At 37.0% G+C, this 67,500-nt stretch overlaps 2 protein-coding genes across 9 annotated transcripts in view; both read left to right on the top strand.

Moving 5' to 3' along the window:
* Hr3 (nuclear hormone receptor 3 ROR-beta) overlaps positions 1 to 11,494 on the top strand; it is a 624,231-nt gene extending 612,737 nt beyond the window's left edge. For all 7 annotated transcript variants that reach the window (XM_076184247.1, XM_076184246.1, XM_076184245.1 and 4 more), the window contains 3 exons: positions 4,802 to 4,955; positions 7,564 to 7,689; positions 9,880 to 11,494. In XM_076184247.1, the coding sequence (XP_076040362.1) occupies positions 4,802 to 4,955; positions 7,564 to 7,669 (260 nt within the window). In that variant the 3' untranslated portion in view covers positions 7,670 to 7,689; positions 9,880 to 11,494. The remainder of the gene's footprint in view (positions 1 to 4,801; positions 4,956 to 7,563; positions 7,690 to 9,879) is intronic.
* Positions 11,495 to 29,490: 17,996 nt separating this feature from the next.
* On the top strand, positions 29,491 to 49,256 carry LOC143024882 (techylectin-5A-like). 2 transcript variants are annotated; one of them, XM_076184240.1, is made up of 4 exons: positions 29,491 to 29,567; positions 41,302 to 42,020; positions 43,507 to 43,611; positions 43,731 to 49,256. In XM_076184240.1, the coding sequence occupies exons 2-4, from the start codon at positions 41,341 to 41,343 to the stop codon at positions 43,912 to 43,914; spliced, it is 969 nt and encodes a 322-aa protein (XP_076040355.1). In that variant the 5' UTR covers positions 29,491 to 29,567; positions 41,302 to 41,340; the 3' UTR covers positions 43,915 to 49,256. The 2 variants fall into 2 exon arrangements, with proteins under 2 accessions (XP_076040355.1, XP_076040354.1); XM_076184239.1 differs by having other exon boundaries at positions 29,531 to 29,645.
* The last annotated feature ends 18,244 nt before the right edge of the window (positions 49,257 to 67,500 follow it).

The following is a 67,500-nucleotide window of genomic DNA, read 5'->3' as shown; positions in this document are numbered from 1 at the left end:
ATGAATTAGAAAAAATGAAACTATGACTGAAAGGAGACAGTAATTGGGGAAAGGTGATTGTGAGGAATGGAAAGCAGGCAGTGAAGAATCATAGAGTAATACTCTTAAATACAGCAATAAACAATAGGTCAAAGAATCAACATTATTATGAACATATTAGAACATTTGTGAAGGATAAAATGAATTGGAAAGAAATGGCTAGTAAAGTGTCACCAGGCAGGTGCTTGTGTTGTTCCAAATACATGTTAATGGCACGATGGATGGAGCACACAGTTATGCCAACCTATTCACTGATTTATAGTTGGAGGCAGGAATGGTGAAATTAGTTTAAAAAATGTGAACTGTGGGTTAGAATAAGAAGAAACCATCATGAAGTTATATAATGGGAAATAAAAGATTTACAAACACAAAGGTGAAAGGAAAATGATATTAAGTAATAGGATATATTTTCTTCATTAAAGACAGTTGTAACCCAAATAACATATCAAGAGGTTAATGGAGAGACATTAAGTTGCTGACAAATATAAGAGTTACATTTCATTAATGAAGATATAATGGAAAAAAAAATTATTATTAAACTTATTCACTCCTAATTGAAATATGCAGCAGTGGTGTGATCCCCTCACAAAAGGAATGATATAAAATACATGGAATATAATGAGTGTCAACTAAAAGGGTTCCAAGCCCAGCCAGTAGATTGTATATAGAAAGATTAGACAAGCTGGGATGGCCCACACTGGAAGAAAGAAAAATAAGTGAAATGATTGTTGTCTTCAAAATAACAAAAAATGTAGACAAGATTGACAGAGAAGATATAATAGTATGAGGTAAAAGATATTAAGAGGACATAACAAGAAACATAAGACAAAAAGTTCGCAGGTTGTGAAGAAATACAGGTTTCCACACAGATGCATTAATTTGTGGGAAATTAAAAAGAAGGGGCATTCCAAGCCAGGGGTGGGCAACCATTGATACATGTATTTACCTAGTTTACCTAGTTGTATTTTACGGGAAGGGGAGCTATGCTCGTGAGGTCCCGTCTTCATATCTCATTTTATCTAAACTATTTTTAAATTCATGTATTGTTTTTTGCACACACCACTTTCTCATCTAACTTGTTCCAACTGTCTATTGCTCTGTGAGGAAAGCTGTTCTTTTTCAAATCTCTTCTATAGTTGTCTTTTTTTATTTTCTTTCCGTGTCCTCTTGTATTTCTGTCATCCCATTTTATCAGATTCTCTCTATCAGTAATTTCTATGCCTTTCATGATTCTGTAAATAGCTATCAAATCTCCTCTCTCTCTTCTTTGCTCTAGTGTCTGTAGTTTAAGTTTTTGTAGTCTCTCTTCATATGATAGTTTTGAGAGTGTTGGTGCCAGTTTAGTAATTGCTCTTTGTATTCTTTCAAGTTTTATGTGCCAAATGTGGCATGCCAACAACTTTTCTCCACCATGTGAGACTTGGGCTCACCTAAAAAAATAATGCAGGAGACAAGTTGTCACCTTTGTCTCTGAGTTTTGTATTTCAATTCAACAGAATATAATTTGATCAAAATACATACACAAGCACACACTCAAAAGTGGGAGGTGAACTTTAATATCAAGAAGTGTAGCATAATGGAGTTTGGTAAAAGCAAAAACAGAATTTAAAAAAATTACAAAATTGGTGAAAATGAAATAAAAAAAGTGTACTCGGAAAGGGACCTTGGAGTGATAATCAGCAGTGACATGACACCAGACAGACATATAAACAAAATAGTAGATGAAACATGCAACCTACTAAGGTCAATGAAAGTGGCATTTGAATACTTGGATGAAGAAATGATAAAAAAAATATTAGTCACATTGATTAGACCAAAACTAGAATATGCAGCGACACTATGGACACCCAGTACTAAAAAGAATATAAGGAAACTAGAAAGAATACAGAGAGCAACAACAAAGTTGGCACCAGCTCTTTCCAAATTAACATACAAACAAAGATTATTGAAACTAGAACTACGAACACTAGAGCAAAGAAGAGAAAGAGATGATCTATTAACTATATATAGAATCATGAAAGGAATGGAAATCCTTGACAGAATAGATTTACTAAAAAATGACAATGGAAAAACAAGAGGTCATAAAAAGAAACTCCAAAAGGACAACTATAGAAAAGATAATGAAAAGAATAGCTTCCCAGACAGAATGCTGGATATATGGAATAACTTAGATGAAAAAAGTATGTGCAAATACTATTCACGATTTTAAGAATAAACTTGATGCTGAAAGATACAAAGATGGGTCACCACGAGCATAGCTCCCTTCCCGTATAATACAACTAGGTAAATACAACTAGATAAATACACACACACACACAGAGTAATAAACAGTTGGAACAAGTTAGATGAGAAAGTGGTGTGTGCAAAAACAATACATGAATTTAAAAATAGTTTAGAAAAATGAGATATGAAGATGGGACCCCACGAGCATAGCTCCCCTTCCCGTAAAATACAACTAGGTAAATACATATATATATATATATATATATATATATATATATCCCGTATTAGGGGAGCCCTCCGACAAGTTGTGTATGTTTTAAGACAGATTGAACATTTTTAGAAGCTCCGCCATGGGATACGAACCCTGACCCGTGCGTCGATAATCACGAGGCCAAGACGCTAGCGACCATGCTACATGGTGATGGTTCAAAAGGACTGTACTAGTCCCCGACCACGCTTCACGTAACATTGGAAGATCTAGTCTCAAGGTCTTTAAAATTCTAAAGGGAATTGACAACATCAAAAGTGACAAAATTTTTACATTGAATGAGAATCAGACAAGAAACAATGGTCTCAAACTGTCCGGAAATAGATTCAATTTGGAAGTAGGTAGAAACAACTTTGCCAACCGTGTAGTTAATGAATGGAATAAACTTCCTGCACAGGTAGTGCAATGTAGTTCAGTTCAAAGCTTTAAGAATCATTTAGATAAATACCTAAGTAAGATGCTGTAATGATTATAATTTATCTTATATTATTTGTTTTTGTTTTGTTATCATTTGTCTGTGATTTTTATTTATTATTAGTTATATGTCAATTTATTATTATTTACTATTTACCTGTTTGTTTATTATTTAACTATACCTATACATTTATTTATGTATTTTATTTGTTATTTACATTATCAGTTTTTATTTATTATTTTATTATTAATATGATTTTTTTTTCGCATCCGACCTAGATATGGATCAAAAGGTCTCCTGTCGGTATGCTCCGCCTTTGTAATCCTTTGTAATCCTTTGTAAATGCATTGGTGAGCAAAACCCAAGTTCAGCTATATAAGGATTTAAGCTTAAACCTAAGCAAAATACAAATGTCACACGACAAAAGTTTCTAGTTGTCTGAAGTGATTGCCTCATTTTGAGTAACCACATCAAGAATATTTTATCAAAAGTTGGTAAAGCCTGCTTAACAGCATATTTGCCACAAACATAAGTTTCTATTAAAACTATGTGAAATTAAGTATTGCTGTGTACTTTTTTGTTGATGTTAAGATTTGCATCTTTGAATTGTGTGACTTTATATGAAGGCTAGAATTGCACACAAAGGCGAAAACAACCTTTATGTAAAAATTCTTTCACTGAATTTTACATTCATTCAATCTGACATGACTTACAAATCATACAATATTCTTTGATTTTACCTCTCCAATGTGATTTTTTTCTTGATATTTGAAAGGGTTTCCCAACGATTAAGAGATATTCAATGATAATATGTTCCCAGCAATTTTGGCTGGCACATGAGAAACTTTTTACATTGAAGATTGGCCAATTTTGGCACATGTTCCTAAAAAGGTTACCCACCCTTGGCTTAAGTAGACGTCATAAATGAATTCAATTAAAATTTTATAACTGGAGACACAGAGATGGGACCCCATGAGCATTAATCCTACTCTGTATATTACAGATAAATAATGTTAAGGAATTAAACGACTAGAATAATATTGTAAAGATAACCATTAACATTTGCAGTCAAGTCTCCATGAAGTAGGGTCAATTACATTCTAGTCATATGGAATGATAGATAAGGAGTACAGAGAAATTCCAATGATAATATTGCAGTAAATTCTAAGATTGTAACTATGTCATCTTTTTGTGGTATCTATGTAGTATGGTTTGCCATAAGAGTTATATCTGAAGAAAACTTTTCCAGATTGTTCATTCTTTTAATGAACATCTATATAGTTTCCCTCCTTTAGGATTCAAATTTATTTTACCTAGTTATTTCTGTAGTGATTCACTCTATAAAACAATCATTATTAACTTGAATATGCATCTTTGTTAAGTTAAAAAATCACCATATAATTTAAGAAATTTTTATAATATAGTGCAGGAAGTCTTCTTCTAATCATATGATTACTTCATCTGTAATCAAGTAATCTATGATTATTACAGATTATCATTGTCCTTTTACTATAGCTACAGAGACCTGGTGCAATTACAATGAGCATCATCTTTGTTTAAATAATTATTAGAATTCTCAGTTCCATAACTATTATTATAGATTTTTTTTGTTTTGTCATGAATGTGACCATTACCACAGCAAGCAAAAGTATAAAAATATGAGAAATTTTTCAACCAATATCACAGTTATGTTTGCCCCTCAAACCATCATCTCACCACCATTACCATCTTTTCAGCAGTCATTATTCCCAGCTGTCAGTGCTGCACTTATCATCTAGTTATCACTTAACTCATTTTTTCTTTCTTCTCTTTTTTTTTCTTCTCTTTTTTTTCTTTTTTTTTTTTACATTCTTTAGATCGTCCAGGTCTTCGTGGTACTTCTGAGATCCAACGACTGAGTCAAGCAGTTGGAAGGTCATTGAAAATTGAGATGGAGAAGAGTCACCGTCTGCCTGTGAAAGGAGATGTCTCTGTGTTCAATCTCCTAACAGCCAAAATGCCAGCACTCAGGTTTGTTCTCATATTAACACTGTTGAAAAAATGGCACCCTTTATAGATTTCCATTTGATTGTCAATGTAGTGATACCCCCAAATGACATGTTACAGATTTCCATTTGGCTTACAACCCAATGGCACTGCTTCTAGATTGTGTTCTGTCTAATGCCAAGTAATAAACCTGATGAGAGCCACATTTGACAAATTAGGTTAAACTAATTTAGGTCCATTTTATCCCTATCCTACCTCTCAGGTCAATAAAATCATTAGTAGCCAGAACAAAATTATGTTGAGTACAAGGAGTCAACATTTTATGAAGGTCTCAACTTCTGTTATTTCATGGCCATGATATTGGAAAAGCTTGTTCCTATGCATTCCCCGTATTTTTTTTTTCTTTTTTTTTTTCTTTCTTTCTTCTTCTAATAATACCAAGAATTAGTTGGTGAGCACAGTAAAGGAATATGTCATCATGTATTTACCTAGTTGTATTTTATGGGACGAGAGCTATGCTTGTAGTGACCCGCTTTTGTATTTCTCTACATCCAGTTTGTTCTTAAAATCTTGTATAGTTTTGGCACTCACTGTTTCCCTGTTTAGTTTGTTCCAGACATCAATCACTCTGTGTGGGAAGCTATTCTTTTTCAAATCTCTTCTGTAACTGTCCTTCTTTAGCTTCTTCTCATGTCCTCTTGTTTCTCTTCTGTCCCATTTTGATAAGTCATCTCTATAAAGAAATTTCATCCCTTTCATAATTCTGTAAATGGTCAGCAAATCACCTCTTTCTCTTCTCTGTTCCAGTGTTGATAGATGTAATTTATCCAATCTTTGTTCGTATGTCAAATTTGAGAGTGTAGGTGCCATTTTTGTCGCTGCTCTTTGAATTCTTTCTAATTTCCTTATATATATATATATATATATATATATATATATATATATATATATATATATATATATATATATATATATATATATATATATATAAATATATATATTATAGGTCTTGTAGGTATGTTCTACCAACATCATGATTTATCTGGGGACAACACACCACAATCACAATTCTGTCTGAGTTTCATATACTGTACTGGACCTGGTCTGTGACTAAGTTCATTGCTGCTCAGTATGTCAGTGCCAGGTTGGTCCTCAAGGGTAGACACTTACATTGATTGTGTGTGTGTCTTTGCATTTAGTGACAGTCTCAGGTACCCAGTATGGGTCCCAGTGATGTCATGACCCAAAAGAAAGATCATAGACCAAATCACTAACATTATAGACTGGATCCACTCTAGCAATGGCTTGATTCTATTACTTGGCTTTTTTCTGTTTTCCTCGAGCAACATGCTCACACAAGGATGGCAGTGTCAATCTTTATCCAACTTTGTCATGCATTCACCAATTTGTTTCATGAGTATCCATTGGCATTTGGAGTGCAACAAAACTGCATCAGAAACTCCTACAATGTCATAGTGGATCCAATCTACAGTGTCAGTAACCCACTCTTTTTTTTTTGGGGGGGGGTCACAATATCACTGGAACCCACACTGGATGCATGCAATTTTCACTAAACAGATGGTCTGCCTTCAAGGACTAACTTGGTGTCAACACATGGGACACTTATGACCATGATACATCTCACCAGAAGATTCAGAACCAGGTGAAGATACAAGTGTGGGAACAATACATGACCCTGCTCCAAATAAGATGGATACAGTGCCTACAGAAAGTATACAAGATTGGCAGAGAATTTTTTTTATTATTGGAGAAAAGAATATTTTTGAAGAACATTAAGAAATACAAATTTCCATTCAGTATTCATTTGTGAAATAAAACAGAGGAAACAATTATGACACTCAACATAAGTGATTCTAAAATATGGTACAATAATTGGAAATATAAAAAGGTAAATATATATCAAGAAAACATAAACTGCAGGCAGAATTTTTAAGGTCATTAGAAAATACAATTTTCCACATGGATACATTGATTCATGGAATAAAACAGGAAGAAACAACCATGACAGACAATATAAATGAATTTCAAGCACAGCTTGATAATTGGAGACAGACAGGACTCCTTGAGCATAACTCTAATCCTACTACGTTACAGATAGACAAATTAATACACACATACAGATTGATTAAGTTTTCCCTATCCCTCCTTTCTTCTGATGTAATATGCTCGGACCAAAGATGGATATTTGCTAGAGTTGGTTCTCTGAGCTGGTTATCAGAATCATCTCTGTTACTCATCTTCTGAACCCACAAACACCCAAATCTCTATTTGGAGGTGCATCTCCAAAGGGCTGTCATTGTTTCAGGAGTCCTTAGATCTCTTTATAACAACTTAAACTATTTTTCCTCTGCTTTCACAAGAGCTCATACCCAATGACTACTACCTTCCTCTACATTTTCTGACTAGTTGGTGACATAGGTAATCTAAATTTCTTCTCAGAGAAATATTAAAGTGGGTTTCAGGATTATTGTTGGCAGCTGTGAGACTACAGGTTTCTTATCAGTGACACTCAAAGCAATAGTTAGCCTATAATTGTAGTGTGCTTAATATGTTGTATTTTGTATCTCAAATTAAATTGAGGGGAAATTTTAACACATGTGTACCTTGGCAGGGAACTGAGTTTGCTGCACCAGGAAGCCCTCGGCAAGTTCAAACGCGCCACTCCACACCTTGAATTCCCTGCGCTTCACAAGGAATTGTTTTCCATGGACTCGTGAGCTGCCAGACCACAACATAGGTATGAAGGAATTTGTTTTCTTTGTCTCAGCTGCATATACATATTAATATAGATGTATATTATATATGCATATACATATAAGTACATGTATAATATATTTATAGTAATGTATGCATTTACATAATTATCCCATATTGGGATATTGACTGTATGAAATCATATAGTGATTGCATGGCAGCATGCAACCAGTGCTCTAGGGACTATTTTGAGGTTCTCATATGGACTGGAGTCACACATTTGTCCATGTTGTAGTAAAATCTCTACATGTATAGGAATGATACTACTTTTGCACTACAACTGTCCATCCTTTATGCTGTTCCCTTAAAAATGTCCTTTACCATTTCTATGACTATACATCTTATCCCATGTGGTAGGGGAAAAAAATCTGTCACCATGCCATAAGAATTGTAAAAGTCAACAAAGTGGGATTGAGTGCTAAGACTAGGGGTCCTACTCTATGTTCATTCTACAAGAAGTCAAGGTATAAGAGGGTCTGTGGAGAACTCCAACCAGAACCCTAAAATTTGGGTCATTAAATGTGTGTGGTTATGGTACAGATGAGAGTAAAAGGGAAGAGGTAGGCAGTTTGTGAGAAGGAAGATGGATGTATTAATGTAAGTGAAACAAAGTTAAAAGGGAGAGTCAATTTTGAATTTGGCAGTGTGGTAAATGGTAAGTGCTGGTAAATAGAAAGATAGGAAAGCATGTGGTGAAGTGGAGGGAAGTATCTTCAAGGTTAACATAGTTGAAGGTGAAGCTGGAACTGGAAAATGTGGGTTTTTGTAAGTGCATATGGACCTTGTAGTGAGAAAAGTGACAAGGAAAATGAGGTCTTTTGGGTATATTTAAATGAGTGCAGACACATTTTTGGGGGGAATGTTGGGAGAGTTGTTGAATGTAGAGAAGGTTAACGAGGGATTAGTTGTGCCAGTGGGAGAAACTAAGAAAATGGTAGTGAATGGAAAGGGAAAGGACTGGTGTGTAGGAAAAGATAAGGTACAGGAAGCATTCAAAATTATGAAAGCTGGTAAGGGACCTGGGTTAGATAGGTGTCATGTAGAGTGTCTGAAAAAGGTATATATTGTTAAAGTGAATTGGCTAGTGAGATGGTTTAATGTGTACCTATGGGAGGGGAGTATGCTGGAGGAGTGGAGAAGTTCTTGTATTGTTCTGCTTTACAAAGGAAATGGGGACAATTACAAATGCAGTAGTTTTAGAGGGATCAGTTTGCTGAGCATAGTTGGAAAGGCATATGAGAGGATGTTGATTAAATAGATTAGGGGAGGAACATAGGGAATATTTGGCAAAGGGCAGTGTTGGTTTAGGAAAGGTAGAGGGCATGTGGATCAAATTTTTGTGGTAAGGCAGATTTGCTAGAATTTTTTTGGCAAAAGGTTAAGATGGTTTTGGGCCTTTATGGATCTGGAAAGGTCTTATGACAAGGTAGACAGGAAGGCATTATGGGAAATATTACATGTATATGGGATTGGGGGAAAGGTGTAAAGGGTAGTCAATTTTTTTTTTTACTTTAGTAGTAGTGCATGTATCAGGATTGGAAAAGGTGAGAGCAAGTGGTTTGGAATGAAAGTGGAGCTTCATTAGGGCTGTGTTATGTTCCCATGACTGTTCAATGTGTACATGGATGGGGTGGTATGAGAGGTAAATCCAAAGGTGATGGGCAGGAGATTGCAGATGGATAGAGATACTGGAAGGAAGTGCGAGGTGAGCCAATTTTTGTTTGCTGATGGCAATGCACTGCCAAGGTCAGAGGAGGGTCTAAGGGAGTCAGTGACAGAGTCTTGGAAGGTATGTGATAGGAGGAAGTTAAAAGTAAATGTGTGTAAAAGCAAGGTGATGAGATGTACAATGGGAGAGGGTGGCAGAAAGCTGGAGGTAAGTCTTAGGGGACAGGTTAGAGGAACTGGATAGTTTCAAGGTTTAAGAATCCCATATAGTAGGAAATGGAGGAACAGAAACAGAATTTGATAACTAGTTCACCAGAAGAATGTTAGGTACAATTAGGAAATTGGCAGATGTGATACCACTTTATAAAGGAGGTAACAGAGAGGGACCACTAAATAATAGACCAGTGTCCTTAACCTTTTCAATACAAGTCACATAGCGAAACTCAGAGCACCAATTATTATTACTCCCATGTTGTCTAACAATAAGTTTTTCTACCATTTGCAGATGGCCACGATGAGAGGCCGGGTGTGATGAGCCAGAAGCCAAGCAACGACAAGCAAGGCGAAGTGAAGCAGCCTCCACCCGTGCCGTCCTTTGATTACCAACAGCAACCTTTTTTATGAGTGATTATATTACCTGTATAGAGCTAATAGTGTCTTGTTTGTTAGTGTTATTTGTTAGTGCAGAGAACTGTGGACTCTTTAAACAAGTAAATTATGTAAGAATGACCTGATATGGCCTCGAGGTTGCCACAATCCGCCAGCAGAGATGACTACCCCATGCTTCATACAAGAAGCAAAACAGGGGCCAATGGGGGAGGAGGAGGAGGAAGAGGAGGAGTAGCAGCAGCAACAAATCAAAGGCAAGCAGACAACCTTGAAAAGTAAGCTTGCAACTTAGAACAAGCTTGAGAGGGTGGGTAGGACTGGATGAAGAGTGAATGGAAAAGAAAGATGTAGAGGAAGGAACAGAACAGACTGAAAATCTAAAGGGTATGAATAGGAAGAGAAGAGAACACAGTGTAAAGCAGTTAAGTGAAAGGATTGAACAAAGGAAAATGCAAAACAAGTGTTGATGAGCTAGTCCCCCCACCCCCTCATGAAAGAATGGAGTGATGTAGTGAAAACCTCAAAGGGGCTCATACAAGGGATAGTGTGCCCTTGATGTTCGTTTCCCTACTGCCGATGCCTTACGTGACGCGGTCCCCTTCCTAATGTGTTCCGAGGATGACGGTGGGCCCTCGTGTGGTCCTCCAAAGCGACCAGAGTTACCATTGAAGACCCAGATGGGGCAGCGTGCGCTTTTTGCCTGTGCTTAGATATTTGGAAGCAATTTATTTTTTAACAGTCATCCAAATGGCTTATCATCATTATTATTACAATGAATCTTGTCTTTATAAGAAAAATTTGAAAGATATTGTATACCTAAAGTATTTAATTACATCAATGGGTAAGTTGTTGTACACTAGAAAAGTTTTATTATTATAAATATATGTAAGAGAAGATATAGCCATGTAAAATATGCTTTGGATTAATCGAAAACTCATCCATGCTTATATCATCATCTTCATTAAGATTAATTCTAAAAATGTTCTTTTTTATACATTTAAGGAGTCTAGTTTTTTGTATAGTTTAATTTATTTTTGTCCTATAAACACACACACATCATTTGCGTTCACATGTGCCAGTTGGTTTTAACATTTTGTTTGAATAGACATGACAAAATGAGATCACTGTCTCGTATGGCATTCCCAGAGCATCAGAACTGGCAGGAAAAGGCATTCGAATCTACACCATTCTCAATCTGATTGCTTGTGTTGACTCGAATGGAATCAAATACTTCCAACCTAATTATACATTTATACAGTCCAAATCCGCATTTGTTACCCTGTAATTCCCACTTCTTTTGTTATAAATCAAAATGTTAGATTTAAATATACAAAAAAGTTTACTTATTCACTGGTAGTAGATATGAATTCTACAATCAAAGCATTGTTGTTGTCATCTTTGGAATTATCCAGATATATTGAAACCTTTATTCTTTTATATCCAAACCTTTATACTTTTATGTCTGAAACTTTGAACCAGAATAGGACAATGTACAACCATTTTTTCCTCTTGAGAGAGATATATATATATATATATATATATATATATATATATATATATATATATATATATATATATATATATATATATATATATATATATATATATATATATATATGTATATATATATATATGTATATTTTTTCTTTTCTTTTCTTTTAATTTTTTTCTTTCTTTTCTTTTGCATTGATACTTAAGCCTGGGTATGCTTTATAAAGAGTCTGGCGTTTGTAGCCTTCCTTACCTTGTTGCTTCTTGGGCCTCCGTCTCTCAGTCAAATGCTGTGCTACAGGAGCGGATCCTGCATTTGGGATAGATTTCAGACATTGTTTGATGCTACTCACCCTCCTCTAGGCATCCATCTTTTGTCTTAAAAACAGTTTATCATCATTCTTTCAGACTTCCTACTTAAACCCTGCTGGACCCTTCTTCCTGCCCATTATAGTTGTGTAATAACAGGATCAAATCCTGGAAATGATGACAGTACCTTCTGTAAGCCTTTCACTTGTTATTCATCACCTTTTCTGTTACATATCTGCATTTACAAATGATCCTTTAAAAGGAATAATGATCTGAGTTGTGGCTGTGTTTGTAGGCATGGCATATGTTTGCTCCTGCTCCCTCCCCACTAGCCCCACATCTGCTCCACCCTTCAGTTTCTTGTAATCTTCATCTCAGCTGCCCTCTCTGCCCTCTTTTCTAAACTTCTAATGGCTTCTTTTCCCTCCATCTTCATCACAACTGTTGCCTTTGTCCTCCTTTCCTTTGTGTCTTTTTCTTTCCATCTTCATCTCAACACACACACACACACACTGAAAGATACAAAGACAGGTCACTATGAGCATAGCTCTTTTCCCGTAAAATACAACTAGGTAGATACTAGGTAAATACACACACTTACACACATACACACATAAGTATAGCTCCTTTACTTTATATTACGATTAGGTAAAAACAAACACATACACACAGAAATGCATATATACAGTACATGCTCATTCCTTCCGTGACGTCCTTGCCTTCCTATGGGACGTCCTAGATCCCTTGTGATGTCACAGATCCATCTTTGGAACGGTGGATCTATGCCGATGTCAGGGATCTAATGATGGATCCGCTCCTGTTCTGCTGTTCCCGTTCATTCCAGCCAGCCAGAGTACAAATAGGGTTAGAGTCAGAGGCCATTTAGTATCGTCATCAGCCACTCGACTTGTCACCAGAAAAAAAATAAAGTCCCTTTCTAGGACTAAGGCAACTTGTGGCACTGTGGTTGTGTCTATGGGTTCCTCAGGGCAAGGTTCCTGCTCCCAGGGCCACCCATGCCACACTTACAAACATGCACACAGACATTCACACTGACACAGATACATTAATATTATGAATATATATAAAAACATATATGAATATATACATATAGCCCCCCCCATGTCTGCTGTTACCATTATCAACTAGAGGGCGTTATTGTTGTTCCGGCAGTGCGTGTGTTCACTTTTTGGCATGCCGGCGACAATGGCAGCAGCAAAGAAAATGGCATGTGTGTCCCCAAAACTCGTCCACAAGTGTTCCCAAACAACTTGGTTACCACTTGTTCTCCCCAACCGCCTTGTATATTCTCCAAGCCACACACACAGCCTTCAGACCAGAGTTCGGTACCTTTACAGTGACTTCGTATGCAGCACCAAAGGACACAGTGGGAGTGCACAACAGCCTAAACTCCACTCACCCTCCAAGGGGTGGAAATGGGTAGGTATGTGTGGCTCCTCCCAGCACCAAGTGACAAGAATGTTGTGTCTTACTCGAGGGACAGGGCTTGCAAAAGGTCGTGAGAAGCAAGTGAGGGTGTCTGTAGTGTGGCACAACGCATGAGGAGGCCAGGACACTCACTCAAGCAAAGATGATGACTCCCTAATGGGATTACGGGTTTCTGATGCAGCTGGTGCTTGTGCGTCTTGAATGTAAACAAAGAGAAATATATATATATATATATATGTATATATATGTATATATATGTGTATATGTATATATATATATATGTATATATATGTGTATATATATATATACATATATGTATATATATATATATATATATGTGTATATATATACATATATGTATATATATATGTGTATATATATACATATATGTATATATATATATGTGTATATATATACATATATGTATATATATATGTGTATATATATACATATATGTATATATATATATGTGTATATATATACATATATGCATATATATATATATATATGTGTATATATATACATATATGCATATATATATATATATATATATATTTATACATATGCATATATATATATATGTATATATATATATATATATATATATATATATATATATACACACACATATATATATATATATATATAATTAAGGATGAAGGTGCTTGAGAGTGATCATACAGAAATGCCCTTTGGATTCCTTGGCAGCAACAGAGTGTTAGCTTTTGCCAGAGTCATTTGCTTTTCAATAGGTCAGCAAGAAAAATAAAAATGAAAAAAGGGGAAATATACAACCACAACTGGACTGGGTTGTACTGTAGTGGTGCAAGGTCATCAATTGGGCAAACATTGATAAGTCCAGAGCCAGAGCCTCCCCCAACCCCCCTTCCCCATATCCCCCAAGGTAAAACAGACCCTATGATGTGTGCATTGGGTTACTGTGCACCCACTGGGAACAGGCAGGGTACATCTTGAATGTGTCATGAACAAGACAATAAAATGTGAGGCAGCCATCCAAGGAAGGGGGGAAAGGACTTTCACAAGAACAGTTTACCCTTGTGTTAAGAGTGTGTGTAAGGAGAAGGGGCTAATATTCTCAAGGGGGTGGACTTTGGTGTCTACCCAGGAGTGAGTGACCCCTCGCCTGATGCCTTTATGTGCTGCCGGAGTGCAAAGCCCCGCCAGCCCCCTACACCAGCAGCGTTGAGCGTCCAGGTGTCAAGGGCCAGCAGGACCGACCTAGGTGAGGAGGAGGAGTGGAACTACCTTCCCTGCACGAGGTCACACAACCACTGTACAAACGTCCCGCGCCACCCCCGCCGCCAGCACCCCACCTCCAAGCCCCACCACCCCCGCAGCCTCCACACCACCCCCATCACCAGGGTTGTCACAGTGCTGCATCCCCCCTGCTACTTGCTGCGGACACTTTTCTTTCTGGTTATTTATTATATGTTTCCAATTTTCATGTGGTGATCCCCCTCCTGGAGTGCTGGTGTTGTTCCACCATCATTCACTCACTACCACTGCGCAAGGTACCCACTACCAAGCAGCAAGTTGACTGGTTATTCTGTCATGACACTGATTCTTCTACTGATTATTGTATATTGAGATCACCTCTTCCTATTGGACCTCCCTCTCTATGGTGTGCGGGATATAACAGCTAGGACATCTTGTACTCACCTCACCTAAACACAGGGGCTACAGTAAACTGGTATTTTGGCTATTTCATGTGTTTTATTCATCGAACCCTCCTAAACCCACATTTCTTCATCATACTAGGATAAAGTATGGACAACACAAGGTCAATAAAACCCTAGTTATCTTGAGTCCAGAAATATAGCATCTATGATTGAACAGGTGTACAGGGACCAAGAATAGGCACATACATATTGTGCTCCTGTGCACTAGATATCTTCCTACTGCTGTCTCCAAAGTCTATCAACTCCCCACTCCTACCTGGAGGTGGAGCCCTACCATGCTCAGAACCTTTGGTAGCTTCCCTCAACTAAGTGAAATAATTTGTGATTAGCAAAAAGAAAACCATAAAATTTATAACTGGTGTCAGGGGGTTAATTCTGATAGTTTGAACCTATTCTGAACAAAATTTACTCCATTGTGGAAAAAGTGCCTTTTGCTAGACAAAAATTTAAACAGCATATCATCAAGAAGAAGGGGTATTTGAGAGTATGGAATCAACATCAAACTCCTGCAGAAATCAGTCCAACAGGAAAATCTCTCCTAAGACAAGTAAGAATTGCTTTAGCATGCTAATGTTCTAGTAACCACACCACATTAAGACAGTACCAGTGTAGAATCTGCCTGGCAATAGATTTCAATTGCTTCAGATCCAATCATCATAAAAAAGACATGGAACACCTTACTATATACACTTGCCCCATCCAGACAGTAGTAATAGTTACATATGGTGTTTCTCACACCTCCAAATTCATAGTCATAGTCCATTTGATGAATGTCCCATTAGCTTCATGTACTGTACTATATCCTCCTGGTATCATTGTGACCAGACAGGTCAGCACAAGATGGTCTGTGTTCTGTGGGGGATATATGATTTGTTGAGTATATAGGGGATTCACAATCCAGACAGTAACACAAAATCTCTTCACCAGGTGACTTGTAGACTTTAAACTGCCTGTAGCCAGTTTCTTGAAGGCCATTGGTCTCCTGCAAGAAAAAACTGGAGCAATGGACTGATTGATTGAACACCACATCTAGCAACCAGAACTTGAGGATGGTCTGAAAGATAAGTTTGTCACATGGTGATAATCAAAGACCAAAGAATAGTTCCTCTTTGGTTATGTAAAAGCATATTATATGTCTGAAAAAGGTGCATGCAGTAATCTAAATGATGTAAGAATTATACAAGCAAAATTTATAGGAAACAGTGAGTTAGTTGTTGCCTTACATTTCCCTGGCAAGGAACATGCAGCCCACAACATCCAAGAATTGTTCCTGGGTCTTTTCATTGATCTCTCCAGGATGAAACTGTGAATTCCTCTTTGTGATGTTTGGGCATAAGGCTATTTCTATGCCATCAAGTTGTTAGCCTTCTTTATGTGATCAAGTGGTGGGAAATTTGTGGGCATTCAAAAACATATTTTGGGCCCAGTCATGTGACTGTCTTAGCTCATCAGTCCTGTACCTTCAGTTGATGTCAAGACTGTTAATAGGCTTTAGATAGGTGATAGGTAGGTGATCATCTCTGACATCTACCCATGGAATCATTTGGTACACTAAATGTAACAGCTTGCAGACAATATCTAACTGAAAAAAATGCACTGCTAAGCATTGAAATGGAAATCTGTTGTGCAGATACAGAAGATGCAATTATATTTTTACTGAACACCATTGGCAAAAAGGGAAATGCAGCTCAAGAGTAGGTCCAGATGGTATTGAAATCTGGGTGACAAATGTTGTAACACACTTGTAAAAATAACTGTAAAACCCACTGTTGGAGAAAAGAAGCACTCCTTATCAGAAGATGACCACAGGAAATAGTCATAATATATAAATCAACATTCTACATTCTCTCTTCTGACAGGAAGAAATCCTTTGCATGTAATAGATTATTATTACTATTATTATTGTTATTATTATTATTAACATTATTATAATTACTTATTATTATTACTACTACTATTAATATACATATATATTTATATTTATATATATATATATATATATATACCCTGGGTGAGATGCAGGGATGACCTGTCATCCAGGAGGAGAAGAAGAATGGGGATGAAATGAGTGGGAGTGGATCTATGCCTTTGACTTTGGCTACTTCCCTTGTACGGTGGAAAAAGCCCTTGGTATGTGTATGTATATATTATTAATATCTTCAATTTTATCACTATTATCATTATCATTATTATTATTATTATCAGTATTATCTTTATCATTATTGTTATTATTATTATTATTATCATAATAGAGTGTAGAGGAAAGGGAGGCTTTTTGGATTTATTTAAATGAGTATAGAGGGTTTAGAGAGAAATGTCAATGTAGTGGTATTGGGAGATCATAATGCTAGGGTAGGAAATGAACCAATAGATGGAGTGGTTGGGAAGTGTGGAGTTCCAGTAAAAAATCGTAGTGGAAAGATGATGGTGGAGATGTGTCTTGAAAGAGAGTTGATGATAGTAAATACAGCGTTTAGGAAAAAAGTCAAGTATAAGTACACATGGGAGAGGGTGGTGGATGGAAAGGTTGTTGATAGGGCTTTAATGGACTATATAGTGGTAACCAGGAGAAGAGTAGGAAGAGTTTTTGATCTATATGTTCTAAAAAGAGACAGTGGGGGATTATCAGATCACTTTTTGGTGGAAAGTTGAGAGTGAAGGATAGATGGAGAAAGAGGAAAAGTACAGATGGTAGGGAGGTGCTTAGAGTAAACTGCTTAAATGAGAAAGAAAAGAAAGAGTACAAGCAGAAGCTGAGAGAGGCATGGGAGGGAGTGAATGATAGAGTATTACTAAGAGTGGAGGAGGAATGAAGATTGTTCAAGGAGGGAGTCATAAGGTGTGCAAAGTTGGTGTGTGGAACAAGGAGGAGGGGAGGAAATAGAAGGAAGGGTAGTGAGTGGTGGGATGATGACGCAAAGAAGGTTGTAGAAGAGAAGATTTGTGCTTTCATAGATTGGTTACAAAATAGGACAAGAGAGCCATGTGAGAAGTACAAAGAAAAGAAAAAAGAAATAAAACATAAGATAAAGGAGGCAAAGAGGAGAGCAGATGTGAAATGGGGTAAGAGTATGACAGAAAACTTTGAAAGTAATAAAAAGACGTTCCGAAAGGAAATTAAGAGAGGAAGAGGAGGCAAATCAAGTAGAGAAGAAAAGGTAAAAGGTGCAGATGGAGAGATGATAATGGAAGAGAAGGCAGTAAGAGGAAGATGGACAAAGTATTTTAGGGAGTTGCATAAAGTGAAGGAGGATAGGGAGGGAAAGGTAGTTGGAATGGGAAGTGCTAAGAAAATGGCAGTGATGAGTCAGGAAAATGGAGGAGAAATAAGGAAAAATGAGGTGAAAGCAGTTATTAAAAGGATGAGAGCAGGTTGTTGTTGTTGTTGTCGTTCCCTAGACTGTCTGTCCGAGCAGTCCCGTCTCCCCAAGGAAGGCCACAGCCGAAACTGGGTTTTCCCACAAATCCTTTATAGAGTGTATGTTGTGTTGTTTGCATGCATGATTGTGTATAATGCAGTCTTCCATTATGTGTTGTATGGTATGGGGTGAAGTGTTACATCCTGGGCAGCTGTTCACAACACGGTCGTCCAGCCTCTTCTGGTAGCCTAGAAGTGCTGGGTGGTGACCGCATCGCAGTCTGGCCAAGTGGACTCTGTCCTTTCATGGGAGAGAGGATTCAGAAGGGTGGATATCAGGGGGTCTGGCATGCAGCAGTGTGTTGTCTTTCAGTGTGTACAAAGAAAAGAAAAAAGAAATAAAACATAAGATAAAGGAGGCAAAGAGGAGAGCAGATGTGAAATGGGGTAAGAGTATGACAGAAAACTTTGAAAGTAATAAAAAGACGTTCTGAAAGGAAATTAAGAGAGGAAGAGGAGGCAAATCAAGTAGAGAAGAAAAGGTAAAAGGTGCAGATGGAGAGATGATAATGGAAGAGCAGGTAAGGTACCTGGGTTGGATGGGTGTCATGTGGAGTGTCTTAAAAAGGGAAGTACAGTGATGGTGGACTGGCTGGTGAGGTTGTTTAATGTTTGTCTAAAAGAGAGTAGAGTGCCAAGGGACTGGAGGAGTGCCTGTACAGTTCCACTTTACAAGGGAAAAGAAGACAAGTGTGAGTGTAGTAGTTTCAGAGGGATCAGTTTGTTGAGTGTAGTTGGGAAAGCTTATGGGAGGGTTTTGATTGAGAGGATTAGGAAACAGAGGGAGTAACTAGTGAGGAACAGTGTGGGTTTAGGACATGTAGGGGTTGCATGGGTCAGATTTTTGTGGTAAGGCAGATACAGGGTAACACAAAAAAAAAGAGAACTTTTGAAAAACTCAATAAAAATAGAGGAAATAAAAAATATATATATTGACAGTAATTGAACCACTTCAACTTGCCTTTTAAGAGACAGTAATCCAAATTATCAATGACTGAAAATTATGTCCTGTAGATGGCATCCTCCTGTACATATGCATTCTTCTAAAACAAGTGTGAATGTAGTAGTTTCAGAGGGATCAGTTTGTTGAGTGTAGTTGGGAAGGCTTATGGGAGGTTTTTGATTGAGAGGACTAGGAGAGAAACAGTGGGAGTAATTGGGTGGGGAACAGTGTGGGTTTAGGATATGTAGTGTTTGCATGGATCAGATTTTTGTGGTAAAGCAAATATAGGGTGACACAGAAAAACAGGAACTTTTGAAAAGCCCAATAAAAATAGAAGAAATAAAAGAAAAATATTGACAGCAATTGAACCACTACAACTTACCTTTTAAGAGACAGTAATCCAAATTATCAATGTTTAAAAATTACGTCATGTAGATGGCGTCCTCCTGTATGTATGCATTCTCGTCCTCCGGTATGTATACATTCTTCCAATCAGCTGTTGAGGTTCCCCATTGCTTGCTGCAATATCTCAGCTGGGATACCACGAATTTCGTCGAGTTCTTTGTTTCAATTCGTTCACTGTCCTTGGCCAAGTCGTGTACACCCACCCAACTTTTCAACAAGGTGGTACGACATCGCACACTGCAAGGCAATCAATGACAGCTGTGCGAGAATTGTTTGGTAACCATGTCATCTCAAGTTGTGGTGACATTCCCTGGCCCCCAAGATCACCAGATTTGTTTGTTTGTGATTTTTCCCTGTGGTGCTACCTGAAGAGTTGGGTTTACACAACTCGCCCAAGGACAATGGAGGAATTGAAACAAAGAATTCAAGACAAAATTCATGATATCCCAGCTGAGATGTTGCAGCGAGCAATGGGGAACCTCAACAGCAGACTGGAAGAAGGCATACATAGAAGAAAACGCCATCTACAGGATGTAATTTTCAAACAATAATTTGGATCACTGTCTCTTAAAAGCAATTTATAGTGGTTCAATTGTTGTCAATATATATATATATATATATATATATATATATATATATATATATATATATATATATACATATATATATATATATATATATATATATTTATATTAGCAACCACAATGCACTTTAATTCTAAGCCATCAACATCAGGTGATATCCGTGGAGGTAACATGCAGGAATTGAAACGTGATACAGCTAGGGACTCAAATCCGGCTAGCACGTAACAAGTGTACTATCATTGTGGAGATGGGTTGAATGCAAAATTTCGTGTATGTGTATGTAACTCGAACATACAAATATATAAGAAAAGTTGTGCTCAACTTATATCTCTCTTGATGGAGCAATGGATTAAGTCACTACAGCACTTGTTACCCGCTAGCCGGGTTTGAGTCCTTGGCCGTACCATGTTTCAATTTCTGCATGTTGCCTCCACGGATCACCCGATGTTGATGGCTTAGTTAAAGTGCATTGTGGTTAATAAAAATGTATCTCTATTCACTGGGACCCATTCAGTGTTGATCAAATACTTTCCCATGTTCGTATACTTACCAATTGTACTATCATAGTGGAGATGGGTTGAACGCAAAATTTCGTATATGTGTAACTTGAGCACACAAATATATAAGAAAAGTTGTGCTCAAATTATATCTTTCTTGATGGAGCAATGGATTAAGTCACTACAGCACTTGTCATGCGCTAGCCGGGTTCGAGTCCTTGGCCGTACTACGTTTCAATTTCTGCATGTTGCCTCCACAGGTCACTCGATGTTGATGGCTTAGAATTAAAGTCCATTGTGGTTGATAAAAATGTATCTCTATTCACTGGGACCCATTCAGTGTTGATCATATATATATATATGTATATATATATATATATATATATATATATATATATATACATATATATATACATATATATATATACAAATATATATACATATATATATACATATATATATATATATATACATATATATATATATATATACATATATATATACATATATATATACATATATATATATATATATATATATATATATATATATATATATATATATATATATATACACACATATAAATTGATAAGTATTTTAGACAAATTATTTGAATGATGGAGAACATAAGCACAGGGGAGGGCACGGAACCCTAAACACTAATGTTTCGTTCGCGTAGAACTTCTTCAGAGAGTGTACGGAAAATTGTAATTGAAGTTTATGTACTAAACTTAGTTATCTTGTCGGATACTTAGGAAATGTCGTTTTGCTGGCGTGTTCTAGAATTAAAATACTAGTTTGTTTTGCTAAACTGATAAACCCTCCTCGATGGTTCGATGAATTCTTACTTGAAATATATGCTGATTCTACAATTCTTCTAGTGAATTTATCAAAACCTTTATGCTTCACTTAAGCTGCTCTCCAGGTCTCGCTATGGGTAGTCCTTTGAGTGCAGTGATGGCCTCTCTATATATGGAGTTACTAAAAAAAGAAAACTTTATTAGAATTAATGGTAGGGGATCACACTGGTTTAGATATGTAGACGACGTCCTCGCTATCATCCCCGAAAACACCAATGTAAATAATAAAGTCAGAATGCTTACGCGGTCAACAGCGATATTCAGTTCACCGTAGAAGAGGAACAAAATGGACAATTGTCTTTCCTCGATATATTAATACGACGAGTAGGAATAACTGTGACTTTCTCAGTATACAGAAAGAAAACAAACAAAGAGGATTTGGTACATTACTTCTCCGCACATGATGATAGGACAAAGAGTGGTATAGTAATAGGTTTTTTTTCTCAGAGCACCACGAATCTGTAGCAAAGATTACCTAGAAGAATTTATTATATTATGAAAACCTTTGACAAACTTGGTTACCCAGATAGAATGTTGAGGAGAACAAAAAGAAAAGCAATAAGTATTTATAATCGTGGAAAGAAAGATATGATAAAAAATATTACCAATTTTGTATCAGTACCTGGCTCAGAAACTTCACCAATAATAGACAAATATTTAACAAAAACAGGTATAAACATATCTAAAATAACTATTAAGAGGATAGGTGATTTGGTTAGGACTTCCGAAAAGAGAACCAATTCCGAAAACAGTTTCGTATACAAAATCCCGTGCAATAGCTGCACCAAGGTCTAAATATACAGGTCAGACCGTTTACATTCTTCTGCGCAGCTTCTGACGTCATTTGGCTGAATCCATTTTCTCTTTGTGATACACTGAAGAAAACTGTGAAACGCCAAGGAAGACAGGAACTATAATATTTTATATATTATATATATATATATATATTATATCATATATATTATATATTCATATATATAGACAGGAACTATAATATTTTATATATATTTATATATATATTTTATATAATATTTGTCAGAATATAACTAATTGCGTGGAGCTGTGCGAGCGAAGGCGACGTCATTTTCGAACGACGGACCAGCTTCAACTGACAGCTATAGGACCCGCTAACCCCACTTTGAACAGCCAGGTGACGTTCACGGGCCCGCTGCGCCAACTCCCTCGAAATTCGGTCGGAAGTGGTTAGACCTTATATTCTTAGATCTTGAGTTGCACAATGGCACATTATGGCGAGTCATCAAGGGGACTAGATAAAAGAATTTATGAACACAAAAACGACATAAAAGCACACAGGACATCTAATTCTTTAGTAGCTCATGCGGAAAATTCGATCATTTAAAAAACTGGAGAGGAACTGAAGTGATGCATAAAGGTTTTGATAAATTCACTAGAAGAATGGTAGAATCGGCATATATTTCAACTAAGAATTCATCGAACTATCGAGGAGGATTTATTGATTTAGCAAAACAAACTAGTGTTTTAATTTTAGAACACGCCAGAAAAACGACTTTTCCTAAGTATCCGACAAGATAACTAAGTTTAATACATAAACTTCAATTACAGTTTTCCGTACACTCTCTGAAGAAGTTCTACGCGAACGAAACGTTAGTGTTTAGGGTTCCGTGCCTTCCCCCGTGCTTATGTTCTCCATCATTCAAATATATATATATATATATATATATATATACACAATATATATATACATATATATATATATATATGTATATATATATTTATATATATATACTTATAATATATATGTATATATATACATATATATATATGAATATATATATATATATATATATATATATATATATATATTGAGGGTTATAATTTTATTGGGGCTTTCAAAAGTTCTCGTTTTTCTGTGTCACCCTATACATGAGAAATATTTAGGAAAAGGTAAGGATATTTTTTGGACCTATATGGATTTCGAAGGCACTTTGGGAGGTATTGCAGATATATGGTATAGGAGGAATGCTGTTAAGAGCAGTCAAGAGTTTTTACGAGAGTCGTAGAGCTTGTGTTAGAATTAGAAATGGAAAGAGTGAGGGGATTGAGATAAAGTTGGGACTTCACCAGGGGTATGTTATGTTGCCTTGGCTGTTAAACTTATACATGGATGGGGTGGTGTGAGATGCAAATGCAAAGGTGATGGTCTGGGTATTGGAGATGGTTTAAAAGATGGAGAAAAGTGGGAGATAAGACAGTTTTTGCTGATGACACTGCACTTGTAGCAGGATCAGAGGAGGGATTAAGGAAGTGACAGAGTTTGAGAAGGTGTGCGAAAGAATGAAGTTGAAGATAAATGTGGGTAAAAGTAAGGTGATGAGATGTACAAGGGGAGATGAAGGCAACAAATTGGAAGTATTAAGGGAGAGAGACTGAAGGAAGTGGATAGCTTTAGATACTTGGGTGCGAATATAGAGGGAAAGGGAGGGGTGGAGGTGAAGGTAGAATGTAGATTGAGAGAAGTAAGTAAATGCCTTGGGGGATTAAAAAGTGTAATGAGAAATAGACATTTGGGAATGGATATTAAAAGGAGATTATATGAAGGAGTGATTGTGCCGACAGCACTATATGGGACAGAGACATGGAACATAAGAGATACTACACTTTTACACTTTGATAAGAAAAGTTTAAATGTATTTGAGATGAAATGCCTGAGAAATATGGTAGGGGTTACTAGGCTGGATAGCGTGAGAAACGAGGAGGTGAGGAGGAGAACAGGGGTGGAAAGGGAGTTGGGAGATAGGGTTGATGAAAAAGTATTGGGATGGTTTGGACACTTGGAAAGAATGAGTAAATAAAGATTAGTAAGATAAGTGTGGAAGGCAGAGGTGGGGGAGTGGACATGAGGAGGCAACCAAGGATGAGATGGATGGATGGGGTAAAAGAGGCACTGGGAAAGAGGGGGATATCTGTTAAGGAAAGAAGGGAGAAGACAGAAGATAGGGGTGAGTGGAGAATGTTTATGTATGGATGATGTGGTGCATGGAAGGGAGTGAGTGGGGGATGGGGGAGAGGGAGTATGTGTGAATGACATTTTAACGCAGCCCGAAGGGATTTCTCCCCATCTTCTCTTTTTTCTGCATGAGGGGACGGAGAGGACGGGTTGCCGATTAAATGAAGCGGCCTTGCTGTGGATGTGCTGTATCTTGCTACATTGCTTCTGACCCAGGGCAGTGGGCGAGATGCAGGGATGGCCCGTTATCCAGGAGCCAATATTAGAAGGAGGGAGGGGGTGAATGGGAATGGAGTATATGGGGATAGAATGGGTGGGAGTATATATATTTATATATATATATGTATATGTATATGTATATGTATATTTATATGTATATGTATATGTATATGTATCTTTTTCCAACCACATATCACTTTTAATTCCGTACCATCGCAAACGAGACTGAGAATCCCTTGAAGGAGACATCCGTGGAAATTGAAACGTAGACGAGCCGAGGATTCGAACCCAGCTAACCCGTAACAAAATTACAATGACGTAATCCAATACGCTATCAAGAGAGATTAAGGAAGGAAGGGAGAAGATATATATATATATATATATATATATATATATATATATATATATATATATATATACATATATGTATAATATATATATATATATATATATATATATATATATATATATATATATTGTTACGAATCTCGCTCACACATCTGACTTGTAACATATTTAGAGTGAATGAAATGAGTTCCCAAATAAAAATTACAAGGCTTTCTGACTCGTAACACATAGTAAGAGTGAATGGGTGAATGAGTTCCCAAGACCCCATGTCTTTGGGTAATTTAAAGAAATTACAAGGCCACCATTCACTTTTTGGTATAGTGAAAAAAGTGAAAAATAACACAGTTGGAATGTTTAACACTATTCATTAAAGTTAATAGGATTACATGAATGATTACAATCACTGAACATACAAATGAGTAAATAAGTTCCAAAACGGAAGATTCCCGCTCGAAAAACTCTTAACGGTGGTGAAAGAAAATTAATTAGTTAATTAATTTGACTTACCAACGAAAACACTGTCTAAGTCTCGCGTGTCACTACCATAGATATTACACAACACCTAAATGAAACACTAGCCGAGTTAAAATGACTTAAGAATAATACAGGGGGAGTACAGAGGACTTACTTCAGCCGACAAACCTCCCGAGGCAACACGACCTCTACATGGCACACTTCTCCTAAAACTGACTCTCTCTGACACGCCCAAGGCGCCCTGGTTCCTTCTACAAAAATCCTCTGATTGGTCCATAGGAATTGCGTCTATGGAGATTGAACCTGATTGGACAAGTTAACTAAAACGTTCTGCGCCGCTCTAGGCTGAGTGTACGCAAAACGAAGAACAACGCCTAGTTGTATGGGTCTCTTCCCACACGTCCTCCGTACTCGTTCTCTGTAACCGAACACCCACGTAATCGCAAGCGACGCCTTATCCAAAGTAATAATTCTATTCCAACCTTACATATATGGGAATATATGTGACAACAGTATACACACACACACACACACACACACACACATATATATATATATATATATATATATATATATATATATAGATATATATATATATATATATATATATTCTACCTCCCGTGTAAGGGGGAAAAAGCTGACAGCATATGTATGTATTATCATTATTATTATTGTTGTTGCTGTTATCTCTGTTTATCAATCGTTTCAGTAGTATGCTGCTGGGTTTTTTTTTTCTTTCTTTTTTCTTTTTTTTTCATTTGTTGATGGTGCTTGTAAAATGTAGAGTGAAATGACACGGTTAGGGTTCTGGCAAAGAATTGCATTATTGTAATTTTCATGAGGTGTTCTATGGATAATATTTTGGTTTCTGTATGCAAGTGTCCAATTGAGGTGGTTTTGATGCATTCTGTTATTTCTCTCAGTATTCCACTCCGGAAAGTTTGTAAATTGTGTTCATATTGCTGATTATTGGGAACCGTGCTGTAGAGGTGTAGTCCAGGGTAGTCCTTGTGGATTGCTTGTAGATGGTTATTGGAGTTTCTACTATTCAAAGTTAGTGCTTACTGTGGACTTAAGTACCGTATATGACGGCATATAAGACGCACCCCAATTTGGGCAAGCACTGAAAAAAAAACAATAGATAAGCGGGTTTATGCTCCAAATACCAAAAAATGTTAAACAGTTGTATGAAAATCTGTCTTGCCTCAAGGCTCAATGGCATCATAATAGGGAAACGCAGCAAGTTATGCGCGTGTTGTCAGGTTAGTATGCAACCGACCCCTAATTTGTTTTGGCATACATAGGCTTGGTTAAGCGTCCCACAAGAGTATACGGCGAATTCGAAAACCAGTGACAAAGTAAAAGTCCTTACACCTCTGACAGGCGCCCTAGTTAAAATCCCAGCGTAGGAAAAGTCCACATCCCACCTCTACGATACCACACGCACCATAAGAAGCAATAATGGATAGAATAGCGAGACGATCAAAACCAATAAGAATGTACAGAGTTGAGAAAACGGTACAAAGAGCAATACCCCAACACTAACAGCCGCCTTCAGTCAACCGTAAAGTCCACCCTACATGAGTACTTTAGTTAAGATATGAAGAAGAGGAATACTATCCACTCACGCGCTGTTGCTTCAATTACCAGCACTTTGGACACACTAGAAAACGATGTCTACGCCTGCATATCCATATTGCTCAGCCTCCGCACATGGTACCCCCATGCTCAATCCTATCCAAATGTATAAAATGAAAACAAGATCACCCTGCATCATCCTCAGATTGCCCAGTATACCAACAGGAAAAGAAAGTTCTTTGCCTATGGGACTCAGAATCCATCAGTTCTCGAGAAGTTCGATCACGAGTACAACCCAAGGTGATCACACCGGGATTCAGACGAACCTCCCCCAGTATATCCTCTCATACAACTACACCAAGAGAGACCACCCAAACTAGTACTAAAAATCCCTTGTGTAAACCTCCACATCTCCCTCACCAGTGACCCACAGCCCAACTACACATCCCAAACTCTTTCGAAGCACAAAAACTTCAAGTACAACCCACATTGTCCTCCCTTGTCCATCAAAACCCTCGTCCACAAACCCATTCAACACCTCCCCTACGCTACCCGCCCGAATAGTCACAATCCCTCCAGTAACCTTTTGTACAACCCCCACCTCCAGTCCACTACGACTCACCCTCAATTCCATTCATCCCTCACCCTTATCCACCCTAAGATTTACAGCCCTCCCACTTCAAGAAAAGACCTAACTCTCAAAGGTATGGGTTCTCAACCTGGGCTTTGCGAACCCCCAGAGGTTCCTGGAACGGTTTGCAGGGGTACTTACATGACTAGCGAAAGATTACTTAAATATTTAGATCTGCAGAGAGAGAACATTGTACATTTTCTTATGTTAATGCTCAACTGATGAATAAAGTCATTACACTTTAAACCATTTGATATCCATTTCGGTGCCACTGGATATTACCATTCTATGATCTGTGTCAGGTTAATGGGGGTACGAGTCGATGGTCTGATGACTCTCGGGATACGTAAAGGGAAAAGGTTGAGAACTTCTGCTCTAAGGGAAACCACACAAGACATAATGGAGTACATCAGTCATTCCACACCAGTAAAGTCCCCGCCCTAGAAACGCCAACAGTAAAAAAGAAAAGAAGAAGAAGAAAAAAAAAAAAAAAGGATCGGATCACCACTATCCACAATATTCACTGTAGCCTCAGCATTAAACATAAGAGCAGAAATCTATCCCATCCCAGCACTAACCATATACACTAATATTAAACGAAATGCAAGCCTTCTAGATCTTCCAAAGTTCGCACTAGACTCAAATGAAATAAAAAGAAATGACAATAAGTATTCAAGTAACAAATCATACACCAGTCGCCCAAGGAACATGACCTAAAACAATATGAAACGAAATATTACATTTCATTGCAGTGGAATTCCCGTTTGCCTAAATAAAATTCCCTCACAATATTATTCATGCCTCCAGTCTGTCCAATTTACACAACACCCAGCAATAACCACCGCCAAGTTCTTAATAGCACGGACTCTAACAAATCCTGTACGACAAAATACTAATACTTCTATCATCTATTCGTCTCTCCACAGCTTCCTGCATAGAACGACTATAACCAAATTATAAATACCGTTGACTATCAATACATGAAGTAACTGTATGAAACATATGAAATAAAGCACGACAATTGTGCAAGATTGTCCAACAGGATAAATGCATTGGTAAATTATTATCTATATACACTATTGTAATCAATCATCCCGGAAAACAGGGACGGAAATGAAGAGGGGGGTAACCTACACTAAAAACAATTATAAAAATTTATTAGAATATTAACTATCAATTATGTAATTAAGAAACAATACCATTGGTGATGGAGAAAGTTAAAGTGTACTTAATCATGCAAATTGGTGAAATTTATTAGATTATTAATGTTCACACCTAAGAAGTGCTAGAGAGATGGGAGCCACATAAGATACTCTCTTGACCTCCCATTCAACTGATATAGGGAAGCTTGGATGGACGAAGTCTGCATCGTTTCGTGAATACACACAAGATATCGGAGTTTAATGTGAGCTCAGACACTGAAATTGTTGTACTCATAATAAAAGACAATTGTTCCATTGCATTATAAAAGTTTTGTATAAGCTTAAGAATATTTGGTATATAATGAAATATTATTTTAGTACGATTGAGAAAATATAATGGCAACCACGTTTCCTTGGTGGGTGCAAAGATATCCCGGAAGGGGCACGGTGAGAGATGGAGTAGGGAAGTTGTTACGATAAGAGTGTGGCACAGGAAATGGCAGGACCACATATAGACTAGTGCTGGTTAACGCAACACGATCAGAGGGTAGGTAGTTTGTCACAAACACCATAATATCCTGGGACTGTGTCTTCATATCCACGTGCTTGCCCGTGCCGATTGGTAGTAAGTATCTCGTCATAATAACATTGTGCCTTATTCCGATCGCATTCGGCTTTGAGGAACCCCCAGGCGCATAATTATCTCAAATGAATAATTAATCACTAAACATTAAGCCCTTTGCACATCGCATGTCCGCATTATACACGTCGGATTTATTAGTTTCTTCTGTGTACTTAACTGTCTATTTGTGTTGCATTTTGAAGCTTGGATTTTAGTCACTTTTTTATCTACTATGTTTTGTGACTGACATCAGCGTTTACATTATTTTGTATTGCATCTTCCTATAGGGCAACTAATTTGTGTTATGTACAAGAACAGGGTTGAACGATGAAAAAGCCTACCGATTTTACAACATATATAAGTATTTTGATTTCGGTGCATCTATTTGAAAATTCATTCTGAGGAAAAACTAGCTCATACGCGGACCTATAGTAATTGTTGAATTGAAGAATGAGACCGCAATGAAAATGAAGAAAAATGCAATGGATGTAGTTTATAATAGTTTGAGTGGAAAGTGTTGGTTTTGATCTTCGGCGGATCACATTTATATATATATATATATATATATATATATATATATATATATATATATATATATATATATATATATATATATATATATATATATATATATATATATATATATATAAGGAGAAAATTGGTAGCGTAGTCGTTCCTTGAGGCGTGGAAGCGAAGTTCAGTAGGACAGTGAGCCGTTTGAGAAAAACGGAGATGTTTCTTTGCTTTATTGATGCGATTTGTTCAGGTTGTGTCCAGTTTTCAAATCCTTCTACAGGCCTGTGCGTGTGTATAATTTGGGAGTAATCTCCCACGGGCTTTGAGTGTGAGCTCGTTTGTAGGGTGATTCAATGTACGAGTGTGTGTGGCTTGGCCACACAAACTCTTACATTCCTTAGATGTGCATACGTATGTAATACGTATGCACATCCCAGTGAATTCACCCTTCCTATTGATCAGTGTACGTGTATTAATCAGTGTATTACGTGGTCATAATAATTATATAAAAGTTTATAGGGGGGGCTGACACTCCACCAGCCGACGCAGTTCGAATTGACTTAAGTGGCTGCATAGGCGGCGCACAAGACCCTCAGATGTTGTCGGAGGCCCTCTCCTCAGAAAAAAAGTTGCGGGCAATGCTTGAGGTAGTGTTCTAGGGTGGCTTCTGGGTGGCTGCAGTGACGACATCTTTTTTCTCCTGCTGTCGGGTTGGTCTTGATTTGCCAGTAACAACGGTCCTCCAGTCGCAGACGGAAGAGCAGTTTCCACTTTTCTAGGGGTGGAGCGAGGAAGTACAAGGGGCTCGTAGTCTGTGACTGTCCTGTACCACCTCGCCCTTTCTGACACCTCTGCCTCCAGTCTGTGCTGAAGGAACCGTTATACCTGGTTAAGAGCCCTGGTGCATATGCGCAACTGATTTCTGCTGAGAGGGACGACAACATCGACTTCGGGTCTTTGGCGCGCCGCTTCTGCTGCGGCGTCAGCTAGCTCATTTCCTGGGACGCCTACATGGCTCGGCACCCAGTTTAGCGTAACACTCCTGCCTTGCTGATGTAGCTTCAGCAGGAGTGCTAGGATGGAGGTCAGTAGGCGTACATTGTCACTGGGCTGTGTCGATTCTAAGCTGCCTAGCAGAGACTGTGAATCCGTGTGGATCACTACAGGACCAGCTCGAGATATTAGAGCATACTCTAACGCTCCTTGGACCGCTATGGCCTCAGCTTGGAGAGTGGACGCATGATCAGATACTCTCCTGCCGAAGGTCAAACCATCCGTCACAAAAGCAGCCCCCGCACTACGGGGCCTGTTGGGGTCTACGGAGCCATCCGTATAATAGACCGCCATTCCAGGTTCCGGCAGTGCGCGGATGCCTTGTAGAGCCTGCGCTCGTACTCTTTCCTGATCACATAACTTCTTCTTACTGGGAAGCTTTGTGACAACAAAGGTTGCAGGTATCGACAGCCATGGCGGTGGGGACTTGAACTCTGGGTGAGGAGAGTCCCTACCCTTCTCAAGGAGAGCACTGGTGAGCCTAAAAAAGTCCAGGAGCCCAGCCGTCTGTGATAGCCAGGTACCGGATTGGATAAGATTATCCACCCGTCCCAGAGCTATCACAAGGCTCTGACTCAGCTCAGCTTCTGGGGCTCTGGACTATCTTGGCAAGAAAGTCGACCTCCAGCCTTCTGACCCGTGATGTTAATGAAGGCAATGAAGCCTCTTTCTGGAGGTTAACAATCTTATTCCAAGGTTGAGCTCCCAGGATAATCCTTGCTGCTTCATTTTGGCAAGGCTCCAGGGCTTCAAGCTTAGCAGTCGCCACAGGTATGAGAGCTGGGGCAGCGTAGTCCACTAAACTGCGGACTGCTTGCACATAGAATGTGCGAAGGACCTGGTGCGTGGCACCAAGTACCTTCCCCGTCATTGCTTTCATGACTGTGGTTCTCGCCTTCAGCCTCTCCTTGAGATAGGCCAGTTCCTTCTGAAAGGAGAGCAACCTATCAATCCAGACCCCCAGGTACTGAAACTGGTGGACCCAGTCCAGCCTGAGGCCCTGGATGGAGAGGTGCTCCCCCTCACTTCAGAGTCGAATCGCCATGGCCTTCGACTTGGTAGGGGAGATCTTTAACCCTAACCTGCAACATTCCGTTACCACAATGTTTAAACAGCGCTGGGCTCTGTTGAAGCACTGCCGTTTCCCAGTAATTATAAGTGCAAGGACATCTGCGTAGCAGATAACCTTGCACCCATTGGGTAGTGGTAGTTCCAGAATGTTGGAGACGAGCACATTGAACAGAGTGGGGCTGAGGACCCCCCCCCCCCTGTGGAGTGCCATTCTCCAGCATTCTGGCCTCTGATATGTGACCCTGAAATTTTACTTTCGCTGACCGGTGACTGAGATAGTCAGCAATCCAAGAAAGCAGCTTGCCTTTTACGCCCTTGCGAGCAAGGGTGTCTAATATCACAAGTGGACTGGCCAGCTCGAACGCCTTTTCCAAATCCAAAAAGACCACGATGGACGGAGTGCCACTGGCAGCATTGAGGAGTGTTGCTATACTGTTTGCTGTGCCAGTGACTAAAACCAATGCGCTATCTCTTGATAGCGCATTGGTTTAAGTCACTGTAACTTTGTTATGGGTTAGCTGGGTTCGAATCCTCGGCTCGTCCACGTTTCAATTTCCATCGAATGCCTCCATCGAGCGATTCTTCAGTCTCGACTACGATGGCATGGAATTAAAAGTGATTTGTGGTTGAAAAAATATATAAATTGATCACTGGGAACCATTCAGTGTAAATGTATATACATACATAATTGTGTGTGTGTGTATTTACCTAGTTGTATTTTACGGGAAGGGGAGCTATGCTCGTGAGGTCCCGTCTTCATATCTCATTTTATCTAAACTATTTTTAAATTCATATATTGTTTTTGCACACACCACTTTCTCATCTAACTTGTTCCAACTGTCTATTACTCTGTGAGGAAAGCTGTTCTTTTTCACATCTCTTCTATAGCTGTCTTTTTTTATTTTCTTTCCGTGTCCTCTTGTATTTCTATCATCCCATTTTATCAGATTCTCTCTATCAGTAATTTCTATGCCTTTCATGATTCTGTAAATAGCTATCAAATCTCCTCTCTCTCTTCTTTGCTCTAGTGTCTGTAGTTCAAGTTTTGCCAGTCTCTCTTCATATGATAGTTTTGAGAGTGTTGGTGCCAATTTTGTAATTGCTCTTTGTATTCTTTCAATTTTTTTATACATTTTTTTGCACTTGGTGACCATATCGTTGCTGCATATTCCAATCTTGGTCTTATCAGAGTGATTAGAATTTTCTTCACCATTTCTTCATCCAGGTATGTAAATGCAACTTTGATTGTTCTTATTAAATTATAGGTTTCTCCAAAAATCTTATTTATATGTTTCTCAGGTGACATATTATTCATAACAATGACTCATAGGTCCTTCTCATTTTCTACTTTTTTTATTCCTTCTTCTCCCAATTTATATGCTCCTGTTATTCTGTTTTTGCTTTTTCCAAATTCCATTATACTACACTTTTTTGTATTGAACTCCATCTCCCACTTCCTACTCCATTCCTGTATTTTATTTAGATCACTCTGTAGTGACTCACAATCTTCTTCCGTGTTCACTCTTTTCAGTAGTTTTGCATCATCTGCAAAGAAGCTCATATAGCTTTCAATTCCTTCATCCATATCATTAATATATATAGCAAACATTATTGGGGCCAGTACTGTTCCTTGTGGAACACCGCTTATTACTCCATCCCATTTTGAGTGTTTGTCTCTTATCACTACTCTCATTTTTCTTTCTTGCAAAAAGTTTTCCATCCAATTAAGCAGTTTGCCCTGTATTCCTCCTTCAGTTTCTAATTTCTTAAGCAACTTCTTATGTGGTACTTTGTCAAAAGCTTTTTTTAGGTCTAGAAATGCACAATCAGTCCATCCATCTCTTTCTTGTATTATATCTATTAGCCTTGAATAGAAACATTGAATTGGTGACGCATGATCGTCCTTGTCTGAATCCAAATTGTCTTGGATTTAGCACGTTTTTTTTCTAAATATTTTACCCATCTATTTTTGACAATTCTTTCACAAATTGTTGCTATTGTACTTGTTAGGGAGACTGGTCTATAGTTGTTAGGGTCTTCTTTATTTCCTCCTTTATATATGGGTACTATATTTGCTTTTTTCCAGTCTTCTGGAACTTTTCCTTCTTCCAAGGAACTGTTTATTATGCTATGTATTTTGTCTGCCAGTTCATTCCTGCATTCTTTCAAAATCCAGTTTACTATTTCATCTGGTCCATGCGATTTTCTGACATCAAGATTACTCAAGTGGTTCAATATTTCGTTCTTTGTTACTTCTATTTCTTTCATGGGAGGGACTTTCTCTTTCCATTCGATCTCTTCAGGTTGTATGTTCTCCCTTGTAAACACTGATTTAAAATGTTTGTTCATAATTTCAGCCATTTCAATTTCCTCTGTGTATTCAACTCCTCCTTGTCTTATTTTCTCCAAGTCTTGTTTGTTTTTCAATTTGTTGTTTACAAATCTGTAAAATAGTTTTGGTTGATCTTTACACTTTTCTATGACATCTTTTTCATATTTTCTCTTTTCCTCTCTGCATGCTTGTACGTATTCATTTCTATAACAAGTATATATTTTCCATTTTTCAGGTCTTCTGTCTTTTTTCCATCTGGTCCAAGCTTTGTCTCTTTTGTCTGTTAACTCCCTACAACTTCTATTGTACCAGCATTTTACATATTCTTTTTCTTGTTTTTGTCTTGGGACATACTTTTCCACTCCTTTTTTGTAAATTTTTGTCAAAATATTCCATTTCTCTTCCACTGTTGTTTCTTCTTTGTATATTTCTTCCCAGTTTTCTTTTTGAAAGAATTCTCTTATTTTATCAAAGTTTGTTTTTTCATACATCATTCTTCCTTTTCTATATTGTTCATTTCATTTCATGTATTTTTCTTCATTTAGTTCCACTTCAATCAATATGTGGTCACTTTTACTTATTGGTGTTTTATATCCAATCTTGTCCACTATTCTAGGTTCAGATGTAATTATTAGGCCTAGTCTCGATGGTTCTTCCTCATTTCTATACTTAGTGTTCTCCTGTATCCACTGTGTCATTGTATTGTCAGTAATCATCTCAAGTAGAGCGTTTCCCCATGAGCCGTCTCCACCCTTTACTGTCATCTCTTCCCAGCATATTTCTTTGCAATTAAAGTCGCCCATCATAACTATTCTTCCTCCATCTTCCATTACCTTATTTAATGTTATCTTTGTGTCCTCTAACATACTTTTATGTTCACTCTCTTCCCACGAGGCTGTTTTTGGAGGCACATAATTTATCACAAACTTTCTGCTCTTCTTATCTCTGTCTTCCACTTCGATCATAATCATCTCTACTGTATTCTTTCCATATGTGACATACCTCATGTTTATATCCTTCTTAGTCAGGAACATAACTCCACCCCCTTGCTTTGTCTCTCTGTTTCTAATCCAATAATTATATGCATCATGTCCTACACTGTTGGGTGGTAGTGGACCTTTTAATTTTGTTTCTACAATTCCCATTATGTCCGGTTCTTTTTCCTTCAAATAATCATTCAGCTCATTCAATTAGACTGTTATTGCTGTTGTTGTAGACAACCAGGTCTTCTATTCTTTTGGAAAATCTCTTGCCACTGCCTTGTGTTATCTTATATTTCATATGTTGGTGTTGTAGTCAAGGGAATTTATAGTTCTAAGGTGTGGATGAAATGATGGAGGCATTGGTATTTTGTCGCTTATTGTTGTTTGATAGAGTAGATGAGAAAGTGGGTAGTTATTAGAGGGTGTTGTGTAAATTGGGCAGTGCAGCAGTATGCGTGATACTGTAAGGGGAACTTTACTTTGGTATATAGGAGTTATGAGGTATAATGGAGTGTATTTGACGTGGTGTTGTTTGGGTCGTGTTACCTTGTTGATTTGTGTAGGATTTGTTAAAGCAACTAGATGTTGGTTAGAATTGGATATGTATTCGATCATTCCAGTTAGGTCCGATGAATTGGGAGATCTAGGAGGCTTATATATGGTTTAGTATGCAGTGTGTGTGGCTAGTACTGAGATGGGATGGATTTCTGCTTGCTTGTTTAGTGTTAAGGATACAGTGAATATTGTGGATAGGGGAGATCCGTCTTGTTTTTTTACAAAGATTACAAAGGATTACAAAGGCGGAGCATGCCGACAGGAGACCTTTTGATCCATATCTAGGTCGGATGCGAAAAAAAAATCATATTAATAATAAAACAATAAATAAAAACTATAATAATGTAAATAACAAATAAAATACATAAATAAATGCATAGGTATAGTTAAATAATAAACAAACAGGTAAATAGTAAATAATAATAAATTGACATATAACTAATAATAAATGAAAATCAGACAGACAAATGATAACAAAACAAAAGCAAATAATATAAGATAAATTATAATCATTACAGCATCTTACTTAGCTATTTATCTAACTGATTCTTAAAGCTTCAAACTGAACTACATTGCACTACCTGTGCAGGAAGTTTATTCCATTCATTTACTACACGGTTGGCAAAATTGTTTCTACCTACTTCCAAATTGAATCTATTTCCGGACAGTTTGAGACCATTGTTTCTTGTCTGATTGTCATTCAATGTGAACATTTTGTCACTTTTGATGTTGTCAATTCCCTTTAAAATCTTAAAGACCTGTATCAAGTCACCTCAGAGTCTACGCTTTTTTAGGGAAAACAGATTCATGTGTTTTAGTCGATTTTCGTATGATTTATTTTTGATATTTGGAATCAGTTTTGTGGCTCGCCGTTGTACTTTTTCCAGTCTGTCAATGTCTTTAATGAGATTCGGTGACCATACAGAAACAGCATATTCCAAATGTGGACGAACTAACGATTTATATAGCTTGTTAATGAGTGATGGACTTTTGAAATCAAAAGATCGCGCAATTAGTCCCAGAATCTTATTTGCTTTCTCAGAGGCTGAAATACACTGCTTAGATGATTTGAGGTCGTTACTGATAATTACGCCGAGATCTTTTTCACTATCCACTTTTGTTAACGAATTACCAAATAACTTGTAATCGTACTTACTGTTATTTTTACCTATGTGCATTACCTTGCATTTACTTGTGTTAAATTTCATTAGCCACTTTTCAGACCATTTCTGTAATTGATCTAAATCTTCTTGAATATCTAATTGGTTTGAGTGATAATTTGCCACTCCGCACAGTTTTGTATCATCAGCAAATTTGGAGACAGTAGATTTTAGTCCATGGTCTATATCATTTATATATACTATGAATAGAAGTGGTCCAAGAACGGAACCCTGAGGAACTCCACTTGCAACACTTTTCCATCCAGAAGTTTTTCCATTTAAAACAACTCTCTGTTTTCGACCATTCATCCATTTACTAGTCCAACCTAATAGGCTACCACTTATTCCATGCAAAGCTAATTTAGTAAGTAGTCTTTCGTGTGGGACGGTATCAAAAGCTTTTGCAAAGTCTAGATATATTAAATCTATATTGTTTCTTTTGTCATAATTCGAGATAACTGTGTTGTAGAATTCGAGTAAGTTAGTCACGCAAGAACGTTTCCGTCTGAAACCATGCTGGCTATCATTTATCAAACGGTTACTTTCTAAATGATGTTCGATAGCATCTCTGATGATAGTTTCCATTATTTTTTCTACGATTGAAGTCAAACTTATAGGCCTATAGTTATTTGGTTTCTTTTTGTCACCTTTTTTGAATATGGGAGTAACATTAGCTAGCTTCCATTCTCTTGGGACATCTCCGGATATGATGGATTTCTTGAAAATAATTTCTAATGGAACAACAATCTCATTTTTTATTTCCTTTAAGATTCTTGGATGCCAACCGTCGGGCCCTGGTGTTTTATTGACTTTGAGTTTGTCTATACACCTTTTAATTTTTTCTTTTGTTATATTTACCGTAGTGAGTAAGTTTACCCCAGACTTTTCACAGGTTTCAGTTTGGAATTCACTTTGAGGTGTTTCGTTTACGAATACCGAGCTAAAATAATTGTTTAAGATATTACACATTCCTTCATTTGAATATTCAAGTTGACCGTCAGCAGATAATAGTGGACCAATGTGATTCCTAACAACCTTTTTATCTCTAATGTAACTATAGAATTCTTTGGGATTCTCTTTGGATTTATCAGCGATTTTCATTTCGTATTGTCGTTTTCTTTTTCTTATTGTCTTTTTTAAATCTCTCTGTATTGATACATAACTTTCATAGTCATTAGATGCACCCGAGCACTTATATTTCTTATAAGCCTGTCTCTTTTTAGCAATACTTTTTTCAGTTTCTTTGTCGAGCCACTTTGGGCGAGCCTGATTTGGGGGGCGTCTGTCCTAAAAGGAATGTAAGTTTGAATCATCTTAGTGAGCGTATTTTGAAATATTTCCCACATCTGATCTACAGGTCTTTCGTTTAATTTTGCCTCCCAATCTGTAAGCTGAAGCTCCTGACGTAGTCCTATGAACTGAGCTTTACTGAAATCAGGTATTTTAGAAACACAAGTATCTATTCTAAAATTGTTTAGGAGTTTGAATCTAACTAAGTTGTGATCGCTATTTGCAACAGATTCACCGACTTCTACATCAGTTACCATGCTTTCGCGGCTAGTGATCAAAAGATCGAGTAAGTTTCCATATCTTGTGGGCTCTTTTACATGCTGAATTAAGTAATTGTCACCAAGAAAATCAATCAAGCGACTACCTATATGGCCATGTTCAAGGGTCATCCAATCAATGTCAGTAAAATTGAAATCACCCATTATCAATAAATCCCGGTTGCAGAAACTAGACAGTTCTTGAAATAACAGTTGGTCGTCTGCTAATGGACTGTTTGGGTTTGGGTTTTTTGGGCGAGAACTTTACTGATGTGGAATGATTAATGTTCTCCATTGCATGGTTTCACTCGGAGAGTTAGATCTCTTCTTGAAGTGGAAGGGCTGTAAGTCTTGGGGTGGATAAGGGTAAGGGATGAACGGGGTGGATGAGAGTCATAATGGACTGGAGGTGGTTGTATAAAAGGTTACTGTACTCTTTTCTTCGGGTGAGAGGATTATGGCTATTTGGGTGGATGGGGTGGGGGCAGGTGTTGAAAGGGTGTGTGGTTGTGGGTTTTGGTGGCTAGAGACAACAATGTTGGTTGCACTTGAAATTCTTGTGCTTCGAAAGAGTGGTATGTGTGGTTGGGCTGGTCACTGGTGAGGGAGTGTGGTGGTTTGCACAAGGGATAGTTGTACGAGTCTGGATAGTCTCTCTTGGTGTAGTTGTTTGAGAGGATCTATTGGGCTAGGCTCATCTGACTGATGAACTGTAGTGCTTCTGCATGTGTGATTCCTGGTGTGATCACCCTGGGTTGCGCTCGTGATCGGGCTTCTCTAGAACTGATGCATTCTGAGTCTCAGACACAGAACCTCCTTTTCCTATTGGTATATTGGGCGATCTGAGGAAGATGCGGGGTAGTCTTGTTCTCAGTTTATTCATTTGGATGGGTCTGAGTATGTGGTTCCACGTGTGGGGACTGAGCAATGTATACAAATGCCTTCTGGGCGGCGACATCGTTTTCTAAAGTGTCCAAAGTGCTGGCAATTGAAGTAACACCACGGGCGTGGATAGTATTTCTCTTCATATCTTAAATAACGTTGATTGAAGGTGATTATTAGTGTTGAGGAACTGCTTTTTTGTACCGTTTATAGGTTTCTCAACTCGTACACTTGTATTACTTTTGATCGTCTCGCTATTCTTTCCGTTATTTCTTCTGTGTGGTATTGTAGAGGTGGACAGCGGACTACTCCCATGATAGTGTTAAATGTTCTATGTGGTGTTTGAATTGTGCGCCTGCCAGGGTCGTTAGAGCTTTGACTTTGTCATACTGAGCTCTTGCTTGTAATTTTATTGTTTGGGTATCTCCTTGGGGATACATATCACGGGGAGTTCCAAATTGATCCTCAAATTTGTCACTCTCATTCTTTGCTATCGATTCATTGTTGGTAGATTTCAGGACCAAGAACCTTGGGTAATCCAAATCAGAGTTCACTTTTTCATGGTATGGGTTAAACTGATGGTTAGCAGGGCTTGGTAAGCTCAGGAATCAGGAATGCTATATCTCTCCGTGGGATTGTGGTTGTAACTCTTGATTGTGATGCTTAGGTCTGTTAATAACGCCGACGGCTTTAATCATTATCTCCTATGGAGAAAGTCTTTAATTACTCTGGTGTTACCATTATAGATTGTTGTTGAGTTCGGAGGTGGGCTTCATTACTTCGCTTACTTTTGAGGTGGTGCGGGGTTGGGTAGGATAACAGGGACTTTGGTTTTTGGAAGGCTATTGATCCCTCCTTGTTGTAGTATCTTTTTTTTTTATGATAATATACCTCGTTATAAATGACCAAGCTGGTTAGGTTTACGAAGATTGGTCAGGGTAATTTTTCTAGTCCCCTCTCTGTGTGTGGTGAGTAGAATGGACCATAAATATGGCTGCTAAGTCGAGGCGGCTGCTGATGAGCTGTGCTTCCCCCTACCCTCACACAGGCGACCACTGGGCCTATGCCGTCTACCGTGTGGATAACTAAGAGCTACAAGTGGTAATCTGTTCCCATCGTCACGCACCGTCGCCGGTGGGCTTATGGCTGTTAGTTGGAAATAAATATTATTGTTATTTGGAAAAACGGTAACTGAATATACCGTAGGTCTCAGTCACTTCACTCTTAGCAACCCCCATGTGGAAGCAGATCCCGAGGTGAACCATTTGGAGGTGGTAGGTCAGCAGTTAGTCCTCCTTTTCCAGGTTTCCTCAATCAACTTTCTTTTACTTTGCAATGCTATTTCCATGTTTTCTGTTATGTGTTTTGTGTGTTTATCCCTGCTTTTAGTCGCTGAAAATAGGGAGAGAACAATTTTGAAAAGTACTCATGAAAAGGATAGAAAAATTAAAATGTATGCATTTCTTTCAGTTGGATATTGTAAAAAAAATGTTTTGTTTTGCTTTTTAGTCTTTACTGTATATTAATAAGAACTAAATGACCATTTCTTTCTCTCAATAGGTTTGTGTTGAAAAGGGTACGCAGTAATCTATAGGCACAATGTTGAGACTGATAGCATGGATAATGGCCTTCAACTTTAAACTGTCCATGGCGACAGCCTACAAACCCTCCTCCTCCGTTGGTTCTCTTCTCGAAGAGGTAGGGTTTTCCCGTGCGTGCATAGGACATGCCTTGGCGCAATGCCTCCACCAGAGCAACCCAGTCGATTCCCCGTCAGCGCTCCCCATTTTACAAGAGCTCCTAACATCTATCAAAAACCTTACCGCAAGCGTTCACAAAGAATACTCTACTCAGGAATATCCCAAGCCTAACCCTTCGTCCTTGCCTTGGCTTCCGCGAAATTGCCAGGATCTGAAAGAGGCAGGAGATGAAGGTCGAGGCGTAAGGGTGATTTACCCCTACAGTTGTTGTCCAGAGTGGCGTGAATATGTTCTGTGCGATCAGGTAACCGATGGTGGAGGGTGGATTGTTATACAACATCGCAATGAATCAGTACCACACGAGGACTTCTACAGAACATGGGTTGAATACGAGTTTGGGTTTGGTGACCTAAAGAAGGAATTCTGGGCAGGACTTAATCTTTTGCACTATCTCACCTCTGAAAGTCTCCAGGAACTCAGGATAGAGCTTGAGGATTTTGAAAATATCGAACGTTTTGCCAAGTATGGCGCTTTCCACATAGAAGGCGCTAGAGCTAACTACAAGATGCACATCAGCAGGTAATGTTCATCTCTTACTGAAGAAAGTTTATGCGTAATTTGCACCTATAACTAGAAAATTTTCAGTCAGTATTAACAGGCTAAAGTAACTTAAATCTTTGGTGTCTGTATTCGATGCCTGTGTTTATTCTGGCTCTCGTCAGACAACTTTATTCAGCTGAGCTAAACCCTTGACATGTATATCAATATCAATGTAACTACCGTTAGGCTATGTAATCATCTGAGAGAACCTTTGTTAACGTCTTTGGATGAATATTGTCAACAACTGTACATACTTTGAACTGCTGTCAAGTGATCAAAGGTTGACAAGTGTCTTTAGGATCCAATAAAGAAAGAAAAGAATAAGTAAACTTATACAAACGGGGCGTTTGTACCCTGCTATAACGTCATATTGTGCATCATTCTTATGGCACCATTTCTAACATAGTGTGTCGTTGCTACGACACCAGTCTGACGTCATGTACTCGTAGCTTTCCATGCATGGGCACCCCTCTTTGATTCCTCCCACTTCTTTCAGTATGGTGACCATGTCAGGTTCATAAACGACCGCAAGCAGAAAACAAGTGGTCATGCAAATCATTACTCTTGTGACAAAAAATGCACTCAGATCACATGTTGGGCTAGAAACGTTGCCTCGGTACTGGGAGGTAAGATCCTGTTCACACTATCGGTTTGAACCGCGCTGAAACTGCGGCGGTACTACATATTCAAGGAAAAACTCGGCGGTTGCGTGTAACTGAACTGCGTCGGTTCAAACCACAAGTGTGGACGAGAGATGTCACCACTACAACCACCAAGCTCATTATCGATAAAATTGGGGATGGTCTTCAACTCAAATTCTGCTTTCATTGCAAGTCAACTCTGCATTTTTCGATGCTAGACAACATTTCAAGCCCCATGTTTGATAATTCTGCATCCTTTGCCGCAAGTGTGTTCAACAGTATAATAATATCTCTTCGGGTTAGTACATACTAGTACCTTGCGCGTATAGACAGCAACTATACTGAAACAACTGGGTGGAATTACAGAAGGGCGCCAGCCATCTATCCCAGGGAGCTGTCCCCATTGCCCTTCTCCCCTAAATATGATAGTGCTTATGCCATTCTGACTACATTTTGTATGGCATGCCTCTTGTGCCATATATAGTGTTCTTGTGATACCATTCTGACACTACACGAACTTTCTAAAGACTCCCTCTGAAGTTGTTTTACCTGGCATTCATATGAAGTCATTCTGACATCATAATTCGTGTGCTGTTACCATTACATTATTCTGACATCACAATTATTATGCAGTTCTTAGGAGGTCATTCACATGCCTCAATTTGTGGCTTTCCTATGTCATACTAAGGTCAACAGAATTGTGTGTTATTCCCATAACGTCATCCTGAAGTCCTTGGCATACGATAGTGTCCTTTTTATAGAGCCCCAAACAAGACTATGGTACAAGAAAGTATGACAACAACCATTTCTTATATGATACGCAGGTACAGTGGAAATGCAGGAGATTCAATGGCCAAACACAACGGGATGGCTTTCAGTACTTATGATCATGACAATGACCAGCATTCTCACCTCAACTGTGCTGCCAGGTAAGACAAATCCAATGAGGGAAATGGGGACTGGAGGTTCAAATTTTATGAAAGTTATGATCTGTCAGAGGTATATATTACCATATAAACTATATATATTACTACATATATGGTTGCAGATACTTAGGAGCATGGTGGCACAAGTCTTGTTGGGACAGCAACCTGAACGGTAAGTATCAAGTGGGTACTATCACCAACCATGATGGCATCATCTGGAGACATTTCCGAGGAGACAATTACTCCCTGCGTCACACTGAGATGAAGATTCGCCCCAGTTTTCCTAGGTCTCTTAGTGAAGAATGATTCTAGGTGTCAAGTCTGATGATATTTCTTGTTTGAATTACAAGTTGACTCAGTTTTATAGGCCTCAGTTCCAGATGTCAGAAAACTCAGACAAAATATGATAATGAGATAAAAATAGTTTCTCCAGTTTTTACACACTAGCCAGCAGTCAGCAGTGTCGATAGGTAGTTGTGAGGTAGTTAATTTACTTGCTATGTGTTTATTGTGCCTGCTGCTTATTAGTGCCCGGTTTTTCGGTGCACACACGACATATTCATTGTTTTTGATACCATATAAGACCCATTACTACCACAAGAAGTGGATAGAAAATGTATTACCCAAGTAATATATAAAAAACTAAGATTCTGCTTCTGGTTGTCCAAGGTTTAACTGGATGGTGTTGACTGCCAACAATTGTATTTAGCTGTATTCTTTAATATTGGAATATTACTTACTCGGAAGTGTTTGATAATTTGGAGCTCTGATGATTTTTTTCATCATACATGCCACATTGGCATCTCACAAGAATTTGATCTTAATACATAACTGTCCCAAATTTATTAGTTTTCATGAAAATTAGTTATTTTCTTTGCATGCCACTGAAACTAGGAAGTCCTTTGAGTGAGGTTTTCTGTTAAAACATATAAATGATGCTTATGTTCAAATATGTGTTTTGCTTGTGGAGTGGACTGCGCATGCATGTATATGATCACATTGCAATTATAACCCTGTAAGTACACGTTAACTGGATGAAAGCCATCTATCTATTTACCAAGGGCCTACCTCCTTATAAGGGAGGTAGCCGCCCATGGCATGCACCCATTCTCACCCATTCCAGTCCCGTCTACCGCCTATTGTTTCCATCTCATCTTAGATCCAAGTGGGCGAAGGGTCCACTACGAGGTAAAATGAAAGTAAGTCACATATTTTGTCATGGAGACGCTTCTTTTTGGATGAATCGGTTGCATTTTGATATTCATCGTCTCTTCATTTCAGCCAGTCAGATTTGTACTTCAACATAAACCAAATTTGTATGATCTAGCAATGCATCAGAATAGATTCTTGCATTTTCAAAGGACCTAGATGATGCATTTGAAGGCATCGTTTGTAGAAGTTAATCTAATACCTAATGTTGGGGTTTGGTGGAAGCAGTGGGAGGGGGAGGTGTTATTGTACCACTTTCTCATCCAGGATTCTCCAGAGGGAGCAAAAGTTAAACAGTATGCACAATTTTCTTCTTTAAAAGGCAAAGCATCATTTACATTTTGCCCCATAATAGTTAACATTCACCCTAGTTGGGGTGGGGGTGGAGTGAGTGAAGACTCGATGACTTTATTTGGGTTTTGGGTGAAGACTCGGTGACTATATAAGGGTTCTAGGGGAACAGAGCCTCACGACTAGGGAATAGGCTACGTGCCCCAGTTGTGTGTGCTAGTGGGAGGTAACATAACCAAATATTAGATTAGGTCTGGTTAGGGTAGGGTGAAAATAAATTTCTGGGCGTTTTCTTGATGATTTGAGTGATTCTGTCATTTATTCCTATAAAAAAGAATTATAATAATAATTCATTTTGCTCCCCCCCCCCCCCACTCAAAACTCCAGTTTCCCAACATGGTCTTCCATATTGTTGGAGTAAGTGCTAATGGGAATGAATACAAAACATGTGATTTCTGATTGAATCGAACAATTTAACCATTCAAGTTAGCAAGAAAATTATATACAGTACTTGGTATATTTCTTCTTACCCTAATCAGGTCAAACCTATGTTTAGCTGGCCTAACCTGGGTCGCATGTTACTTAGTCATGTTAATCATTTAGCTGAGAATGAACCCCAGGACCCCCAGTTTTATGTATTTGACAGGGAGCCCATAGACCTCCAGTGGGGTACAGTTTACCTGGCTGAGGGGCTTTGTGTTTCCAAACTGGATCCACTGGGGATTTATTTTGTCTGCTTTTTAAGAGTCAAATTTATTTGTAAGGAATAATTTGTAACCTAAAGTTATAAGAGATGAAATTTATTGTGATGATCTAGATATGACAGGTATGAAGAAGTAAAGTGTATGTACACTTGCAAGTGTTATCGAGTATTTCTTAGTATTTTGAAAGCAAGTTGAAATTAGGGTAAGAATAGAGAAGAAGATTAATGGTGAATATTTTTCAATATATGGCTCACTAGCATCACTACCATCTATTATTGTGCGCCAGAAACTAGTGATGCTCACAGTTTTTTTTTGTCATTTTGTATATCTGATATTTATCATAATAAAGGCATCATAGTACATTTGAGTATTATCATAATTTTTTGAACAGCTGAAATGGGTGGGGTGTCATCCCCGTAGGTCCAGTGGGTTATACTTCCCATTTATAAGAGTATTAACTATACCATCATATGTTGGACCTTAATTAGTCTTAGACCTTTGCTAAGCAGTCACTGAAAGTACACGATGCTTTTGGCCAATTAGTAGAACAGGGAGAACAAATATTGCACTTGTCTTCAGAACCAGTTATTTTTCAAGCTCCACTGAGTCAACAAATCTAAGTTCTTAATTAATGACCTACCAACTCTGAACCATCTATTACTCTGGACATTGATTTGGGGGCAGCCCCATATCAACGCGACACAGGCAACAGTCCAATTTTTTTTTTTTTTTTTTTTTTTTTTTTTTTCACAGAGAGATCTGTTGGAGGGCCCAGAGACCATTGGATTGTAGGTTTTCCATTTAGTGAAACTTAAAGAACAATTATCATTATTATTGCCTGATATATGGAGACCTAATCCCTAGATCCAACTCTCCTTTATTGTTATTTATCCTAATTCCATATAAGAAAATAAGAAATTAACCTTTACATTATCAAATACAATAAATTTTATTTTGCTGTATTGATTATGGTCACCAAAAGATAACATTCAACTGTAGGGTAAATTCATACTTACATACATACATACATATACCAAAGGCTTTTTCCCCCTTACACGGGGGGTAGCCAAAAAGAAAAAGGCATAGAAATCACTCCCACCCATTTCATTTCCCATATATTCCACTCTCCTCCACCCTCCTCCCTCCCTCCTATCTTGGCACCTTCTGGATGATGGGTCATCCCTGCATCCTGTCCACTGCCCTGGGTCAGAAGCGGTGTCGCAAGACACAGCCCATCCACAGCAAGGCCGCTTCATAAATTCGGCGACCCCCCCTATCTGTCCCCTCATGCAGGAAAGGAGAAGATGGGGAGAAATCCCTTCGGGCTGCATCAAATTTTTTCTCATACATACTTCCTCATCCCCCATCTCCCACCCACTCCCCCTCATGCATCACAGCATCATCTATACACAACCCTTCTCCATTCACCCTCTCCCGTCCTTCCTCTACAGACATTCCTCTCTTTTGTAAAGCCCCTTTCACCCCATCCATCCATCTCATCCTAGGACGCCCCCTCATATTCACTCCTTCCACCTCCGCCTTCCACATTTCTTTTACTAATCTTTCTTCACTGATTCTTTCTGTGTGTCCAAACCATCCTAATACTCTTTCATCAACCCTATCTCCCAGCTCCCTTTCCACCCCTGTTCTCCTCCTCACCTCCTCATTTCTCACTCTATCTAGACTAGTAACCCCTATCATACTTCTCAGACATTTCATCTCAAACACATTCAAACTCCTTCTCTCTTCCTCTCTCATGTTCCATGTTTCTGCCCCGTACATTGCTGTTGGCACAATCACTCCTTCATATAACCTCCTCTTAGCATCCATTCCCAGATGTCTATTTCTCATTACACTTTTTAATCCACCAAGGCATTTACTCGCTTCTCTCAATCTACATTCTACCTCCAACCCCACTCCTCCCTTTCCTGTCACATTCGCACCCAAGTATCTGAAACTATCCACTTCCTCCAGTTTCTCACCCTTAATGCTCACTTCCAGCCTACTGTCACTCTCTCCCCTTGTACATCTCATCACCTTACTTTTACCCACATTTATCTTCAGCTTCCTTCTTTCACACACCTTCTCAAACTCTGTAACTAACTTCCTCAATCCCTCCTCTGATCCTGCTACAAGCGCAGTGTTGTCAGCAAAGAAACAACTGGCTCACCTCCCACTTTTCTCCATTTTCTTTAATCATCTCCAACCCGTGACCCACTACCCTTGCATTCACCTCTCGCACCACCCCATCCATGTAAAGATTGAACAGCCAGGGCGACATAACACATCCCTGACGAAGTCCCACCTTTACCTCAAACCATTCACTCTCTCCATTTCTAATCCTAACGCAAGCTCTACTACTCTCATAAAAACTCTTCACTGCTCTTAACAGCTTTCCTCCTATCCCATATATCTGCAGTACCTCCCACAGTGCCTTCCTGTCTACCCTGTCGTAAGCCTTTTCCAGATCCATAAAAGCCCAAAAAATATCCTTACCTTTTCCTATAGCTTTCTCACATATCTGTCTTATCACAAAAATCTGATCTACACATCCCCTACCTGTCCTAAAACCACACTGCTCCTCACCAATTACTCCCTGTGTTCCTCTCCTAATCCTCTCAATCAAGGCCCTCCCATAAGCCTTTCCAACTACACTCAACAAGCTGATCCCTCTGTAACTACTACACTCACACTTGTCCCCCTTTCCTTTGTAAAGCAGAACTATACAGGCACTCCTCCAGTCCTCTGGCACTCTACCCTCTCTTAAACAAACATTAAATAACCTCACCAGCCAGTCCACCATAACTTTACCTCCTTTCTTCAGACATTCTGCATGGCATCCATCCAACCCAGGTGCCTTACCTGCTGTCATCATCTTAACAGCTGCTTTCACTTCATCCTTCCCTATTTCTCCTCCATTTTCCTCACTCATCCTCCTCATTTTCTTAGCGCTTCCCACTGCAACTACCTATCTCTCCCTATCCTCCTTCACATTTAGCAACTCCCTAAAATACTTTGCCAACCTTCCTCTCACTGCCTTCTCTCCATCTGCACCTTTTACCTTTTCTTCTCTACTTGATTTGCCTCCTCTTCCTCTTTTAACTTCCTTCCAAAACATCTTTTTATTACTTTCAAAATTTTCTGTCATACTCTTTCCCCATTTCACATCTGCTCTCCTCTTTGCTTCCTTTATCTTATGCTTAACTTCCTTTCTCTTTACTTTGTACCTCTCACAATTTGATAAAAAAGAAATGAAGTAGGTTTTCTGGTAGTAAGTGGATGTGATATTTATGGCATAAAAAAATAAACTATGTCAGATCTATGCAGAAACCAGGAAAGGCTTCAATTATTTTTAATGTATATGGCATTTATCATGTATGATATATCATTTTTAAAATGTTTTGATTATAATTTGTGTAAACTGCAATAAAATGTATTGTGATATTGTGTACTATTCTTAACATCGAAAAAAAAAAAAGAATACAAAGACAAAAGGGCCCAGTAATGCCGATTGTCCGAAGTCACCGACATTATGTCTGTAGTGGTTAATACTATATAAACAATGATTGCGGAAAACCGGCACTATCGTACGCCATGTCAACAAACGGCGACCGGATAATAATGAAGATGAAGGGATTAGCAAAAATGTAAAGATTAAAAATATAGACAAGAGCAGTGTAATGCAAGGTGAAGATAACTATTTCCATGGATTTAATGTGGGAGGAAATGACAACCTCCCCCGACTAGTAAATTTAGAGGAGAAACTAACAGAAATGAATGAAAATTGGGAAGCTAAGTTTAACCAAATATATTTAATTACTCAAAGAGTTGATAAGCTGGAAGAATTAAAGGAGAATAAAAGCCTAACTAAAGAAAGAGTAGAATTAAAAAGACAGTTAAGAGAAGTAAAGGAAGAGAATGAGGCATTAAAGAGGAGTAATAAAGAGAATAAAGAGTCCATAGCAAAAGATGTAAGTGGTTGGAAGAAAGTACAAGAGAAAAATAAAATTGAATTTAGAGGTATAATGAAACAGCAGATGAAAGGACAAACTGAAAACACAGTTATTAAAGTGATGAGGGAGAAGGAGAATATAGTAAGAGACTTGGCAGATAAAAAGAAATGTATAATTATATTAGGGATGGAAGAGAAGTATAATCCAAATAGGACTACAAGAATAAAGGAGGAAAAGGAAAAAGTAAATAAGATATTAGAAGTAGTTCAAAAAAATGAACCAGAAATAGGGAAACAAATAGAGGAAATGTATAGGCACGAGAAATACAATACAGATAAGACCACACCAATTAAAGTTAAATTCAGGTCACAAACGACAGCAGAGAATATCTTAGCAAAAACAGGGAAATTAACAGACAGTGATCAATATAAAAAGATATGGATAAAAAGAGAAATGAGTAAAGAGGAAAGAGAGGATGAGAAGACAAAAAGACTAGAAGCTAAAAAAAAAAAAAAAAAAAAAAAGAACAGAGACAGAAAGAGAAATTCTATAGGAGAGTAGTGAATATGAAAGTGAGGAAATGGTTCATAGCAGAGGAAAACAGATGGGAAACAGAAAACACAATGGAAGTAACAGAAAATTAAAAGTATCTTACACAAATATAGATGGCTTGATTGAAATGAATGATTATCTGAAGGAAAAAGAACCGGACATAATGGGAATTGTAGAGACAAAATTAAAAGGTCCACTACCACCCAACATCCCTTAAATGCAAAAACAGCCCACATGAAACTTGCCCTGTTCTGATGTTATATTTATGTTGGTTTATTCTCAATTTTAAATCCTTGCCTGTTTGTCCAATATAATCAAAGATACAATTTTTGCAAGGGATACTATAAACACAGCCTTCATTACAAGCAGGTGAATTTTGAATCAACCTGTTTTTAACAGTGTTGTTATTTTTAAAGACAAATTGGACACCAAATTTATTAACCCATTCAACTCCGATGACAAGATGTCTTGTCATTTGGTCAAATAAAACAAAAAATCATAAAACACCAAAATGTTTGATCAAACACCAGAAAAATATGATGTCAGTCCTCGCTTCGCTGCGAGCGAAGCGAGGATTGACGTCATATTTTTCTGGTGTTTGATCAAACATTTTGGTGTTTTATGATTTTTTGTTTTATTTGACCAAATGACAAGACATCTTGTCATCGGAGTTGAATGGGTTAAAAGTACGAGTTAAACAAACAAAATTATATTTATTATTATTCTTATCATCATCTTAAGACTAAATTATCAGTATTCACATCAATGTTTCTAAGGGCCTGTAGAGTTTGTTGCCCAGAATTTTTAGACCAAGAAATTGAAACCATTTATGACATTGGTAATAAATTAAAATATCCAAAACACTTAATTGACGTAGCTCAAAACACAGCAAAGAAATCTTTTTACGGTCTTTCTGATAATCATCAATTCAATTTTAAGAATATTTTAACCCTCCCTTTTCATCAAAATTTTGTTAGTTTAACTAGTACTTTTAATGAATTTGGTGTCCAAGTTGTCTTTAAAAATAGCAACACTGTTAAAAACAGGTTGATCAAAAATTCACCTGCTTGTAATGAAGGCTGTGTTTATAGTATCCTTTGCAAAAATTGTAACTTTAATTATATTGGGCAAACAGGCAAGGATTTAAAATTGAGAATAAACCAACATAAATATAACATCAGAACAGGGCAAGTTTCAAGTGGGTTGTTTTTGTATTTAAGGGATTTTAATCATTGCATTGATTGGGATAACAAAGAAAATTGTCTTAAGTAAGGACTTTTAGGAGAGGAATATCATAGAATCATGTTATATAAAAGTTTCATTTGAGAACAAAATGAATATGAGTATGGGAATGTATAAATTAGATAACTTTGTAACATAAAATTATTGACAGTAGCTGGGTCAAAAGTCCGGCAGTGCTGAGACAGTGAGGTCACTACTGTACCTGCCCTAATTCCCCCCTAATGTGCTTCTTTTGTATATATAAATAATATAATGTCACTGCTACCTTACTCTGTACCATTGAAAATGTCTTAAATAGACGAAAACATTCGGTCACCTTTCATTTTATTTTCCAAGTGCTTTTATTACACATTTTGTGAATCACGTGTTTTTATTTATTTATTCGCATATATATTATATATATATATATATATATATATATATATATATATAAATTTATATATATGTATGTAAATATATAAATATATATATGTATATATATACACAGTATATATATATATATATATGTATATATATATATATATGTACATATATATATATATATATATATATTTATATATAATATATATATATATATATATATATATATGTATATGTGTGTGTGTGTGTATTTTACGGGAAGGGGAGCTATGCTCGTGGTGTCCCATCTTCATATCTCATTTTATCTAAACTATTTTTAAATTCATGTATTGTTTTTGCACACACCACTTTCTCATCTAACTTGTTCCAAATGTCTATTACTCTGTGAGGAAAGCTGTTCTTTTTCAGATCTCTTCTATAGCTGTCTTTCTTGATTTTCTTTCCGTGTCCTCTTGTATTTCTATCATCCCATTTGATCAGATTCTCTCTATCAATAATTTCTATGCCTTTCATGATTCTGTAAATAGCTATCAAATCTCCTCTCTCTCTTCTTTGCTCTAGTGTCTGTAGTTCAAGTTTTGCTAGTCTCTCTTCATATGATAGTTTTGAGAGTGTTGGTGCCAATTTTGTAATTGCTCTTTGTATTCTTTCAATTTTTTAATACATTTTTTTGTACTTGGTGACCATATCGTTGCTGTATATTCCAATCTTGGTCTTATCAGAGTGATTAGAATTTTCTTCACCATTTCTTCATCCAGGTATATAAATGCCACTTTGATTGTTCTTATTAAATTATAGGTTTCTCCAAAAACCTTATTTATATGTTTCTCAAGTGACATATTATTCATAACAATGACTCCCAGGTCCCTCTCATTTTCTACTTTTTTTATTCCTTCTTCTCCCAATTTATATTATCCTGTTATTCTGTTTTTGCTTTTTCCAAATTCCATTATACTACACTTTTTAGTGTTGCAAGTGGAGTTCCTCAGGGTTCCGTTCTTGGGCCACTTCTATTCATAGTATATATAAATGATATAGACCATGGACTAAAATCTACTGTTTCCAAATTTGCTGATGATACAAAACTGCGGAGTGGCAAATGATCACTCAAACCAATTAGGTATTCAAGAAGATTTAGATCAATTACAGCAATGGTCTGAAAAGTGGCTAATGAAATTTAACACAAGTAAATGCAAGGTAATGCACATAGGTAAAAATAACAGTAAGTACGATTACAAGTTATTTGGAAATTCGTTAACAAAAGTGGATAGTGAAAAAGATCTCGGCGTAATTATCAGTAACGACCTCAAATTATCCAAGCAGTGTATTTCAGCCTCTGAGAAAGCAAATAAGATTCTAGGACTGATTGCGCGATCTTTTGGTTTCAAAAGTCCATCACTCATTAACAAACTATATAAATCGTTAGTTCGTCCACATTTGGAATATGCTGTTTCCGTATGGTCACCGAATCTCATTAAAGACATTGACAGACTGGAAAAAGTATAATGGTGAGCCACAAAACTGATTCCAAATATCAAAATTAAATCATACGAAAATCGACTAAAACACATGAATCTGTTTTCCCTAAAAAAGCGTAGACTCAGAGGTGACTTGATACAGGTCTTTAAGATTTTAAAGGGAATTGACATCAAAAGTGACAAAATGTTCACATTGAATGAGAATCAGACAAGAAACAATGGTCTCAAACTGTCCGGAAATAGATTCAATTTAGAAGTAGGTAGAAACAACTTTGCCAACCGTGTAGTTAATGAATGGAATAAACTTCCTGCACAGGTAGTGCAATGTAGTTCAGTTCGAAGCTTTAAGAATCATTTAGATAAATACCTAAGTAAGATGCTGTAATGATTATAATTTATCTTATATTATTTGTTTTTGTTTTGTTATCATTTGTCTGTCTGATTTTCATTTATTATTAATTATATGTCAATTTATTATTCTTACCATTTACCTGTTTATTATTTAACTATACCTATGCATTTATTTATGTATTTTATTTGTTATTTACATTATTATAGTTTTTATTTATTGTTTAATTATAAATATGATTTTTTTTTTTTGCATCCGACCTAGATATGGATCAAAAGGTCTCCTGTCGGCATGGTCCGCCTTTGTAAACTCCATCTCCCACTTCCTACTCCATTCCTGTACTTTATTTAGATCACTCTGTAGTGACTCACTATCTTCTTCTGTGTTCACTTTTTTTAACAGTTTTGCACCATCTGCAAAGAAGCTCATATAACTTTCAATTCCGTCATCCATATCATTAATATATATAGCAAACATTATTGGGGCCAGAACTGTTCCTTGTGGAACACCGCTTATTACTTCATCCCATTTTGAGTGTTTGTCTCTTATCACTACTCTCATTTTTCTTTCTTGCAAAAAGTCTTCCATCCAATTAAGCAGTTTGCCCTGTATTCCTCCTTCAGTTTCTAATTTCTTAAGCAACTTCTTATGTGGTACTTTGTCAAAAGCTTTTTTTAGGTCTGGAAATGCACAATCAGACCATCTCTTTCTTGTATTATATCTATTAGCCTTGAATAGAAACATATTAGATTGGTGACACATGATCGTCCTTGTCTGGATCCAAATTGCCTTGGATTTAGCACGTTTTTTTTTTTTTTTTCTAAATATTTTACCCATCTATTTTTGACAATTCTTTCACAAATTTTTGCTATTGTACTTGTTAGAGAGACTGGCCTATAGTTGGTAGGGTCTTCTTTATTTCCCCCTTTATATATAGGTACTATATTTGCTTTTTTCCAATCTTCTGGAACTTTACCTTCTTTCAAGGAACTGTTTATTATGCTATGTATTATGTCTGCCAGTTCATTTCTGCATTCTTTCAAAATCCAGTTTGCTATTTCATCTGGTCCATGCGATTTTCTGACATCAAGATTACTCAAGTGTTTCAATATTTCATTCTTTTTTACTTCTATTTCTTTCATAGGGGGGGACTTTCTCTTTCCATTCAATCTCTTCAGGTTGTATTTTCTCCCTTGTAAACTCTGTGTATTCAACTCCTCCTTGTCTTAATTTCTCCAAATCTTGTTTGTTTTTCAGTTTGCTGTTTACAAATCTGTAGAATAGTTTTGGTTGATCTTTACATTTTTCTATGACATCTTTTTCATATTTTCTCTTTTCCTCTCTGCATGCTTGTACATATTCATTTCTATAACAAGTATATATTTTCCATTTTTCTGGTCTTCTGTTTTTCTTCCATTTGGTCCAAGCTTTGTTTCTTTTGTCTTTTATCTCCCTACAACTTCTATTGTACCAGCACTTTACATATTCTTTTTCTTGTTTTTGTCTTGGGACATACTTTTCTACTCCTTTTTTATAGATTTTTGTCAAAATATTCCATTTCTCTTCTACTGTTGTATCTTCTTTGTGTATTCTTTCCCAGTTTTCATTTTGGAAGAATTCTCTTATTATATCAAAATTTGTTTTTTCGTACATCAATCTTCCTTTTCTATATTGTTCATTTCTTTTCATGTATTTTTTCTCATTTACTTCTAGTTCTATCAATATGTGGTCACTTTTGCTTATTGGTACCTGGTATTCTATCTTTTCCACTATTTTAGGTTCTGATGTGATTATTAGGTCTAGTCTCGATGGTTCTTCTTCATTTCTATACTTAGTGTTCTCTTGGATCCATTGTGTCATTGTGTGGTCAATAATCATCTCAAGTAGAACACTTTCCCATGAGTCTTCTCCACCCTCTACGGTCATCTCTTCCCAGCATATTTCTTTGCAATTATAGTCGCCCATCATAACTATTCTTCCTCCATCTTCCATTGTCTCGTTTAGTGTTATTCTTGTGTCTTCTAACATACTTTTATGTTCATTCTCTTCCCACGAGGCTGTTTTTGGGGGCACGTAGTTTATTACAAACTTTCTGCTCTTCTTATCTCTATCTTCTACTTCTATCATAATCATCTCTACTGTATTCTTTCCATATGTGACACTCTTCACGTTTATATCCTTCTTAGTCAGGAACATAGCTCCACCCCCTTGTTTTATCTCTCTGTTTCTAATCCAATAATTATATGCATTGTGTCTTATACTGTTGGGTGGTAGTGGACCTTTTAATTTTGTCTCAACAATTCCCATTATGTCCGGATCTTTTTTTTTTTTTTAGATATTTGTTCAGTTCATTCAGTCCTGTTATTAATCCATCTATATTTGTGTAGGATACTCTTAACTTTCTGTTATTTCCATTGTATTCTCTGTTTCTTTTTTGTTTCTCTCTGTTATGGTCCATTTCTTCAATTTCATATTCACTACTCTCCAGTAGAATTCTTGTTTTTCTGTCTCCGTTCTGGTCTCGTTTTTTTTTTTTTTTTCTTAGCTTCATGTCTTTTCCTTATTTACTCCTCTCTTTCCTCTTTATTCATTTCCCTTTTTATCCATACCTTTTTATAATGTTCACTTGTTGCTAGTTTCCCTGTTTTAGATAAGATATTCTCTGCCGTCGTTTGTGACCTGAATTTAATCTTAATTGGTCTGGTCTTGTCTGTACTATATTTCCCGAGCCTGAATTTCTCTTCAATTTGTTTAATTATTTCTGGCTCATCTTCCTGAACTAATTCTAGTAAATTTCTTACTTTTTCATTTTCCTCTTTGATTCTTGTGGTTCTATCTGGGTTATGTTTCTCTTTCATTCCTAATATAATTATACATTTCTTTCTATCTGCTAAGTCTCTTACTATATTCTCCTTCTGTCTCATCACTTTAATAACTAAGTCTTCAGTTTGTTCATTCATTTGTTGTTTGATTATGTCAGTAAATGCAACTTTGCTGTTTTCTTGGATTTTTTCCAACCCTCTTTGTTGTCCTTACTATTCTCCTTTAAGACTTTATTCTCCTCTTTTAACTGTTCTTTTAATTCTTCAATTTCCTTAGTTAAGTTTTTGTTCGCCTTCTCTAGTTCTTCCAATTTTTCAACCCTCTGCACAATGTTGTTAACGTAACCGAACCTAAGCTCCCAGTGCTCGATCATCTTATCGAGCTTCATCACCTTCTACTGTATTGCTCTTATCTATACTTATAATCTTTACATTTTTGTTGATTCCGTCCTCTCCAAAGTCATCGTCTTCAGTTCGTCTCTTGTTTACATTTCTCCTAGCTTCCTGGACCATGTTATTCTCTTCCTCATTTCCTTCCATTTCCCTCAATATCCCTTCCCTTCTCCTTCCCTATCACTTCCCCACTATTCCACGAGCACTCCCCTTCCCTATAAATACAAAAAGGCACTTCCTGGATGTTGAGATCCACGTAGTTTTTCCTTTTTCTTTGGAACACCAATTCTCGCCGTCCATTCGGTGAAAGTGTGTATTTACCTAGTTGTATTTACCTAGTTGTATTTTACGGGAAGGGGAGCTATGCTCGTGGGGTCCCGTCTTCATATCTCATTTTATCTAAACTATTTTTAAATTCATGTATTGATTTTGCACACACCACTTTCTCATCTAACTTGTTCCAACTGTCTATTGCTCTGTGAGGAAAGCTGTTCTTTTTAAAATCTCTTCTATAGCTGTCTTTTTTTATTTTCTTTCCGTGTCCTCTTGTATTTCTGTCATCCCATTTTATCAGATTCTCTCTATCAGTAATTTCTATGCCTTTCATGATTCTGTAAATAGCTATCAAATCTCCTCTCTCTCTTCTTTGCTCTAGTGTCTGTAGTTTAAGTTTTTGTAGTCTCTCTTCATATGATAGTTTTGAGAGTGTTGGTGCCAGTTTTGTAATTGCTCTTTGTATTCTTTCAAGTTTTTTTATACATTTTTTTGTACTTGGTGACCATATCGTTGCTGCATATTCCAATCTTGGTCTTATCAGGGTGATTAGGATTTTCCTCACCATTTCTTCATCCAGGTATGTAAATGCCACTTTGATTGTTCTTATTAAATTATAAGTTTCTCCAAAAATCTTATTTATATGTTTCTCAGGTGACATATTATTCATAACAATGACTCCCAGGTCCTTCTCATTTTCTACTTTTTTTATTCCTTCTTCTCCCAAATTATATGATCCTGTTATTCTGTTTTTGCTTTTTCCAAATTCCATTATACTACACTTTTTTGTATTGAACTCCATCTCCCACTTCCTACTCCATTCTTGTACTTTATTTAGATCTCTCTGTAGTGATTCACAATCTTCTTCAGTTTTCACTCTTTTCAGTAATTTTGCATCATCTGCAAAGAAGCTCATATAGCTTTCAATTCCTTCATCCATATCATTAATATATATAGCAAACATTATTGGGGCCAGAACTGTTCCCTGCGGGACACCGCTTATTACTTCATTCCATTTTGAGTGCTGATCTCTTATCACTACTCTCATTTTTCTTTCTTGCAAAAAGTCTTCCATCCAATTTAGCAATTTACCTTGTATTCCTCCTTCATATTCTAATTTCTTAAGCAACTTCTTATGTGGTACTTTGTCAAAAGCTTTTTTTAGGTCTAGAAATGCACAATCAGCCCATCCATCTCTTTCTTGTATTATATCTATTAGCCTTGAATAGAAACATATTAAATTGGTGACGCATGATCGTCCTTGTCTGAATCCAAATTGCCTTGGATTTAGTACGTTGTTTTTTTTCCAAGTATTTTACCCATCTACTTTTGATAATTCTTTCACATATTTTTGCTATTGTACTTGTTAGAGAGACTGGTCTATAGTTGGTAGGTTCTTCTTTATTTCCTCCTTTATATATAGGTACTATATTTGCTTTTTTCCAATCTTCTGGAACTTTTCCTTCTTTTAAGGAACTGCTTATTATGCTATGTATTTTGTCTGCCAGTTCATTCCTGCATTCTTTCAGAATCCAGTTTGCTATTTCATCTGGCCCATGCGATTTTCTGACATCAAAATTACCCAAGTGTGTCAATATTTCATTCTTTGTTACTTCTATTTCTTCCATAGGGGGGACTTTTTCCTTCCACTCAATCTCTTCAGGTTGTATATTTTCCCTTGTAAACACTGATTTAAAATGTTTGTTCATAATTTCTGCCATTTCCATTTCCTCAGTGTATTCAACTCCTCCTTGTCTTAATTTCTCTAAGTCTTGTTTGTTTTTCAGTTTATTGTTTACAAATCTGTAGAATAGTTTTGGTTGATCTTTACACTTTTCTATAACATCTTTTTCATATTTTCTTTTTTCCTCTCTGCACTTTTGTACATATTCATTTCTATAACCAGTATATATTTTCCATTTTTCAGGTCTTCTGTATTTTTTCCATCTGTTCCAGGCTTTGTCTCTTTTGTCCTTTAACTCCCTACAACTTTTGTTGTACCAGCATTTTACATATTCTTTTTCTTGTTTTTGTCTTTGGACATACTTTTCCACTCCTTTTTTGTAAATTTTTGTCAAAATATTCCATTTCTCTTCCACTGTTGTTTCTTCTTTGTATATTTCTTCCCAGTTTTCTTGTTGGAAGAATTCTCTTATTTTATCAAAGTTTGTTTTTTCATACATCATTCTTCCTTTTCTATATTGTTCATTTCTTTTCATATATTTTTCTTCATTAAGCTCCAGTTCAATCAATATGTGGTCACTTTTACCTATTGGTGTTTTATATTCAATCTTATCTACTATTCTAGGTTCAGATGTAATTATTAAGTCTAGCCTCGATGGTTCTTCTTCATTTCTATACCTAGTGTTCTCTTGTATCCATTGTGTCATTGAATGGTCAGTAATCATCTCAAGTAGAGCATTTCCCCATGAGTCATCACCACTCTTTACTGTCATTTCTTCCCAGCAGATTTCTTTGCAATTAAAGTCGCCCATCATAACTATTCTTCCTCCGTCTTCCATTATTTTAGTTAATGCTATCTTTGTGTCCTCTAACATACTTTTATGTTCACTCTCCTCCCATGAGGCTGTTTTCGGAGGCACATAATTGATCACAAATTTTCTGCTCTTCTTATCTCGGTCTTCCACTTCTATCATAATCATCTCTACTGTATTCTTTCCATATATGACACCTTTCACGTTTATATCCCTCTTAGTCAGGAACATAACTCCACCCCCTTGTTTTTTCTCTCTGTTTCTAATCCAATAATTGTATGTATCATGTCCTACACTGTTGGGTGGTAGTGGGCCTTTTAATTTTGTTTCTACAATTCCCATTATGTCCGGTTCTTTTTCTTTCAAATAATCATTCAGTTCATTCAATCCTGTTATCAATCCATCTATATTTGTGTAAGACACTCTTAGTTTTCTGCCACTTCCATTGTATTCTCTGTTTCCCTTATGTTTTTCTTTAGTATGTCGAACTGCTTTATTTTCATGTTCACTACTCTCCAATAGAATCTCTCTTTCTCTGACTCCGTTCTTTCCTCGTTTTTTGCCTTAGCTTCAATTCTTTTCTGCTTTTCTGCCTCTCTTTCCTCCTTATTCATTTCTCTTTTTATCCATACCTTTTTATATTGATCATTTGTTGCTAGTTTCCCTGTCTTGGATAGAATTTTCTCTGCTGTTGTTTGTGACCTGAATTTAATCTTAATTGGTCTGGTCTTATCTGTACTATATTTTCCGAGTCTGAATTTTTCCTCAATTTCCTTTATAATTTCTGGTTCATCTTCCTGGACTAATTTTAATAAACTGCTTACTCTTTCATTTTCCTCCTTGATTCTTGCGGTTCTATCTGGGTTATGTTTCTCTTCCATTCCTAATATAATTATACATTTCTTTTTGTCAGCTAATTCTCTTACTATATTCTCCTTCTGTCTCATCACTTTAATAACTGAGTCTTCATTATGTTCTTTCAATTGCTGTTTGACTATGTCAGTGAATGAAACCTTATTCCCTTCTTGAGTTATTCTCCAATTTTTAGCTTCTGTAGCTATTTTCTCTTTGTTTTCATTACTATTCTTCTTCAATTTCTCATTCTCCTCCTTTACATTTCCTAACTGTCTTTTTAGGTCCTCTATTTCTTCAGTTAAGTTTCTGTTAGCCTTCTCTAGTTGTTCCAACCTTTCAATTCTTTGGAAAATGGAGTCTACGTTACCTAACTTACGCTCCAAGTCCTCGATCACCTTATCAACTCTCTCCTCTAGTCTTATCAGTCGGGGGGGGGGGGTTGTGTCCCCCCCACCCTCTTTAAATCCCTGGAACATATTCTCGTCACTTTCTTCTGTATTGCTCCTCTCTATACTTCTAATCTTTACATTTTTATTTGCCATTTCGTCATCACTGAGCTGGTCCGGTGGTCTTTTCATGTTGACCTTACGCCCGTCTGCCTGGGCCAAGTCCACCACATCCTCATTTCCTTCCATTTCCCCAGCAATCCCTCCCCCTCTCCTCTTTCCTTACTTTCCCACTACCTCACGAGCAATTTCCCCCCCCCCCCCTGCAAATACAAAAAGGCACTTCTCTTTGCGTTGGTATCCACAATCTGCACTTTTCTTCAGAGCGCTCTTCAAGCCGTCCGTTCGCTGAAAGTGTGTATTTACCTAGTTGTATTTACCTAGTTGTATTTTACGGGAAGGGGAGCTATGCTCGTGGGGTCCCGTCTTCATATCTCATTTTATCTAAACTATTTTTAAATTCATGTATTGTTTTTGCACACACCACTTTCTCATCTAACTTGTTCCAACTGTCTATTGCTCTGTGAGGAAAGCTGTTCTTTTTAAAATCTCTTCTATAGCTGTCTTTTTTTATTTTCTTTCCGTGTCCTCTTGTATTTCTGTCATCCCATTTTATCAGATTCTCTCTATCAGTAATTTCTATGCCTTTCATGATTCTGTAAATAGCTATCAAATCTCCTCTCTCTCTTCTTTGCTCTAGTGTCTGTAGTTTAAGTTTTTGTAGTCTCTCTTCATATGATAGTTTTGAGAGTGTTGGTGCCAGTTTTGTAATTGCTCTTTGTATCCTTTCAAGTTTTTTTATACATTTTTTTGTACTTGGTGACCATATCGTTGCTGCATATTCCAATCTTGGTCTTATCAGGGTGATTAGGATTTTCCTCACCATTTCTTCATCCAGGTATGTAAATGCCACTTTGATTGTTCTTATTAAATTATAAGTTTCTCCAAAAATCTTATTTATATGTTTCTCAGGTGACATATTATTCATAACAATGACTCCCAGGTCCTTCTCATTTTCTACTTTTTTTATTCCTTCTTCTCCCAAATTATATGATCCTGCTATTCTGTTTTTGCTTTTTCCAAATTCCATTATACTACACTTTTTTGTATTGAACTCCATCTCCCACTTCCTACTCCATTCTTGTACTTTATTTAGATCCCTCTGTAGTGATTCACAATCTTCTTCAGTTTTCACTCTTTTCAGTAGTTTTGCATCATCTGCAAAGAAGCTCATATAGCTTTCAATTCCTTCATCCATATCATTAATATATATAGCAAACATTATTGGGGCCAGAACTGTTCCCTGCGGGACACCGCTTATTACTTCATTCCATTTTGAGTGCTGATCTCTTATCACTACTCTCATTTTTCTTTCTTGCAAAAAGTCTTCCATCCAATTTAGCAATTTACCTTGTATTCCTCCTTCATATTCTAATTTCTTAAGCAACTTCTTATGTGGTACTTTGTCAAAAGCTTTTTTTAGGTCTAGAAATGCACAATCAGCCCATCCATCTCTTTCTTGTATTATATCTATTAGCCTTGAATAGAAACATATTAAATTGGTGACGCATGACCGACCTTGTCTGAATCCAAATTGCCTTGGATTTAGTACGTTGTTTTTTTCCAAGTATTTTACCCATCTACTTTTGATAATTCTTTCACAAATTTTTGCTATTGTACTTGTTAGAGAGACTGGTCTATAATTGGTAGGTTCTTCTTTATTTCCTCCTTTATATATAGGTACTATATTTGCTTTTTTCCAATCTTCTGGAACTTTTCCTTCTTTTAAGGAACTGCTTATTATGCTATGTATTTTGTCTGCCAGTTCATTCCTGCATTCTTTCAGAATCCAGTTTGCTATTTCATCTGGCCCATGCGATTTTCTGACATCAAAATTACCCAAGTGTGTCAATATTTCATTCTTTGTTACTTCTATTTCTTCCATAGGGGGGACTTTTTCCTTCCACTCAATCTCTTCAGGTTGTATATTTTCCCTTGTAAACACTGATTTAAAATGTTTGTTCATAATTTCTGCCATTTCCATTTCCTCAGTGTATTCAACTCCTCCTTGTCTCAATTTCTCCAAGTCTTGTTTGTTTTTCAGTTTATTGTTTACAAATCTGTAGAATAGTTTTGGTTGATCTTTACACTTTTCTATAACATCTTTTTCATATTTTCTTTTTTTCCTCTCTGCACTTTTGTACATATTCATTTCTATAACCAGTATATATTTTCCATTTTTCAGGTCTTCTGTCTTTTTTCCATCTGGTCCAGGCTTTGTCTCTTTTGTCTTTTAACTCCCTACAACTTTTGTTGTACCAGCATTTTACATATTCATTTTCTTGTTTTTGTCTTGGGACATACTTTTCCACTCCTTTTTTGTAAATTTTTGTCAAAATATTCCATTTCTCTTCCACTGATGTTTCTTCTTTGTATATTTCTTCCCAGTTTTCTTGTTGGAAGAATTCTCTTATTTTATCAAAGTTTGTTTTTTCATACATCATTCTTCCTTTTCTATATTGTTCATTTCTTTTGATATATTTTTCTTCATTAAGTTCCAGTTCAATCAATATGTGGTCACTTTTACCTATTGGTGTTTTATATTCAATCTTGTCCACTATTCTAGGTTCAGATGTAATTATTAAGTCTAGCCTCGATGGTTCTTCTTCATTTCTATACCTAGTGTTCTCTTGTATCCATTGTGTCATTGAATGGTCAGTAATCATCTCAAGTAGAGCATTTCCCCATGAGTCATCACCACTCTTTGCTGTCATTTCTTCCCAGCAGATTTCTTTGCAATTAAAGTCGCCCATCATAACTATTCTTCCTCCGTCTTCCATTATTTTAGTTAATGCTATCTTTGTGTCCTCTAACATACTTTTATATTCACTCTCCTCCCATGAGGCTGTTTTCGGAGGCACATAATTGATCACAAATTTTCTGCTCTTCTTATCTCTGTCTTCCACTTCTATCATAATCATCTCTACTGTATTCTTTCCATATATGACACCTTTCACGTTTATATCCTTCTTAGTCAGGAACATAACTCCACCCCCTTGCTTTTTCTCTCTGTTTCTAATCCAATAATTGTATGCATCATGTCCTACACTGTTGGGTGGTAGTGGGCCTTTTAATTTTGTTTCTACAATTCCCATTATGTCCGGTTCTTTTTCTTTCAAATAATCATTCAGCTCATTCAATCCTGTTATTAATCCATCTATATTTGTGTAAGACACTCTTAGTTTTCTGCCACTTCCATTGTGTTCTCTGTTTCCCTTATGTTTTTCTTTTGTATGTCGAACTTCCTTAGTTTCATGTTCACTACTCTCCAATAGAATCTCTCTTTCTCTGACTCCGTTCTGTTCTCGTTTTTTGTCTTAGCTTCCAGTCTTTTCTGCTTTTCTTCCTCTCTTTCCTCTTTATTCATTTCTCTTTTTATCCATATCTTTTTGTGTTGTTCACTTGTTGCTAGTTTCCCTGTTTTGGATAAGATATTCTCTGCCGTTGTTTGTGACTTGAATTTAATCTTAATTGGTCTGGTCTTGTCTGTGCTATACTTTCCGAGTCTAAATTTCTCTTCGATTTGTTTCATAATTCCTGGTTCATCTTCCTGAACTGATTCTAGTAATTGGCTTACTTTTTCATTTTCCTCTTTGATTCTTGTGGTTCTATCTGTGTTGTGTTTCTCTTCCATTCCTAATATAATTATACATTTCTTCTTGTCTGCTAAATCCCTTACTATATTCTCCTTTTGTCTCATCACTTTAATAACTGAGTCTTCAGTATGTTCTTTCAATTGCTGTTTGACTATGTCAGTGAATGAAATCTTATTTCCTTCTTGGGTTTGCTTCCAATTTTTACTTTCTTTAGCTATTGTTTCTCTGTTTTCTTTACTATTCTTCTTCAATTCCTCATTCTCCCCCTTTACCTCTCTTAACTGTCTTTTTAGTTCTTCTATTTCATCAGTTAAGTTTTTATTCGCCTTTTCCAGTTCTTCCAATCTTTCAACCCTTTTTAAAATGGTGTTCATATGACCTAACCTACTCTCCAAGTCTTCGATCACCTTATCAACCTTCATCTCTAGTCTTGTCAGTCGGGGGGGGTTTGAGTCCCCCCCACTCTCTTTAAATCCCTTGAAAATATTCTCATCACTTTCTGCTATATTGCTCCTATCTATACCTCTAATCTTCACATTCCTATTAGACATGTCATCATCCAACTCGTCTTGGGGTCTTTTGTCTACCCGGCGGCCCGTCAGGGCCATTTCCTCCACCTCCTCATTACCTTCCATTTCCCCAGTAATCCCTCCCCCTCTCCTCTTTCCTTACTTTCCCTCTACCTCACGAGCAATTCCCCCCCCCCTGCAAATACAAAAAGGCACTTCTCTTTGCGTTGGTATCCACAATCTTCACTTTTCTTCAGAGCGTTCGTCAAGCCGTCCGTTCGTTGAAAGTGTGTGTGTGTGTGTGTGTGTGTATCTATAATATATATATATACATATATAATATATATATATATATATATATATATATATAGAGAGAGAGAGAGAGAGAGAGAGAGAGAGAGAGAGAGAGAGCGAGCGAGAGAGAGTCACTAAAGCTTGGAAAATAATAAATCGTGATTTTAAATCGCAAGTAAGAGTGAAAAATAAGACGACAATTTGGACAACTGTACGAAATAATAATTGTCAGCCCCCGTGTTTTTTCATACTCTTACGTGTACTTAGTTTCAAAGAAAATGAACCTGTAAACAATACGCAGTGAAAGATTATAAATTCATTAGTAAGTGATGTGAGCTCTACAATCTATGTGTGAGCCTTATAAAGCCTCTTGAAATCATACGTAGACATTAAAGATAATTTAAGATCTACAGAAGGGTCAACAATGATTATAATGCAGTCGCGCAGTCCTATCTACGACTACAGGTAATGTACTCTCATTTTTTTTATCTGTTTTTGTCAATATTCTATGACATTTATACATGGTGAGGTGGGTTAGGTGTACAGGGCTAATGATAATTTAAATTCTGTGGAAAATAGTATTGATTTTTAAAGTAAAACTAATTCGCAAAGCTACACCCAATCCTCTGGACCAAGTTTGTTACTTCTTCGTCAAAAGTTTCTCTGATGAAAGGTATTCAAACTTACTGTAGCCAAGTCTGGATTGAGTGTGAGACAAATAAGCTTATTGGCTAAAACCCCCAATAGTTTTAGTCTGTTAGTCCTTTGATGATTGCTACTTCTGGATCAGGAATGATTATAATCTCACCCTCACTACAATTTCATATATTTTTTAAATATTTTGTTGCGAATCTACAGTCATGAAGGTCACATGGCCAAAGATAGACTTTTCGATATGCAAACCTTGGTCATGTAACCTTTGCAGTTGAAAAGTGGCTTAAAAAAAAGAAATGTCACATTAGTTTAACGTGTATAAGTACATACGGTTGGCATCCAAGAATCTTAAAGGAAATTAAAAATGAGATTGTTGTTCCATTAGAAATTATTTTCAAGAAATCCATCATATCCGGAGATGTCCCATGACAAGAAGCTAGCTAACGGTACTCCCACATTAAAAAAAGGTGACAAAAAAAAAAAAAAAATAACTACAGGCCTATAAGCTTGACTTCAGTCGTAGGAAAAATGGTGGAAACTATCATCGAATTCTACAACACAGTCATCTCGAATTATGACAAAAAATATATATAGATTTAATATATCTAGACTTTTCAAAAGCTTTTGATACCGTCCTCCACGAAAGACTGCTTACTAAATTAGCTTCAAACGGAATAAGTGGTAGCCTATTAAGATGGACTAGTAATTGGTTGAATGATCGAAAACAGAGTTGTTTTAAATGGAAAAACTTCTGGATGGAAAAATGTTATGAGTGGAGTTCATCAGGGTTCCTTTCTTGGGCCACTTCTATTCATAGTATATATAAATGATATAGCCCACGGACTAAAATCTATTGTTTCCAAATTTGCTGATGATACAAAGCTGTACGGAATGGCAAATGATCACTTAAACCAATTAGATATTCAAGAAGATTTGGATAAATTACAGTAATGGCCTGAAAAGTGGCTAATGAAATTTAACACAAGTAAATGCAAGGTAATGCACATAGGTAAAAAAAGAACAGTAGGTACAATTACAAGTTATTTGGAAATTCGTTAACAAAAGTGGATAGTGAAAAGGATCTCGGCGTAATTATCAGTAACGATTTCAAATCATCCAAGCAGTTTATTTCACCCTCTGAGAAAGCAAATAAGATTCTAGGACTGATTGCGCGATCTTTCGAATTCAAAAGTCCATCTCTAATTAACAAGCTATATAAATCGTTAGTTCGTCCACATTTGGAATATGCTGTTTCCGTATGGTCACCGAATCTCATTAAAGACATTGACAGACTGGAAACAGTACAACGGCGAACCACAAAACTGATTCCAAATATCAAAAATAAATCATACGAAAA

This window comes from Oratosquilla oratoria, chromosome 4, assembly GCF_046742065.1.
Source record: "Oratosquilla oratoria isolate Oo_2021 chromosome 4, ASM4674206v1, whole genome shotgun sequence".
In the NCBI taxonomy this organism is placed as follows: Eukaryota; Metazoa; Arthropoda; class Malacostraca; order Stomatopoda; family Squillidae; genus Oratosquilla; species Oratosquilla oratoria.
This window is presented reverse-complemented; position numbering and strand designations above follow the sequence as displayed.

What these genes read in the sequence shown, in the direction of transcription:
- LOC143024882 (XM_076184240.1), top strand. Translation starts at nt 41,341, where the DNA reads ATGTTGAGACTGATAGCATGGATAATGGCCTTCAACTTTAAACTGTCC. An exon ending in TACAAGATGCACATCAGCAG is followed by an intron (nt 42,021 to 43,506) that starts GTAATGTTCATC and finishes TATGATACGCAG; the next exon opens with GTACAGTGGAAATGCAGGAG. An exon ending in CACCTCAACTGTGCTGCCAG is followed by an intron (nt 43,612 to 43,730) that starts GTAAGACAAATC and finishes ATATGGTTGCAG; the next exon opens with ATACTTAGGAGCATGGTGGC.